We start from the raw sequence: 72,089 nt of genomic DNA on the forward strand, positions 1-72,089 counted from the left end.
GTGGAGCAAGGGCTGAGAAGCAAGGGCCCGTCCCACTATGTAAACGCAGCCTCATGGGTGCAATGCAGCCGCTGTGCTTACAGTTGTCTGTGAAAGCTCAGCTGCAGAGAGAAAATGAGCTTGCAAGGGAAAGCAGCTTGTTTTTGGACACAGCTAGTGTGGGTAATTAGCGCCTCTGCGGAGACTAATGAGTGGTATGAGAAAGGTGAAGGAAATTCGTGGCTAATTCCGGTGCACTTGTGAGCTTTCCAGAGCATGGAAGTTTCTCTTTAAGCCACGTACATGCTGCAGAGCAGGCGTGTGGGAAAGGTTACAGTGAATTTGCCCTCACATAAGAATCACTTTGGAGCAAGTAACAGTCCCAACATGAGAAAATGATTTCAAGCCATGAGAAGCTGAAACATTGTTCAAGGACTTGTCAGCTCTGCTTTCTGCATTTCTTTCTTCATATGTTTAGCTTAGGTAATATTTACAGTTTTAGGCATTTGGTTTATTGGCCACGGTGTTCACTTTAATCAAACTATCACACACTGTATGTGCCTTGCTGTGGTCTGCATTGCATGTAATTAGGGGGTAACTGTACAGTGCTCTCCCAGCATGAAATGTGTTGGCCTTTAGAAACTGTGCTTCTTCATGACTCTGGTGTTTAATTGCATGCCAACTGTGAAAATGAATCTGTTCCGTATAAAAAATAATGGTGTATACACAGTGCCATTGATCTCGCCTTTCAAAATATGGTTACAAGCAATACTGAATAAATCCATAACAAGTTCTCCTAAATGTTTTTCCTCTGACTAATGGAGGGCTTGCTTGTGCCTGACAGCACAGAGGGGGCTGCCAAGATAGTGGGGGAGGAAGGAGGCAAGGAGGCAGGATCCCAGGGCAGTTCCCATGGGTCTGGCAATAAAAAGAGACTAAACTCCTTTTTTTTTTCTCCTTTGCCCTGACAGCCTCCTGCTCAGTGCCAGCACCCAATGCTGCCCAGGGAAACATTGTCCCATCCCTTGCAGTTCTCCCTGATCACTTGCAGCTGTCACAGCTTGCAGAGGGGTTTCACCAAGACTAAAGAGAGCAAGGAAGGGGCAGTGAGGGAAAGCATTGATGGGGGTAAGAGGGTACATATTTTGTTAGCCTCGGAGCCTCTGTCCATGGGGACTTTCTGAAATGTTTGCAGCTGGTACATCTGCTGGGCTTGGTCAGCCAGTGCAGGACGTCCCCAGGGTCCTTGTCCCTCCTGGGTCCCTGTCACAGAGTGCTGGGATGGTGGCTGTGTGACAAGCCAGAAGCAATGGCTCTTCTGTTCTCCTCCCTTCTTACCAGCCACTGCCGAGGTCAGCCATGGGCAAATGGTTGCTAGCACAGGCAATATTCAGAGAGACAGAGTGGGTCTTGCAGAAAGATGTAATGAGGACTTACTCTTGGGTGTGTTTCCTGAGCTACTTTACATCTATGTTTCCATTCTGAAGGGTGTCTTTTTGTCATATAAGCACGTGCTCCCCCAACACTGAAAAAGAGAATTTATTCCCAACTGTGAAACTAAAACCTCTCCCAGCTTTAGCCACATGTTTCTTTTTCCTCCCTCATGTCTCAATACTGTAAGTAAGGTTCAGATGCTCAGAACTATTTTTCAAGGGGTGGAGAGAGGCCAGCATGTTTCAGCGCTTTTAAATGTCCGTGTGAAATTCACGGATGTTAAACTGTTAGAAGTATGCTGGGAGACCAGTTGTCTGTACCTGCAGAGGAGGAATTTGATGTTTAAACCATAATTCAGCTGTTATGTCAGGAGCTCAGACTCTAGGCACTTGTTCTGCCTGGGTTTAGTTCAGGTGGAGGTCGTGGCAGGATCAGTTCTGGATTCCCCTTCCTACAAGCTGCTCTTTTCCATGTTCACATGTAATCTCAGTAAACTGATGTGGATCCTAATTACAGTTGTACAAGGTTACTGTTGCTGCAGATGTATACGTTGGGAAAGCTCAGACACATGTTCCCTTTGCCACGTTTTGTACTCCACTGTATTGATCATTTACCAAGGCACCCCATATACTTTGAACTGCCATCTCCTGAATTCATAATATTCTACACAAGACAAATCAAGTGTTAATGTAGGAACGCTGAAACTGAGCATCAGGAATTATAATTCTACTGTACATGTAGCAGATGTTTTTTTAACGCAGTATTATTTCAGGGAATTTAGGGGTAAATCAGAATATACTCAACTGATAAACTAGATCACTCCCCAAAAAACATTTATCTGGTCATGAACTCTTTATGCTTTTTTAAAGTGCCTACTTTAAAAGTCACCCAAATTTCTTCTTAATGCTTATTCATCCCTGCTTGTATCTGTACTCATGCGTGATCTGTAGGTGACAGGCCCTTTCAGTCCTGGGTGTGGAGCTTAACTCTCCTCGGATGTCTGTATGACCACATCCCTCTCCTCTTTTCCAAAGGTCTGTAATTCATCTGAAGGGAGTTCAGCACTCCATTACTTGTTCTGTTCCTCACGTCTCTTTTGCTTTTACACTAGACTTTCTCTATTGCATTTTATTTATTTCCAAGACTAGGGGTGCAGATTTTGAAATCATACTTTTTTGTGTGTTTCTTTTAGAGGTGTTGAGAGCTTGAGTGCATCAGCAAGATGTCTGAATTGCTGAGTGGCTTTGGCACCTGAATCTCTTCATAAATCCTGTTAATAGCAACATTTCTCAGGGGTAGGGTGGAGGGACTTGGGAAGTTAAAAATACAAAAGAGATTGAGTAAATGTGCACACAATGTCAGCTCTTAGGGTCTGGCTGATCTGCTCATCATGCAATTTGAAGGGGAGAGGAAAAACTCACCTCTGAACTCTTCCAGTCCTAAGACTTCGTGCTGGGCTGGTGCATCAGATTAAGGCTGCTAAACTAATGCTGGTTACAAGTACACCCAGGCAGCAAGGACAGTGGCTGGCTGCATAAGACACACTGATACTCATTGATTCCTTGCACAAGTAATGTCACACCTCTTAGCGGTTTGGCCCTACACCACTGTAGCATTTCTGGCCAAATCTTCCTCAACACAGTGAAGCAAAATCCACTGGGAAAACAGCCATTTTGCAGAGATGCAATGCAGAAGCTGTCACTAAATGTATTTTTTCCCCCGATTTCAGGAGAACTTGCTGCATAGTTTGTATCAATGCTGTTGGGATACCTAGAAAAGTGAGTAAAGTTACTGGTGTGGTGGTCCATGCTGGATTGCGTTGTTCTCTGTCACCCAAATGAGAAGTAGGCAAACTGCATTTGTCCAAGTTTTTCTCTTGCTACATGGATCAATGGACCAGATTGTTACAGCTGAAGTATTATTACATGAAGTGGAACTCTCCGAAGAATAAATCACTATGGCACTGCATAGATAAACTGGGCAAAACAGCACAGACTGATACAAAATATAGTGTGAACACTACCAATAGAGTATGGCTATAAATCTGTCCTATGGCCACAATCCCCATTTTGAGTCTTCTCCATCTTTCCTCTCATTTACAAATGAGACACCAGTGCCAGAAATATTATCTAAAATTTTTAAATCTGATATTATTATTATTTTACCTGTACATTACACCATTTGTATAAAATTAGTCTTCTTCAGCCATACAAACCACCCACTGGAAGTTTGAAATATTGGTTAAAACAAAAACATTTGAGAATATAGTTGAAAATGAATAGACTGGTAGGATGGACATTGAACAATAGAGGCATCTCTTTATTGGTCAAAGCAAGAATCTCCAGCCTGACAGCTGGAGCCTAAATCCTTGGAAGTCCAAAAGTTGACCTTAAACTTGGACTCCTAGTTAAAAGAGTCCCTTGGATGGAATGTATATGTCAGCCTACTGATCTTTATGAAACTGTTTCTTGATAGAAAATTGATGTAATTTAGCTAGACTTAAGTAGGCCATATGTAGCAAACATATTTGAAATCAGCTCAAGAGAATGAGATTTTGGCTATTAAAGGTGTAAAACATATCATGTGAATTAGGTCTGATTTTTGATTCAATGAAGATCAGGAAAGTTTAGCTATTTTATTGTTGTTGGTTTTCAACCTCTGGCTTGTGCTTACTGCACCTTTTCAATGAAATAGCACCTTAAAAATGACAGAATATACTTAAAAAAACCCAACACTTAGATTTATTCATCTGACCTGAGGAAGGGAAACATACTGTCTTTACATATGTTAATGGAAAGTTCAACAGAAATGAAGAGCAGAAAATATAGCAATAGATGGGTATTTCACACTTTTCAGAAGAGTAATAGCTGATGTGGGTAAGATTATCTAGGTGGCCTTCTGACAACAAGGTTTGCTATACAAACATTTTCATTTATTGAAAACATTTATTGAATATTTATATTCCTCCCCTAACCTAAAAATATCCTCTTCAGAGAATGATAGGAATGTGATTATATGATCAGTACTTATGTTATCACTAGTTTCATGTTAAGCAGACTGCAGAAGTGCCTATGCTGTTGTCTTTCCTTGAACTGATAAATGTTCTGTTGAGAACATATTATAGTAATTCAATCCCTTTAGAACTTTGTAACATTCCATGGCAACAATTCTTAGAGAATACATAAAAAAGTAGAACTATTTTTATACATTATTAATCTTAAAATATCCTCAAGCTTCTCTGTGGATTTTAGCATCCAAAAAGTTGTTCAGTCTTTCAGCATCAGAAGATGACTTGGCTCTGGCAGAGAAGTCAGTGTAGTCAGGTTGAGGATGTGACCGGCTACATGCATTTACTTTAAATTAAATAAACATTTCCTTCTACAAACACAGGATATACCAGCATGTGTGTAAAATATTTATACTATCCTGGGCCTTCCCACTGGCATCAATGGAAGTTCTGTGTATGAAAGTAGGGGATCTTATTCTTCAGCCAACCTCCAGACTTATACATGTAGAAAGTGCTGTGTTTTGAATCAGATTCACAGTGGGTGTGAATCTTCATTGAGTTCCTTGATGTTTTGCTGATGTACAGCAGCAGAGTATTTGGTCTCATTATTGTGTTCTGTTACTTAGAAGACAGTAGCAACATTCAGTATATTGATCTGACAAAACAGTGGTTTGGTGAATACACAAAGTAATAGAGACTGCTTTTTAGGGGATTTGTAACTTGCTGTTGACTTTAATGGATGTAACCTAAGGCTGAAGCATTAATTTCTCCCTTATTATAGACCAGAGAAATAACACAGGTAAGAGACATATGAATTCCCTCAGTATGTGAAAATCTTGACCCAGAATCTCTGATGAAGCTCAATTAACCTAGATAGCATCCTTAGCAATTTAAAAAAGGCTGCTTCCTTCATTTACAAACTGCAGGGGATTTTGTCATTTAAGATATTAAAATAGAAGGCTTGTATTAGCATTGTACCCAAGACAGTCTTGTATCATCATTGTACTGAAAATAGTACCCCCATAGAGATACATAGAGAACAGAGGGAGATTGAGAAAAAGGAACAGATGGGTTCTGATGGGCAAGGTTAATGTTAATGGCTTACCTAGGTCGTGCGGAGGACTTTTAGCAGAGCAGGGAGTCTTATGGTGACTTCTGATCCCAGGTTTCCAGGTGAGACTTTCTTCCTGAGTTTAAAGTAGGGTGGGGTGACAGTGTACATTTGCCACCATTGCAAGCATCCAAAATTTATGCCCTTGTTCAGTGTATTCTGCCTGCGGAATCCTCCCTTACTGTTGCATTTAGTATGGAGAAAGGGGAGAGCAGAGACCTCATTGCTTTCTACAGGAGGTCGCAGTGAGGTGGGGGCTGGTCTCTTTTCTCAGGTGACAAGCGGTAGGATGTGAGGCAATGGACACAAGTAGTACCAGGAGGAGGTTTAGATTGGATATCAGGAAGAATTTCTTCAAGGAAAGGGTGGTTAGGCATTGGAATAGGCTTCCCAGGAAGGTTGTGGAGTCCCCATGCCTGGATGTATTTAAGAGATGTGGATGTGGTGGTTAGGGACTTGGTTTAGTGGTGGACTTGGTAGTGTTAGGTTGGTGGTTGGATGTGACGATCTTAAGGGTCTTCTCCAACCCAAGTGATTCTATGATTCTACATTTACTGCGGGTCCCTTGGCTGTTACTGAAAGGCAGTAACTCGTTGAACTGCCTCCCATTTGTAACTGGCTGTGTGAGTGTTCCTACTCTTCTTCAGGGCAAAGTCAAAAAGGAAGGCTTAAATTCTTGCTAAAATATGACCATATGATGTGGTGACTTACTGTGTGAGCTCCTGTAGTCTCTTTTCTTGTGATTGCTGTCAGGATCAGGAACTACAGAAGCCTTCTCTGCATAGATTTAATACTATCTGGGGCAGGGGGACAGTCCTGCCTCTTCAGACCTTCTGTGAGTAGCTTTAATTTGTTCTCTGAAATAATTTGTAAACATATAAATTGCTTTACCATTTCGCCAAGTTTCACTAGCTGTTGTCACGTTACAGACCAGAACTATATCTGGATCCTGGATTTGCTGCTTGTACTTTTACCAAAGCACAGGAAGAAATGAAAGAGTATGTCAAAGTAAAGCAACATTTCATTTATAACTATTAAAATTAGTCAGCTTGGAGCTTAATCCTACATACTGTGCTATTATGACTGGAACTCAGTGGAAATGGGCCTGGGATCATTTATTTACTAATTAACCGTTGTCATGGAGTATACAGTGCCAACTACACATTGCCACATCACCATTCTTGAAAGTCACACAGAAGAGAGCATGTGAATGTGCTCTGTATTAAGAAACACAACAACATTATTTCCAAACCTGCTAAACTGGCATTATATTCCCTACATTATTATATTTGGCTACTGTTTAGGGATGGAAGAATCAGGAACCTATAATTTAAAACCTTGTAGAATACCATGGTATAAAAACTTTTAGCGCATTTAAAGGTTTTATTCCATTTTGGAAAGTGTTAGACAAAGAGAGAATGTTTTTTTCCTATGAGAACTATTTTTGGCTAAAACAATATTCAAAGTAAAATTTTTTCATGGCTTCTGGGAACCCCCAAGCTTCTCCTGTCTTCCTTTCCACCTTATACCATTATCTGGTTTTCTACATAGCAGAAATTAATCCCATTGCAGAAAGCCCCCCTTAATTCTAGGCATAAGTATGGCTTAGGTGGTGTATGCAGAGTTTTGCAGGATCAAGACTGAAATTTATCTTCCAACTAAAAATTATAGGAGTGCATTCAATGATTAGTAGTATCAGATATAAGAGCTGACATCAGCCTTTGGCTGGTGAGGGATATTCATTGTAAATGACAATTTGATTCTACATAATGCTGCTAACATGCACTTGAAGGTTCTGATTTTCAAAAAGTACTGAATCTTCTAACATAGTTGTAAGAAAATGGAGTTGAGCAAATACTAAGAGCTTGATGTGTGCCAGCCTCACACATCAAGATCTGCTCTATATTGTGAAATGAGTCAAATTAATTCTGGTGGGCCTATTTGAAAGAAGTCTTCCACTCCATCTTTCCTCTCTCAAAGCGTCGGCTGGAGAATTGTGATGATTTTGGGTACTATATGCCAAGAAAGATATAAAACAATTGAAAATGGTCCAGAGTAGACTAGGAAATCTGAGATATGGGGAAGACTGGAAAAACTGAGGTTGTTTAACTGGAAAATAAGACTGAGGAGAGACACAGTAACAGTATTTAAATACATAAAATCATCTAGAAGGGGAATAGCACAAACCGTACTCTAGATTAAGTAATAATTTCAGAAAAACTCCCCAACTGTAAAGATAAATGAGCTCTCAAATATAATATTGAGGAAGGCTGCAGAACTGATATACTGGAGATCTTTAAGATGTTAAGATGGAGATATTTTACTGGAGATGTGTGTGGTTGCACACACATCTTATCAGGATTAGCTCAGATGAAATTGATTCCAGCTTGTGTTGGGGAGAAAAGGTTTTTTTTTTTTTTTTTTGTTGTTACATCTCTTCAGATAATCTTTCGACATCTCTTCCACATCTCTTCCAAGCTCTTTTCTCTTGTGCTACAGTTTTCTTTGCTGAGAGAAGAAAGCATGGCAAAACAGGGTCTTCAGTTTCACATGGAGGAATATTTCCAGGAATACTCTTCTTGCTGAATGTGGTATTTGGATAAAAATTTGACTCTAACAGCAAAGGAGTTCCATATATGCCATGTGCTTTCTAGTAGTTCACATTTGGCCCATAGCAACATACCATGGTGCCGTGCAGAGAGCTGGGCTGGAGGGTGACTGAGCTCACATACATGAGCAGGCCATGTGAGAGGAACAAAGAGGGGACAAGCTGGAGTCAGTGACTTGGCTCTCTCATTCAAGCAGTAGCGATGATGGGATGGAGGGAATTTAGTCAAGAGAGTTTGAGGGGAGGTTACCAACAGCATCAGAGGATGGAAAACCCCACAGAATTCAATGGACAGTTGAGAAGAACGTCCTGGAGGAGAGATGAACATCCATAAAAGGTAGGTATCTACTATTGTGTGTGTGTTGTGTATCTTGCTTTTTCTTTCTTGCCAGCACTTATGTGTTTTGTATCCTTGATTGTCCAGTGTCTCAGCTTCAAGAGGAGTGAAGAATGTCATGCTCCAGTTTAGCATGTGTCCTAGCACCCAGGAAGAGGCCTACTGCTCAGGTTCTTGTCTATAAGATGGGTTGGTCGTGTCAATGCTCCTTTCAACTGTAATTTAAGAGAAACCATAAGCCTGTTGTACACACACAGGCGAAAACAATGGGTGCTTAGTGCAAGAAACCACAGACCAGTTTCATGCAGAAGCCTGATGCAGTGCTTTTAACCGGCACTGGGGTTGAGGGGAGAAGTCTGCTGGCCTGTGAGTGCCCTGTGCTGCCCACATCCCTGCGTGAAGCCAGGGGACATAAGGCAGCCAACTCAGATTTGCCCACATGGTGGGTTAACACTGGACCCAAAAGTTAGTTGTGGCAAAAGGTATAGTCACTATACCTACACCCATCTCTGGATTTAGCCTGAAATAACTAATTGCAAATAGCCAGCTGACTAACGTGGGATACTTTGTTGCTGTTAGTAAATTAACTGTATGATATGAACATACTGGCCTTTGCTTACTTTGTGTGATTGTTCATGTCTGTGAATGATTATTGATAATTAGAAAATATTTTATTTTTCTTTTGGAATTTAATTAAAATTTAGAAACAGTATTGACATTCCTGAAAATGCAGACTAAGCAGCTAACTCGCTCAGCATTATTTGTTCTTCATCTCAAATTCAGTGAAGTGCCCTAAATATTAGTAGATATTTAAAATGAACATAGCTGAATTACTAGTTGTCTTCTCCTTTTTCTCATCCCAGGGTTGTATTCTACATCATATTCTATTCTTTGACTCCCAAAGTAACAAATTACTAACTTGAAAGTAACATTATATTTTCAAGGTAATAAGAAATATTTTGGGTGGTCCAAGTGGGTCTAAATGCTACATTGGGGAAGAAACATTTCCTAATGGTGAGAGTTATTATTAGAATAATTAAACTTACTACCCGACTCTGTAGAAGTAGATTAAACAAAACCCAGTGTGTGTCATTTTACACCCTGAAAAACGCATATAATTAGGGAATAAAATGCTTTAGAAATCAAATTGGGACCAATGATCATTTGAAAATTTCAGTGAAAACTAACCCCAAAGTTAACAACTGATTTACTGAGAACCAGGCATATTGTGAAACCTTCTCAACCCACATCCTGTTCAAGGTACTGTGTGAGATGGAACTTGGAATACACCAAAGCTATGTGTCTTTAAGAGGTCCCCAATGTAGCAATATTAATAGGCTTTTTGTTGTGCTACTTCTGGTTTAATTTGTTCTGGACTTTATTAAACTCCTTTAAAACATAAGCTTTATTAATCTCCATTTATAGCAGACACCCGAGCACATGCCAAACTACTCCTGGAAGACTGAAAAGGATAAGTAGAAAAAGTAATTTATTAAACAAGAGGTAATCATGTTTGTTTGTTTGTTTGTTTGCTTGTTTTCTTTTTGGATGGGAAGCTCTGAAGAAATATCAAAATTCATTTTATATGAGAAAAAATGTTGATGCCATTAATGAGGATTTTAAGGTAATATGTTCTTAGTTATACAGCCCTGCTTCTCAAACAGTGATTAAAAAAACCAAAACCCTTTACCATTCTTTTAAATTCTTTTAAAATGAGGGATGCATGTCCTCCAAGAACTTTCAAGACCATGTGAAGAAGCAGTTGAAGGAGATAAGCAGAGACTTGGGACCTAATCCTGCCATATTTTGCACTTGATGTCCTCCAGCCAAGGTCTCCATTTGCAAAGTAGCATCATTCCATTGATACATCAAAAAATCTTTCACAAATTTGAGAATGACAAAGTTTTTGAGACACTGAAAGCAAATTGTTTATATGGATATTAAAGTGTCACTTACAGCATGTGGAAAAGCACCTGAAGTGGACCTCATATCATGATTTAATGAGATGACATGCTACCTTACCACCAATAATCTCATTGAGAAAGCAAATACTGGGCCTACTGGCTATAAATTGTGTATTTTTTTTTTTTTAAATTTACTTCTGATAAACAGGTACCTTAATGTCCTAACAGCCCACATAATGAAATTGTGCATGATTTGGTTGTGTTTTTATCTCCATATGATTTAGACTGTGTACCATATGTGAAATTCGGAAAGAAAAATTCCTCTTTCTCTATGAGAAACCCTGACATGTGGCACTCATTTAGCCGAAGAATTCATGCAGAGACATGGAGAAGTCTTTCTGATTTTTCATTTCTGTTATGAAATATGTCATTTTTGTTACGCAATTTCATGCTTGGAGAATCTCCTTCTTATTTGTCTAACTTAGTCTTTTCCAAAGTGAAGACGTCTTTCGGCAGTGTACGTGAAGAAAGGAGACATTCATGGCTGAATGAGGTGTAAGGAACATGGGACAAATCTATTTTACTCGGTGAAGAAATTAAAAAAAAATCATATTCCATTCTGCAAAAATGACCCACCCTATCAGGTATTAAGTGTGAAATTATTTTTCCTCTCTCCCATTTTCTTCACCTCCACCCCCTGAAACTTCTAGTTCCAGACCATTAAAAGAACAGTTCATGCTTCACGGAAATCCAGAGGAAAAAAAGAAAAGGAAAAAAAGGAAATGTTAGGGAGGTCACCAACATAACCCTGTTATCCACATGAACGTGAACACAAAAGGAAACATTCTGATTTGTAAACCAGTCTTTTTGGTCACTGCTTCTTCTGAATGATTTTTTTTTTTTTGTTACTTTTTTTCTAAATTAAATAAAGATTTTTAAGCAAATGATTATTAGACTGGCATGGTTGCTCAGCTCATTAAGAACTATACCAAAAATAACAGAGAACAACCTCATCACAGAGTAATGAAATCCAATTGAAACTGTTACTTTTGGCATTTCACTTAATCTCTTATGCATACATGTGATGTCAAAGTTTCTGGATTTGAGAAAAATATATATGTATTTTTACCTTTTTGGGTACAGCCTCTATGTTCTAATATGCATGTTTATGCACTGTGTCCTTAAGTCTTTCCGATGTAATTTTAGGAACAAGCTCTCCATGTGGGTTACTAATTGCAAAAGCATGAAATTGGATTTTGCAACATTATGTATTGAGGAAAAGACTATCCTGCAGATTAAAAACTTTCTGCTACTTTTTCCAGCTGAGAGACTATGGCTTGGAGCCTCCCTTACTGGGTACCAATGGGTCTCCTGGCATGGGAGGAGAGACAGGGTGGTGTGGGTGCTGGGGGCAGCTAGGCCTAGGTGTGCACAGGCTTCACTCCCACACAGTCTCTGCAGGTGGCTTGAATTCAGCTGACAAGTATTATCTGCTTCCATGCCAGCAGCTTCACTGCCCTTACAAATGTTCAAAACCTCAAGGTGTCATTTTAGGGCAGCATTTCCAAGGTAAGGAGGCTCACCCCTGCCACAATCTACCTGTTTCTTTCCACTGCATGTGAGCACCAGCTGCCCCTGTGTAAGGTGGGAAGAGCTTATGCAGCATCACATGCTGCCCTCCTGGAAAATCAAGGTGGGGTTTGACTTTTTGTTTTCTTGCTTGCTTTGTCTTTGAGATCTTGGCACAAGGAAAGGAATTCAGCATCTTGTTTGCAGTCTGTGTATGCTTATATAGTCATACTGCAAAAGCAATACTGGTAGTTAATGGTATGGCAATCTAATCCCATTTATAACTGCTTAAAAAAATGGAAAGAGGGACATAGCAGAAAAAAAAAAAAGACTGCTGAAGTGCTTGAGTAGTAACAGAGCCGTGAAGTTAATAACGTTATTAAATCTTATATTAACCATCCTGGAGAAGAGGTCATCTCCACAGAGGTAATTAGATACCTGCTTCCTCGTTAAATAGATGGGGGTCATGCACCAAGGTCCTTGTCTTTGTCTGAAGCAAATAAAGTCTTGAGATCTCTCAAAAAATGAGCTACATGCATGCTTTTAGCTATATTTGATAGTTCTCTTGAACTTTTCACAATTGTCAGCTGTGTTTGTCCTCTTTGCCTTCTGGAATGTGCTAATCCAACCTATGGATGCCTGTACTGGGGGGTGTTGTAGAATTGCCGAAGTCTGAGTCTATATTGTTCTTCATCTGGGGTGTTTTGGGGTGTTTTTGCCTCTTTTTGGCTTTACAGCACATTTTTGTTTTGTTTTGTTCTTTGTGTAAAGCAAAATGACTCTCAACTGAAAACAGACGATTCAGTGACCAGGTCTAAGGATGTGTTAGTTTAGCTTTCTGCTATAATAACAAATTATCAAAGACAAGCTTTATGAGACAACAGCATCATCTCAGGACTGTTAAATAATTAGGTTTCATGAAGTCAGTTGTTTGTGCATACCCAGAAAACACTATGTTATCTACAGATTCTTTTTAAAAGAAGATTATGTTTTTGAGTACAGCTTTGATCTCAGCATTGCAGCTTTACTATCAAGCCTTAAGTGAGCCACAGTATATGGTGATCTTATATGTAAAATATGTGATAAGGACTTGTCTCCTTTTCTATCTTAAAGAGGATTATATGAACTGGACCCTATCCTATAGTTTTTCATATGGACTTTATAAGTTGCCTAAGTGATAGAAATAGTCTTTATCTAGTATTTTGTTTTAAAATACCAAGCTATGTCTGAGACAAAGAAAGATGTAATCTTCCCAGTCTTCCACCACTGAGCTACTTTTAGAGTTGCGTTTTTTGAGAAGCTCGGAATTAGCAATAAAAAAATTTGATTTAAGTGATTGCACCCAAAAATTGAAATTTACTATCTCAGAACAATGTCAATTTTAATTTAATGGCCTTAGTACAGATAGATATCAACCCTGTTGTCTGTCACTAATGACAGAATGTGAGCAAACATGGTAAAGAATTGCTGTAAGGAGGTGTTGCTTACTTGTGTCCATCTGTACAAAAACAACCTGTGCAAATGCAATCTGTATGCATGCTTGATATACATACTAGAATGGCCCAGACTCTGCCCCTATATAAGTTTGGGTAAGACTACTCACATGTAACTGCTTGAGAATTCTCATGTGAACGAAGTTTCTCATGTGTTTAGGTACTTGTAGGTAAAAGGCTTAATGTGAATTCAGCATAATCTGAAGAGAACAGTTTTTCTCTGCATTTGCACTGCAGTGTTAGTGGAAGATGATTTCGACCTGGGTGGTCCAACCCTGGAAGGATGGACTGGAGTCTTAGGATCTCTCTACTCCATCTCCATCCCTTGTAATGAGAGTCATAAAACCCATGTGTGCCACAGGAGGCTGCACCAGGCAGGAGAAGGTTGGGATGCAGGGCTGATGCCCACCCCAGCAAGGCCACCAGCAGAGGAGAGGACCTGGCTACTCCTCTAAGCTTATCCTTTGTCCCCACCAGCTCTCTGGGCCAGACCCTTGGCTGGCACAGGGAGAGGAGCCTGTGCATTTGGGCAGTGTCTGCTGATAGGGAGGCTGATCCCTGAGTCCCCAGGCTGTGGGCCAGACTTGGGACAGGGCTCAGTGAAGCTATAAGCAGCAATGCCCTGTTGATGTCTTTAGTCCTACGCAGGTGCTGCTTAGTGGTCCCAGCACACATGTACTTTTAAGCAGTAGAATATAGACCAAATGTCAAAATCAGAGGTTTTGGCATTAGGGAGCTTTAAAGAGGAGACACTACAGATGTGTTAGAAGTAGGTCATAGGGCTGGTGAACAGATGATTTCTATTTCACTCGTGAGCCAGATTTGGCTTCCCAGGACCAAACTGCCAACCTCTGGCCTGAATGTTCGTTACCGTGTTCCCCAGATCCCTCAGAGATGGGGCTGGAGGATTAATTTCATTCCTGGAGCAGTACATGCTTTGCTGGCATCATCTTTGTGATCCTTCAGCCACTTTCCATCAGGTATACATCACTGTGTGCACGTGTACAGGTGTGAACATGCAAGCTGAGTCCTGACCTCCTAAAATAGGTCTGCTTGCATCAAGCTTCTTGTGCTTCCAGTATAGCACTCAGGCACATGCCAGGGGCGCATATTACCATATAGCTGAATAAGATATGCCTATCAAGCAGCAGGGGAGAGCATGGCATGTTGACTGTAAAATTCATTTTTCTTTTTTCCTCTTTTCCTTTTTTTCCTATACAAATTACTCCACAGCTCATATTGACTCTCCATCTCCCCTTTTGTGCGCCAGGAGCTGTAATTGCTGAGCTAGCTCAGCACGGCCAAGAATCCAGCACACTGATGGAAGCCCTGGCAGCTCTTCCAGGGGGGTTATCTGATAAACAGCATTTGCTCAGATATATGACTGTGAATGAACTGTCTGCACTTCCTGCCTTTGCAAAAGCAGAGCAAGGCAATGTGAGAGGACCTTTTGCTTATTTTTGAATTTCTTCTTCCAGTCCTGGACAGAAGCAGACAGATTTTTTTTTTCCCTTTTTAAGGAAATGCACAGCCCATCATTTTTTTGTTTTCATGAATCCAGAAAATTTAGGACCAGGTTAGTTAGGCCTTTGGATCAAAATTTGAACTGTTTCTCAGTTTATATGCTAGATCTTACTTTAGAAGCAGAAAAATGACACTGTAATTCTGGTGACCTGTTCAGTGGGTATTTGCAGGAAAAATTCTGTGTTTAAATAAAGTGAAGGTTGTGACACAGGCTGAAAAAGTCAGGAAATCTACACTTAAGACTGACACTAATGCTCATGTGGAAAATAAAAGGCACAGGGACTCAAGTTCAGCAGGGAATGCCAACGATAACTCTGAATTTCCAGGCTTTGTGTCAGGTTCTGTCAATATAATGTTATTTAAATGGAGTTTTATGCCTGTGAATTCACTTGTGTTTTAATGGTAGGATTATTTTAAGACGAATAATAATAATAGAAAAAAAATGTTGTTAGGAAAGGTTGCATGTAAAAGGTCTGTTCTTATACATGACAGATTGGAATGGATAAATATGTACCAAAGCCATTCATAGTCAGCAGGCTGGAGCTGGCATCAATGCCAGACCTTCCTACACGTCTTCTGGCTGATCTTAGTCAAGATGTGAAATACTAGGAATAATGCTGACCACCTTCCCAAAGTGCTTCATAAACCTGCAGAATAAAAAAGCCATGCTCGACCTGGGTTTTGACAGACCGGCATGGCCTGTGCACGTCCGTTTGTCTGTGGGAATACCGCATACCTCACGCCTCCGATGAGACACATCCCATCTATCTTCTTTCGCCGTGTGCTCTGGCGGCCGTGCAGGACCCCCGGCATCGGTGGGGCTTCCACCTGGAGGTCACTGCCGAGTGCCGGCTGCAGCATGTGATCCATCACGCATGCCATCAGCCTGCGACCCGGCACCTGCATGGGCTCCTAGGAGAGGGCTGCAGGCAGCCAGCGTGGCCTCGCTGATACAGCAAAAGGCTTTCTCTTTCTCCAGCTGTTCTTACAGAGAGCCTCCTTTCCTTATTGTTTGTAGCTTCCTCCTTAGCACCTCTGCAAAGCCTTGTACTTTTCAGGAGCCATCCATGAGACCTGGAGAAGTTCGTGATATTTCCAGTGGTTTCAGATAGAATCACAGAGACCACTGCCTTCTCAGCTTGTAGCACAAGTCCCTGTGTACCCCTGTGAATTCAGCTTCTGTAAGAATTCAATGTGGATGTATACATTTACTTGATTTTACAAGCTAAGAAATTGCCCAAGGACTTTTTGCTCCTGTTGGAACTCCATCTCTCTATTCTAATACCAAAGTAACTTTGATGGGAAAACAAAGTCACCTGAAAATGGTATTTTTGGGAAGATCCACAAAAACAGATGAGAGGAAACCAGGCACCACTGAAAATAAATCCCTCTATGATACAGTAGGAATTGAATGGAAAGGCTCTTGCTACCAGTGAGAAAGAGATCAGAGAAGCCACAAGGCATGGAAGGCAGAATGTTGACACCACAGCACAAGTAAAAGGAGAATTGAAGTGAGAAAACGGAGCTGCTGATCCCCACTTTGTGTACCATGACTGCTATAAGGAAAGCACCTATAAGAATAGCATAACAATAACTCCTATGGAAAAAGAAAGATGGTAAATATCATTTGTTAAGCTGTTGCTTTGGAGTTTTTCACAAGCATCTATAGAATTGTCATGAAAATATGGCCATAACTCAAATATTCAGCAAAACTGACTTTTGTAACAGTGTGAAGCAGCTGTCCATAATCAAGTAGTAACACTCCTGCTCTTTATAGCTTGGCACAATTTCTACCCCCTTAATAAGCTGAGCAAACAAGCTCCTCTCTATGTACTTAATAGCTGCATCAGGACTTTCCCCTAGGAATTTCTTTGGGTGATTTGCTTCTCCTAAGTATGTTAAAATTAAGAGGGAAAAGGATATAGGAAAGCAGAGGCCAACTGTGAAAAACGAGAGGAATTGGTGATACAGCCTGTGAAGGGAATTCGATTTGGGAATAAGTAAACAATGGGAAAGGTAAGCAAGTAAATCTGGTTCCTACATGCTGCCTTGATGTGCATTCACCTGAAAGATGTTTCTGCCTAAGCAACCATTTGCTCTCTCCCTTATGAAATGCACCTGGGAAACTGATGGCTCCTGGGGAGAGAGTATAAAAATGAGTCATGGACTCCTACTGAGAATTGGAGTGGGGGAAATCTCTCCATTTAGGGACAATATAAGATAGGATATTGAGTAATGAAGTAGGGAGAGCTCTGTAATGAGAAAGAGCTGTCAAGGAAGCACAGAACTCAGGGAAATCATTATATGAAAAGGGAGCAATCAGAAAGCTGTTGGATTGAGATGCTGTTACAGCTCTCACTAGAATCTCAAGCTTTGGGGAAATAACAATATGTAAGAAGGGAGTGGTACTATGTCAAGTCAACAAGAGTTATAGGGAGAGAAATACAAGTTATAGATTCCATCCTTTCAGCTATTAGAATCATGTGATTATGATACTGAATTCTCTAAGCTCAGCTAAATATAGGGGGATTTGATTTATATTGAAGACCAAAGTTGGCTTTCATTGGCATAAATCTTTGCTGGTGTAGCAAACAGTTTGTTGAACCCTGTTCATTAAAGTCTTTAATAAAACCACAGAGATTTTCTGTTGCTTTTTCCTTTCCTTTTATTTTTATTTTTTAAATTGCTTTACCTTGACTACCAAACAGGAGATAGAAGCACACAAAGAGACTGGTGACAAGATAAGTCCTCTGTATTTTCCATAACTAAATTATTTCAAGGCAGAAGCCTGTGCCTGTTTTGTCAAACTCCACAACTCCCACTGACTTTGAGAATATTGACTTGTTCTAACTGAATCAAGCTTTTTTGGACTAGATATTAAAAAATAGTTTGGTTGTATTACTTTGATAATATGCAAGGTTGAACTGATTTAGAGCTGGAGACAGCAGTTCTACAGTTCCTTTCCTCTGGTACGATGCAATACTGTTTTTTTTTTTTTTTCTTTTTCTTTGTTTTTTTTTAATCCTAGATGGACAATTTTCTAAAGTGTCATGTTTTCTGGATTAACTCTATTTCTAACTGTATAAGACTGAAAGGGATCAGCCTTTGTCCTTTTCAGTCCCCCTTAAATGTTACTGTACAGTTCTATCAATACCTCTTTATCAGCTTCTGGAACACTGGTACCATTGAGATCCATATGGCCTAAAACAGTTTGCGTCCTTTACATGGGACAATTTGGTTTAAACATCCAAAGTCTACCAGGTGGTTTTGCACTCGGAAATCTGCAGTCTTCAGCCTTTTCCTTGCTCTCTGGCCCCAGATGGGCTTAGGTCCTTGGAGTATGCCAGAGCAAACTTAGTAACACATAAAGTGATGTGCCTCGTGAGTCTCACTTAATTACATCAAAATGAAGTTTACATGGAGTGTGCTGTATATCCTGTCTACCGAGACTTTTTTGTAGTCTGTAGGAAGGCATTTTCTCTCCCAAGAGACAAACGTCCCCTGCCAGACAATGCAAAGCAGCCTCTCACCTTCCCCTCTGGTTAGAGAAAGGAAGCAGGAGAGTTGCCAGCTAGAGTAGGGGAGGATAAACACACCATATTATTTTGACCGTAATGATTTAAAAAAAATAAAAAAATAAAAAAAATTGCCACAATATAATTTGGGGTTAACTTCATGATTTTACAAGAAAGAGTTGACATCATTGTCAATATATTAAATTTTAGATATCCATTCAGTTTAAATGTCATTTAAATGTACTTTTTTCCAATTTAAATATCATTTAATGTATTTTTGCATTTTAACTGAAGCCCCAAATAAGAAATAAAAAGTATGGGAGATAAGCAGAACAAATGCTTTTGTGATAATGAATTTCCTTACCCATTGCTAATAAAGATATAGTTTTTTTTTTTTTTGAAAGGCTGCTTCTAGTACTCAATCTTTATTCTGTATCTATTGCTGCTATAAGGCTGCAATATTGTCGAGCATTACTTTCCTTCCATTTTCCATAATGAAATTAGGGACGTGAGTTAGTGTTATCAAATGAAGCAGAACATGAATGAAGAGAGTTAAATTTCAGATGCTTATGTTTGCATCCACTTTATGTCCTGTTGAATGCTAGGATCGTCTACGTTTCAACAAAGAAGAAAGGGTTTATATTAATGCTTGAAATATTTTGCATCCTTGGATCTGGAGTTTGGCTTTTCCCATTCCATCACACTATAGAGATAGAAGTAAGATGGAATATGAATATGCAACTGGATCCAGACATCCTTCACGTTTAGTTTGGGCCAACAATTAGATCTAAACTTCCTCCAGGTGCATCCTATCCCAAATTAATTTACTTCTTATTTTCCTGAAATAAAGAAATTTTTGCCCCAGGCTGTTGGAGTTAACAGGACTTTGTGACTATTTATTAGCTACAATTAGAACATGCTTATTTGATTGCTCATTATTTTGTCCCAGTAAAAATTTCTATTCCCCACAATAGTATGTAAAGTAGGCATTCTGTCACTCTTCACATTGTTCACACTGTGAGGCACTAAAAATATCAGTGTAACAGCAAAACATGTTAGCCATCTCCAAAACTGGAATTTTATAGCTTAATAACACACGTGTATCGGGTGACCAGGTGATTTTGGTGTTTCTTCATTTCCTCTCCAAATGCAGTTTTTTATTGTCATAATTAGCAGTATGAGGAAATGCTATTGTATGTTTTGGAAGAGTATTAACTCCATATTAGGAGTTAATCCCTTTCTGCTCAGAATTGCAGAGAATATTTGGTTGGCTACGTTTTCTGTAATTGTCCTCAGACAGTCCAATTCAGTGTCCTGCACTGCTGTTAGTGCGCTTATTTCTTTTGTCCTCATTATCAGGTCCTTAACTGAACTCTTAAAAGGGAAACCCTGACAAAGAAAAGGTCAAGCAAAGTTAAAGGAAACCTCTGTGGGTAACCTTTAATAAAGCTAGGAAACTGAAAGGGTTAAAATATGAATATGTGGACAAGGTACCCTGATCCAAGCAATGAGGTATTTTATATGGAATTTCTTGTAACTAATTGTAAGCAGGTGCATTTGAACTGCCGGATGCCAACCTGCCAAAATGTGTCATGGCTCTAAAACCTAGCCAGATCCTAATGTGTAGTGAGGTCTGTCTGGTGCTAGTGAGCTGGAGCCTTTCTGAGTTATTTCTCAGAGTGCCTCCATCAGACCCATGTAAGTGTTACAGAGACACTCATAACTTCTGCCTGCCTGTTGGGGCTTGCTGTGGTTGGGGCTGCGGCAGGAATATCCAGTAGTTTTTTCCTTTTCTTTGAGTACAGCTGCAGTTTGACACCCATAAGTGCCGAAGCAGTGTAAGGATTCTTTCTCTGTCAGCAGAAATGATCGTTTGTAATGTTTTTGTTCCACGTGTAACCTTCTGCTTCAGCAGCGCTGCTGTAAAGTGGCTCCTGAAATGCAATACCAAAGTTGTGTAAGAAAATGCCTTGTCTTCAAGTTCTCTGAGTTAGCCTCACCATGCCACACAGACCTCTTCGGTGCACTACAGACTGGCTGACAAATCAACTGGACTACCTAAAAATACACAGTCATAACATTTGTTTATTGGTAATGAGTACTTAGAAGCACGGAACGGTTTGTGAGTGCTGAGCTCACTTGGAGCTGTTGGATTGGCTGCCCTTGGTATCATAGCCCCGCCGATAATGTCCAGTAAATCTGTGGGGCTAACTGTTTCCTTACTGTGTATAAATTCCATTTCATGACAGCAATAATATGTTCCAGGCAGTGCATTTCAGGGTGATAATTATACATCTTGGGTGGTTAAAGTCACTCCACCTTAGTTGTGTGAAAAAGGGGAAAAAAAAGTACTGCTTGCAAAAATGGGAGAATTTCCTGGTTTTTTGTATTAAAAAAAGAAAAAAAAAGGGGGTGGGGGTAAGAGAAGTGTTTTTTTTTTTTTTTTTTTTTTTTTTTTTCTTCTTCTACCTCCATATTTCAGTGAGATTCTGGCTGAATAAAGGTGGGATGTAAAATGAGTTCAGACTTCAAGGGAAGGCCTGTGCCAGTATCTCCAAGCTTTTTGAGCTAACTGACCTCTGCCAAACCTCACATTTTTGTGGACCACTGTCTGCCCTTACCATTAAGCTTTTATTTGAGGACTGTATTACAGAGATGCAATGTTTCATAGGGGTCTAGAGACCATGACAGTGGTTGCTAGTTTTCTGTGGATTGTGGTTTCATAGAATCACAGGCATAAATAGGACCTCAAAATAATGGATAAAGACAGTATCAACCACATCAGTATCATGTCTCACACATATTTGTCTGATCATTTATGAAAGTTTCTTGTGATAAACAGTCCACAGCCTTATCAAGTGTTTACCTCAGAGCATCACCTTTGATACTATTGGGAAGCCTTTGCTAACATCAAATTTAAAACTTTCCATTAATCTTGTCCTATAGACCAAGGGCATAGAAAACCTTTCTCTTTGCAGCCTTCCTTTATACATTTTAAGATATTTAGCATATTCTTTCCATTCTCTCTTTAGTAACCAAACAACCTTAAATCTTTCAGTCTCTAAGGCATATTATCTAAACCTTTAATCTGTAATTCTGTGGAGAATTCAATGCTCAACATTTTTCCCAAAATCCTGTAGCTGAGGCCCTGCAGGCTCTTAATAGGGAAAAAGGAGAATCTTCTTTCTTGCAGACTGTAAGTGTTTTTCAGGCAACATTTTTTTTCTTTTTTGTTTGAACAATATTACGACATCATTCACCCTGTGATCCACTTCATAACCTCTAGCTTCATTTCAACCGAAATACTTCTTTTGTACCAGTTCTCTCTCTAACTGTTCATGCAGCAGTTTATTCCTGTGTAAATAATCCTTACTTTTGTGAGCAGCATCCTACAGCTTTCTGATTGTTAACACCAGTGTAGGAGGATCATTTCTGTCCTTCAGTACATTAAGAGTCCAGTTCACTCATCAAATTTGGAAAATGCCTTATTTTCAATATTTGATAAATATATTTTTTTCTTCCTGAATTATTAACGAAAATACTGAGTTGTACTTAATGTAGGAAAGACCCTTTAGCCGTTGGTTGGTCCTTTCTGAAAAGAGAATTGTATTTTCCTTTCACCTAGTCCACACTGCACAATTTTCTCTGGAGCACATCATGTCATACTGTCTGGTACGTTTCTAAAGATGAGCTATATAACAACTATGATTTCTTTATCCGCAAGTTCTGTTATGTGGTTGTAGGAATTACTTTGGTTTAGCACAGTTTGTTCTGGCAAATGTAAACTGGCTCATGCTTATCGTGTTGTTTATTTTCTAGGTATTTACAGATGGTTCGTTGATTATTTGTTCTAACATTTCTCTGGCAACCTGGAGCGGTAGTGTAAAAATTTCTTTGTTCCTCTTCTAACTCCTTTTTAAAGTGGTAGTGGTACCACTGTGGTAGTCCCTTCCAAGTCTTCTTTTGTTTCACCTCAGAGACATTTTTCCAATGATATCTATCAGTGGTTCCAAGATTTAATTAGTCATTTTGTGACGTTTTAAGTTTTGTGCATCATACAGTCTTACATGGTCTAGCATCTCAGTGCATTAGGTGCAAAAATTTTACAACTAAAATTTATCCAAACCTTTGCTAACTTATTCCTGTTTTATTTCAGGCTTGTGCCTTATGCCTTTGCAGGAATCAGTAGTCTGATTTTTTTCTTAACAAACAAAAAATTAAAACCAAAAAATTTTGCCTGTGGATATCTAGGTGGGATGTTTCTTGATTTCTAAGAATATTGGTATGGTTATGTGACCATATTTCTACTAGATCTAACCTAGTAGAGTGTACTACAAAGAAACAGTTTAAGTGAAAAGTGAAAATTAACAAAATGTGATGTCCCAGCATTTCTTTTTCTTCAATAGTTGACTGAACTAAAGTACGAATCATATGTATGGGTGGTGTTTCGATTTTTTTTTAATTTTTTTTTATTTTTTACTATATGCCCTAAACATTATTTGGAGCGTGAGGAAGCCAGGACATGAAACCTTCCCTTTCCAAAACTTTTAATAGAGTAGCTGTAATCAGAGGTCTGTTTGTCACTGCTATGTTTCTGAGAAATCTGCTGAGATCTCGGTAATTGATTAAAAAGCACCTCCTACTTGGATTACAGCAATATGCAGAATATACAATGTACTTTGCAAGCCTACGAAATGAAGAAGCTACTGATCTTGAATCCATTTATGCCTAGTGGGATCTTTCTGTGCATATATGCCAGGGGAACTGTATGCTGGGTCCAGAGCATGTCCATTGCTGGTTCGTCTGTTCATTTTGCAGAATGATCTTATCCACACATTCAGGAGCATCAAAGAGACTTCTACTTTATGGCACATCTCTTTAAAAAAACAAAAATGTATTAAGGAAAAAAAAATACAATCTTCAAGCTGAAAATAATACCAACTAGATGAAATTTCTAGTGCAACCAGAAATGCTGGGGTAGTGTTCTAATACTGTATATTTTCATATTTCCCAAATTATTAGGATTGTGTCACATAAATTAATTTTTAATTTTTATATTTCCTGAAAATCTTAAATTTTCTTCTAGTTTCATGCCTGCATACAGAAGACCCTGAAGAGATCTGTTCTGTACCATCCCTTCAGCTTAAAATATTGTATTTTAGAATACTCTCAAAGTTAATTGTACCTGAGGGATTATTTGATGGCACTTGTTACTTTCAAGTCTCCTACTATTGCAGTTTCAGCTGTGAAAGGACACAGTCTTCTGAACCAAATTCAAGAGCTCTGCTGTTTCAGCTTGGGCCTCGTGTCTAATCTCGTCAGGGGTCACATGGTCCCATAGGGTGGTAGTCTTTTTGGTAACAACAGTACTAATAAATAATTTCTAGAAAAAACGCGTATCAGTTATATCTCATATGCATTTACATGTAACAACAGTGCTTAAATGCAGTAGTGCTCATAGTAGCTGTAGTTAAAAAACATTTCTCCTAAAGAGCTCTATTAGAATTCAACATCTTCCCCAAAAAGTTTTGTTTGCTAGGAATCTCAGAAAGCTGTTGCCAAAAATGTATTTTGTAATCTTTTAGAGCCAAACTTGGATTAAGTAGCAATCAGAGAATCATGCATCAAAACAGGAAGCGCGGTACAAGCTGACAAGGAGAGCTCTGCTCTGCTGATTTTGGACAGACATATCCTATGAAGATGTTTTCTCTGCTGTTTTCCCCACCATGTAGAGCTGCTGAGTGAAAACGTGTCAGAAGCAGGAGCAAGATGCTGTGGTGTTGCTGACTGCTCACTGGCCAGAGGCAGTCTCACCTTTCCTCCCAGCACTAGCACAGAGGCAGGGCTGTATCCGCAGCCATTTGGCCCCATGCCTTCACCTACATCCCTGTTACAGCCAGACCTACATCCCTGTGGTGTAGGGAGTTCTGAGAAGAAAAAAATAAATGATGAAGCTCAAGATGAAGCTCAAAAATAAATGAAACAAAGCTCAAGGAAGACAAGAGAAGGTAGTCGAGGAAAGGAAATAGGACAGTGTGGAAGGAAGCCAGAGTGAGGAAGGCAATGTGAGAGGAACCAACAGCCCACCATTTCACTCAGTGTTTAGTCACACTACATTAGTATCATTGGAAACATCATGTGGGATGCCATGGGTAGCAGTAAGGATGGAGAGGGAAGCGCTCCACCTCCATGGCTTCTGTAGCTTCCCCTGCAAGCATATGTTGTTTGGACACCGTGAGATAAAGCAAACAGCTCAATCCTTGCATATCAGCAGCAGAATGAGCTCTGTTGGCTGCAGCAAGTTACCAGATACAAAAGGCCACAACCTGATACCAGAATCCACGGCTGACCTGCAGCAGCTGGGACTCAGGCTCATCTGCTGATGCTGTGGACTCTGGTGATTTTGTTTACAGCATACTGAAGATTTTCAGGATCTATTTTTGTCCAGGCTGAGGCTATAATGAGGGCCGGTCCCACACTAAGTGTCAGCTAATCTCTCTGTCTAGAAGCTGTTTGATTCTTAAATCAATTCAATGTGCAAAACTGGTTGCATAGCTCTTTCTGTCACTCAGGGTCATAATCTGCCTTAAAATTCAAATTTTCCCTCATAAAAGAACAATGAATGGGACAGGTTGTTTAAATTATAGTTTTCCTGTTCCTGGGAAAATGAAGGTTCAGAAGTTATAGTGTGCAGGTGGAGCTTTCTTTTTTTTCCTTTTTTTTTTTTTTTCCTCCCTACAAGCCAGTAATTAACACCTTTGCTTCATGTTAGACTTCAGCATGTGGACCTTATTGCTTCATTGTTTGAGGGCCCAGCTGTATTTCTTCAGCTAAACAGCACCATTTGACAATGAGGAAAAAAAAAAAAAAACAAGCTTTGCTATCAGCAATAATCAGTTTTTCTTGCCCCCACCTCTTTCCCCACTTGACTTCTCCAGCAGCCTTCTTCTCTTCCCACCATTCCCAAAGAAGATCATGTGACTGACTCCATTAACGTTTATATAAATCTAGAACAATCTGGTGCCATGGGAGAATAAAGAGAATAATATATGTTGACAACAGAGACTACCTCAGCTTTTCTGGGTGGATTTGTCACCATAGATGACTCATTTTAGGAGAAATAAGGAAACTACTTGAAAAAAACAGTTTGTAAGCTCCTTATCCAACCTCCCTTGAAAGCCTTCTGAAATGATCCTGTTCTCTAAACCCTTCTGTATCTTAATACAGAAACTGTCTTTCTTGGGAGCTGGATTGTGTTTTGATCATTTGATAAATGAAAATAGACTCCGAACAGCTGATACAAAACCAGAGATGACATGCTGGTTTGTGGATTCTTCTCTGGAGGGATTTTGGGGTCTTTAGCAAGGACCTATGAATGTTTTCCATGCTCCTGTGGTAATGCTTCTGCCAAAGACACCAGGTCAGTCTCCTCACAAGATCAGCGCTCCCCAACACTGGATCAGGCCCTTCCTATGCTCCATGTTTAAGCAAGAAGTTCTCAGCTTGTTTGAACAGAGGGTGACATTTTTTTTATGCTCCCTCCTCCAGCCCCCCTCCTTTTAGGCTGCTTAGTGAAACATTGAATGTGATTTATGATGACAGAGATCACTGTGAGCATAAAGTTCAAGAGTGGGGCTGTTTATTTGTTTAAGAAAGTTGTTTTCTGAGTGTTTCTCTATATATCTAGCCACATGCTTAGACTGAAATACCCCAGCACAGTCACTGGTTTGTAAGAATATTGTTTTGACAGCAAAAAATGCTTGTAAACCTCCAGAATGGGGAGGGGAAATATTCACTGTCTTAGGACTAGGCCCATTGTTGTGTGGTTTGTTCTCATATCAGTGGCATAGGACAAAAAGATTGGCAAACACTACTGAGGAGATACTGCATGCAAAAATACACTGGGTCAGGTGAGCAACTCCAGAATGTAGGTGGGAGCTTAGAGTAATCTGTCCTTTGTCTTCACAAATAAGCTGTAAAGCAAATCCAAATTCAAAAATACCAGTTATAGGAGTCAAATTGGGTTCTCCCAGGCCAAAGCTCAAAAGGGCATGGCAGTATCCCTCCACTGGGATCCTGGGAACTATGCCTAATGTCACCGTTGACAAGCCAAGTTATGGATTTACATAGCTGCCTGCATGTGTCTATCATTCTCAGCTCTCAAAAAATGGGAGTTCGGTTTCTCAGGAGTGAGATTTGCCTGAACTTGGTTTTGTCTTCTAACACCTAGCACCAAAACTGTTCATTAGCTGTGCATCTCTGGTTCCCACTGATCCTTGAGTTACAGTTGTGTCAGATTTACAGGCTTTAGAAGCAGAGCTCCGGGGCACTGGGAAGAGTGAGCGAGTCTTCTTTCAGTTCAGTGTTCCCCTGGCTGGCTACTGTCATTTCCCAAGTTTGACTTAACTACTGAGATTTGTCTGCAACTGAATGTGTGTTGGTTGTTAATCAAAATAAATAAATAAAATGAGGGGAAACAAAATGTGACCAAAACACTTTTAGGTGAACCTAACTGCTTCTTTTCCAAACACCTCTGCACTTGACTTTTCTGTTACAAATTTGCTTCAAAGGTTCTGGGAAAGGGAATGGTGTTTAAATTATTGTTTCCTTTTAAAAGTTATCCCCATGACACATGCTTCAATTTTTTATGAGAGCAGTTCCTTTGAAAATTATCTTCTTGTGCTTTCTTTCACAATTTATTCTAACTGAGAATAAACTGATTTTTCATCATGACACTCTTTTCTCCAGAGAATAGCATTGTTTTTCTTTTATTATTTTCTGGTTCAGTCCATTTAAGTCATGCTCCTCCTCCACTTCCTTACTGCACTAAGTAGAGTCAGGGGTTAGTTAAGGAAAGTTTTGTTCGAGTGCTTCCAATTTTAAGCTCATGACTCAAAAACAAAAAGAAAAAAAAGAAAGAAAAAAACACACTTGATTTCTTGTTCTTAATGGGTTGATTGCCAGATTATTTCTTTAAAATTATAGCACTTATTTCCTGTTTTCTAAGGCTAAAATCAGCCACTTAAGCATGACTAAAAAAAGCCAGGATGCCTAAATTAGTTTGCATAGCTAGAGCAATAACATTTCTATCAGACTGCAGGTGTCACAATACCCACATACACATAGAGAAAACTTAAAAACAGGAGGCAGTCTTACTGAACCCAAAGGAATCTTTTTTAACAGAGTTCACGCTGCTTTGCTCATGAGGTCAGGCTATAGAAAAGCAGCTGACACTATGATATTGAAGGCTCCAGTGGTTTTCCTGCAGGAATAGATGGATGACCTGGTTGCTTTATATTGCTGACTTTGTCCATTAAAACAGCAACGTAAAAACTGGTTTTCCTCATGTGGGTTTCTTCTTAATGAGATTTGTTCCTTGTCATCAAGACTATTCGTATGCTTTTTTCCCCCTCAGCCTCTTTTTCTTAATAGTCTCTGAATTTCCTGACTTCCCAGTTTTGATTGTCTGGATACAGTTCATCCAAGGCTAAAGTGCTCTGACAAAATCCATGCCAAAAATAAGGGAAAAATAACACAATTGATTAGATTTTATATCTACACCTTATGATTTCAGTTTGGTGTTTAACTTCTACTCAAAAGAATCAGGATTGATCAGAAATATTTTCAGAAAATGAAATTCATACCTATGGACAATGCCAGGTTTCAGTTCCAGGGGCTGAGTTCAGAAGTGTTTTGTTGGAGGTTCCGCTTAGGTCAATCCCCAAATTTAATCCAAATATTTTGAGAGAGGAATCACATCTCTCATATTTTCAGAACAACCTTAATACAATTCATCCCATATATGAGTTATACTTGCTCTTACATAATATATATATATATATGAACTTTTTTTTTTTTTCCTTTCTCACAGGTAACTTTGTCTTCATGTCACCAGAATTACCAGGATTAGAAACATACACTTTCATCCAACATCCCATTGTTTTCTCACTGTTGTGATCAGATCAGTCATTCAAACAACTCATTATATAATTTAAGGATCGATTGATCCTAGCTTTTCCACAAATAGGGGATCCTATTTCCCCACTCTTCCTGCAGCCACAACACATTATATATGTGTAGATAGAAGAGCTCACACATCAAAACCTAAATCCCATATTTCAGAATACAAAAGCCAAGAAAGAATAAAGTGAAACAAAAAATAATATTTTTGAGAGCTTTTGTCATGTGATAGTAGCTGCTTCTTTGAAGAAGTTATTCCACCGTTTTTATGAGCTGTTTATGACTACAGAAGATATGTAGAAGAAAAATGCTGACCAGTATACTTTTGTCCTGTTCTGTGTCCTGATAAGAGAGACTACATCGTCATCAGGCAGACTGGAGATGCAGTTTTCTACGAAGTCCAATGCAGGAGACAATTTACTGTAAATTCTTATACAAACCGTACTCTAGATATTACTCTCTTATTTAAAAGTCTATTTTTTTCTTCCTGAAACACCTCCTTTATACAAGCTATATGCATACCACAATTCCAAGTGGTTTAATTTCTGAATTATCTGAGCATTAAAACGGATATTACTGCCCAAAGCAACAAAACAAAGAAAAATGAAATATTGCTTAGCCAGGGTAAAAAGGCAGCTGAAGTGAAAGACTTCACCAGCATTCCCAGCTAGAATCAGGCTACAGATCTCTATCTTTACAGTTGATTTCTTATTGTTTTAAAGTTGGAAGAAACCTATCTTGACTGCTGTTTGATACACGGCTAAAATGTCAGGAGAAAATTAAGAGTCAGATGGTTTCAGTAGAATTCACCTATTTCAGATTCAAATCCTATTTTATTTTGTTTTAAGCTCACTTGAAGCCACTCTAGTACTGTCCTTAGTTTGACTTTGATCTCCAAACCTGAACCCTTGGTAAAAACCGTATCCCAAAACCAGCTAAGAACATCCCACTCCATGTTCACTAAGAGCTCTGGTGACTTTGAATCCGCCTCAAACCTTGTGCAGAGGAAATTGTGTTGCTTTGGGTTAGCGACTTTCCAGCAGTTTCTCACCTGCAGGCCACATCTGTCTAACTCATCAGCAGAAGTGGGCAAATCTGAGCCCAGGAACGAACTGCTTTGAGATGTTCGTGGAAAAGCTAGGAAATCCCTGTCACTCTCTATTACGATTAAGCAATCACTTTCCCTGGGAACCTGCTTCTGCTGGAGCAGACAAGCCTTCAGCCATGCAAGTGGTCTTTTTGTTTGTGTATCTTTTCTGCTCCTCTGTTTACTTAAAGGGACGGAATTGTCAGCTCTTGTAAAGCTGGGCTGTGTAACTGATGGCCTGGCCACATCAAACTTGCATTTTTTTTTAAAATTTTTTAGAAGAAGAATCTTGTCCAAACATGAGTAGAAATGGACAGATTTATGATAGCAAAGAAGAGCAAAGTGGAAAAGGAAGTTTATGGCTTTTTTTTTTTTTTTTTTTTTGGGTAGAGACTCACCGCTGTGTAAATGCACTGAAAGAATCTTTTGGCTATTTGGGCTTTTGCACAACAGCTAGAGACGCAGAGCAATTAGATTTTCTAAGTATAAGCAAGAGAATCTGTTTTGTTTATACAGAAAAGTCCCCCAGAAGAGAGGCAGGAGCGGAGACATAAGTAATAAGCACATATGTTTGGAAAGAGTATAATGTACTTATAAATATTATAGTGGCGTCGCTATAGTTAAGGGTCTGGCAAGATTTCTGTTGTAAACCCTTCTTGTCAGAGGTTCAGAATGGAGCTGTAAAAATTCCAGGCTGCAACTTGGCATGTGAGGGCTCCAGGCAGGAGCACAGGTTTTCCTCCTGCCCCCTCGATAACTTGGCATGAGTCTGATTGTCCACAGGGAAGTGATGCTAGGCAGAGCCCTAGCCTTTCTCTCCAAAAAGCAGATGGTTTGTATTCCTGCCTTGCCAGAAAAGCTGGAATACTGGAAATGCAGTGGGACATTGATTTGTGCTGCAGAAAGCAACACCAGTGTGTGGATGTGTGGTAGATAGAAACAAACCCTGCAAATGAATGAATCCTTTCAGATTTGGAACCAGTCTATGTGTCTCTAAATGTTTGGTTTCACAAAGAGAAGATCGTGAAACTTTTTAGGAAGTTGCCTTCATAAGCAAAAGCCACAGAGGGGGGTGTAAACCAATTAATGACTTTAAAACTGAACTTTTCTCCAGTCTACTCGTGGTTTACTGGTTGCACTTTGTTAGTAGTTGAACTTAATGACAAAAGGAAGCACCAGGATCTGTTCTTGATCCACAGACTATAAGGCTGTGATGTTTTAGTGTATTAACTGGCAAATCTGGCACTGATAACAAAGGGAAACTTAACTAGGAATAAAAAGGAATTCAGCTGCAAGAAATTTAGGCTATCCAAATAAGCAGTGAGAAAAATAATATTTCACTTTTGGGCAGTTTATATGTTTTTTAAATTAAACAAAATAACATCAGAAAAAGCCCACTGTATTCTGCTAAGCCAAACACTTTAGTGTTCCTGCACCCAGTATCTGAGGTTGGTCTTTACACTTTACCAAACAGCAGCTGCAAATCTGCATGCAAAGGATCAAATTGAACACTGGAAGTTTTTATTTAGGAGATGGTGGATACATATGCACTAAGCATATTGATAGCTGTAATTACACAGGGATTTAGGGACCTAGTTTTGGGACTAACGTTTCATGTGAATGTCACCTGATCTGGACTGCATGGCTTAGGTATATATTACTAACCATTAAATTATCATTGATGCTACATTTTGGTAGTGGCTACAGAGGAATGAATTCTCCTCGGGTATCAGGTTGACAAGAGCAATGCCACAAGAGACATCTCGAACTGCTAAGGCAAAAGAAAAGATCATCAAGACAATAAATCAGTAAGCTAAGCAAAATGTATCAGCTGTGCCAAAAAAGATTGTAGACTACAAAACATGTGTTTTTATCATGATGGTTATGAAGAGAATCTAAGCTGAAAAATGAAATGCCATTCATTAATTTTACTATAAATGGTTAGTTGGGCAAAAATGTAATTTGTTAAAGGCGCCGTCCCTTCTACTTCCTCGCCCACTGCATAAGTTCAGTACTTGCAGGCCAAGTTTTGCACCGATGTACATCCTGTTCAATCCCACTGAACTGAGTGATACAGGCTATAAGGCAGCACTGGAATTGTCCCCTTGGATTCAGTCTGGCTTCAAGTAAATGTCACCTGGAGAAGCTACTGTGTCCCATGGGGTAGCAGTGAGTAGTTGCTCTCATTCGGAAGTCAGGAAGTCAAGAGCAATTGCTGCTGGCCTAAATATCCTATTAAAGTGATATTGGAGTCTGACTGAAATGCAGAAAATTTGGAGCCAAGACTGACTGTTCAATCTACACCAAATCTTTTTGCAAAATGGTGGGAGATGTGGAAATATTGTTCAAAATACTGCATAATAAAGCTGTTGATTTTAATATAAATCCTTATGGATTAGATACCTTGTTTCTGACTGTACAAGTAAAATCACCTGAGAGAAAAGTTTGACCTTTCTTGCTTCACAGTAATTCCACTCAGTATTTACTCCTGCTTTATAATGCAAAGGGGAAGCTTTTGAGACTTAGGTTAGAAAGAAGCTTAATTTTTTGGTCTTGTGATACTTAATCACTCTCTGTAATTATCTCTGTAATTATCTGTGTAGACCAGCACTTTTAATTCTGGAAGATAAAGGAAAAAATAGAGATCTAGTAGTGGGAAGCTGAAGCTATATTAATACAGAAAGGAAATAAGGAACATATTTTTAACAGTGAATGTAATTATCCATTGGAACAAATTACCATGGCTATATGATGGATTCTCCATCCCTTGAAATATGTAAATCAAAACTGGACATCTTTCTAGAACTATGACTAAAGTCAAACTTATGGGTTTGCAGGAATTACCAGGTGAAATTCAAAGACTGGTGTTTTGTGGGAGGTAAGACTTAAAACTCATAACTGTCTGTCTTCTGGCCTTAATAATTGCTATTGCTTGTGAGAGAAGAGAGATCCATGTTCTTGATTTTGTACCAATAGCCAGAAGTGGCTACAGTCCCATGTTTGAATTTCAAAAATAAAAGATGGACTTTTGGAATAGTAGCTGACTTCACTGTAAAATGCTTTTGAGTGGCTCAGTATTTAACATCTACATTCACATCACTGGAAAAAAATATCAGTGGCCTTCAGACCTTGTTTTCTATGAGATAACAATGATAAATAAACTGAATGATTTTTAATTGCTGTTATTATTATTATTTTAAAATCAAAGAATCTCCTTGGAACTGCCTGGTTTGGCTCTGTGCTTTAATGACAATTATAATTCCAGTGGTAACCGTTCATTCCTTTCACCTAGTTTGCTTTGGAGGGGACATTGGCCATATGTAATATTTAAGTTGAAAATAGCTATAGCCGTATAGCTAAAACAGAAATTACACTCTCAACTTTATATATGAAGATGTGGAAATTCATTTTTTCCCCGTGTAAGTAAACTGCAGCCAGATCATATCTAAGACAGTCCTTATTGCTATGTAGGAGTGCTATGTGTCTGTGTATACATTTGTATACATGCATGGGATGCAAGCATGATTGTGATGTGTGATTTCAGTAAAATAAAGAGAGAGAAACCATGGAAAATCTGATCCAGTACTACTGAATTCCTGGACAGGTAGTCCATGCATCAATCTCTCCTCACTTCACATTCTCAGGACAGTTCAATGTGCCTGAGGCCTCAAAGGAATTTTTCTCATATGCCTCCAATGTTTTTATAAGACTGCCTTTGCAGGAAATACATGTGTTCTTAATAATGATTAAAAAGAATAAATTCACCTTTTGAAATCAAAGTGCAAATGGCATAGCAGGTGTAATTGAGGCAAATGATTATGGTACATATCTGTCTTTACAGAAAAACTCAAGGGAATTTACTATCTCCTCAAGGATATAATATTTGCAGTAGATTTTGAGTATATGGATTGCCAAGAATTCAAGTCTGAGTATAAAACATGCCATTCAAACAATAAATATGAGCATTCAACTGGGGTGAAGAACAAGTTTTAAAAAAAGAAAAACAATAAACATAATTTGAAATAACCCAGATATAAACTCCATATGTGGAATCCGACAGGGCAACTGAAATGAAAAGGAACATTCAACATGGGATCTCTGCACTGCAAATACAGTATGAAAAGGGATTTTGTGATCAGATGGCTAGCCTAAGCGCCACCTGATGACATGCATTTTCCTGTGATTAAGCAAAGAAGATAAGGAATATATGCTTTGCATGCAAGTTTTTCGGTATCTTTAGGTAGTGCGTAGGGTGCTCTAAACATCTCTCTTTTGGGTAAAGAACTTTATAAGACTGATGTGTATTTCTGCCATGCTGTGAGAAATCCTGGCTCCTACCATTCTCTAAAAGCTTTGAGATTGGACTCTCACCTTGCATCACCCTGTCCCTTCCAGCTGGCACTGTACGGCAAAATTGTTATGAGGCAAATAACAGAGGAGCAGAAAAGTTTCAGCTCAAAACACCACATTTGACCAGCTATTTGCTCCAAACTGGAGTAAAGAGGATAGAAGGAGAAAATAACATGTTGTTCACAGATTTCACAACTCTGATTCAAGGAATATTTGTTATAATTATTTATTTTATTTGCCTATCACCATGGTAGCTGAGTTCTTCACTTATAAAAAACAAAAAATCAGAAACACATTGGGGCCACATTTCACAAGATCTCAAATGTTACTTTCTTGTGTGTAGCTGTTTCTACTTCATTGACTAGTAATTAAGCTGCAGTATGTCTAGGTTTGCAAATCCAGCAAACTTGGAAAATTCCTCTAATTTTTAAAGTTATTTTGTTTGCCAGGTGGTTTTTTTCCTCCAAGCTTGTCCAACTCTGAAAATTACAACTTAAGTAAAACCAAAAACATAAGTGTCATGTATCGCTGTGGGATTACCTTACCACATTAATATTCAATAATGCCATCTACCCTTGTTTAGCACATGAGGGCCCCGATTCAACTGAGTGATGAAACTGGGCCCAAAAATTTAGTGGAGAGAGAGGAAGGTCTTTCTCATGGAGCTGGTCCACCTTGTCAAGGGTAGATTTTTTTTTTTGTACACAGACAACACAGCAGTTTCTGGTAAGCAAAATAGTTTGGTAATCTTCCCCCAGAATGTTACAATTTTAAAGACTGGAATGAAAATCAAACAACATCTATAATTTTCAAACTTGTCCAATGGCAGTACTTCAAAACTTTTCTATCTTTATTTTTGTCTCTTTTCTAGCTTCTACTGACCAAACTCCTCCCTTGTGATGTATGAATTCTATAAGTTGCTGAGGCGCATCATGCAGATAAAAGGGAGAGGTAAAGCTGTAAAGCAGGACACCTAGCTGTTATGTAAAAGCTTTTTTGGGCCAGGCAATATTTTGCAACATATGCATTTGCCAGACCATGCTCTGGTGACAGACCCTTGGCATATGATGTTTTGCTTAGCTGACAGATTAAGGACGCTGAAGATGAGAACAAATTTTGCTGGACCTAGTGGAAGAACTGCAAGGAGACAAGCCAGCCAGATAGTTTGTTATTCACTCATCTCTGAGGAAAATGAACTTCAGCCCAGGAATCCTATGCCACTTTAAGTCTAAGACTGGATAGTAATCCTGTTAACACAGCAATGCGCAAAAGGGGTGGTCGGCTGGGGGGAGGTGATGCAGAGCTGCTGAGTGCTCTCTCCTGAAGCCTTCATGCACTTTCCAGGCTGATTGCTCCTGACCTCTTTAGACTCCTTTGACCCGAGGAATGGGGCCCCGTGTGTCTCCTCCAAGAATGACCAGCAGGATGCAGGGCAAGAGCCGGTGTTGGGTGGAGAGTTTTCCATTTTTCAGGAAATGAAGATTAGCACCCTGGAACTGTGGCAGGACAGGAGTGATCTGTTTTGCCAGAAGCAACGGGAAATGGGATGCTGGCCTATCTGCTGCTGTCGGGCACTGGCACCAGGGCATCCCACCACAGGGGGAGCACAGGGCCAGGGAGCAGCCAGACGGTGGGGTGGAAGCTGCACCAGCGGCCCTCCAGCAAGGCAGCTCACCACAGCCGTTGCCCTTCGGCTCCTCGCGCTTGGTGCCTCGGTGCTCCCACGGTGCAAAAGTGTTTCCAGATGAATGGATCATGTCCAAGTGTTTGCCTTTTGGCTATTAGCGCTGCAATAGCAAACAAGTTTTCTCATGGCGAGTGAACTTCCTTCGGTTCCTTCCCCCACAGAAAGTTGTGTCTTGTTTGTCGTGCCATGACAGCATTGCTGTGCTATCCAGAGTGAGCGTGTTAATCCAGGAAGGGACAAATCCGAGGGGTTTGGCTGGCAATTTTTAAACTCCAGATGGCCATACTCCAACTACCTGTCGGCTTGAATAGGAAATAAGTCTCCTGACAGGCTCACTTCCTTCTGTTTGCATTGTTTTCAGCAAAAATAGGTTTTTAATAACTCCCATAATAACGTTCCTGCAAGGTGCGGCCTGCAAACATTAGCCGAAAGCAGGACAAACATATTGAAATGTCTGTTGACTTTTCACCTATCAGTGGCCCATAGCCAGTGGGCTGTGGCTGATTATTAACAATAAAATAGGAAGCAACCTCAGATTAAGTATTGCTAAGAAGTGCCTGATGTCTAAAATTAGAGGCCAGAAATTCAGCTGCTGCAAATTAGTTGAGGATCTGCTCAATGTGCTGAAGGATACTGACGAAATGAATTTTGTCACTAATCTTTTCTAATTCATCAGATCCCTCTTATATTGTGTTTCTTCTCAGACATTTCATACCTATTCACTGTGCATTAATGTAGCACAGCTGAGAATGTGTGGAGCCATAGTTGGCTTTGTTTAGTTAACTTTGAAGCTGACTGCAACTTTTCTCCAATGACTGCTCTGTTGTTCATCACTTATATTTTCTCCTAGCATGTATATAATATCTCACTTTGTGTCAATCTTTAGCACCATTTCTGAAAATTCCCAATTATGTCACAGTGGTACTGTTTATCAAAATCTGCACTTCAAAAGGAACTTCACAGCTCTTCTGATTTTTGTACAGTCTCCCCTACTTCCATCACTTATGCCAAAAGTTTGATTAGAGCCAGTATGTGTAGCCACCCATCCCAGAGCTATTCTTCTTCTCCCCTCCCCTCCCCTCCCCTCCCCTCCCCTCCCCTCCCCTCCCCTCCCCTCCCCTCCCCTCCCCTCCCCTCCCCTCCCCTCCCCTCCCCTCCCCTCCCCTCCCCTCCCACCTCCCCTCCCCTCCCCTCCCCCTCCCCTCCCCTCCCCTCCCCTCCCCTCCCCTCCCCTCCCCTCCCCTCCCCTCCCTTCCTCTCCTCTCCTCTCCTCTCCTCTCCTCTCCTCTCCTCTCCTCTCCTCTCCTCTCCTCCCTCTCCTCTCCCCCTTCCCTTCCCTTCCCTGCCCTGCCCTGCCCTTCCCCTTCCCCTTCCCCTTCCCCTTCCCCTTCCCCTTCCTCTTCCCCTTCCCCTTCCCCTTCCCCTTCCCCTTCCCCCTTCCCCTTCCCCCTTCCCCTCCCCTTCCCCTTCCCCTTCCCCTTCCCCTTCCCCTTCCCCTTCCCCTTCCCCTTCCCCTTCCCCTTCCCCTTCCCCTTCCCCTTCCAGTAGCAGAACGTGGTAGAAATTGGTCCTTCATGGTATAGTAGCCCTCCTGTGAGTAAATTACACTTTTCCACTGCTAGTTGTTTCTTTCTAAAGTCTGTGAAGGGTTCCATATGTTCTCACTAGTTCACACTGTAGCTAGAGATTTTATATGGGTCTAAATATAGCAAGTAAATAGTCCAGATATGCTGAGATTTGTTTTGAAAACTTTAGTCTGGCTAAAATGAAGGATATGACATTCAGAAGTAAATTTATGAAACTAGGAACAACAGCAAAGAACAGCTGGGGAGAGATTCAGGGACAGAAGTGTTATCTCTTTACAGCCTCCATTTGTACAGAGTGCTGATTACTTCAGATAAAAATCCATGCTGTCCCTTCCCTGTTTTTTTGTTTGTTTGCTTTCTGCCTTTCCTTTTTTTTTTTTTTTTTTTTTTTTTTTTTTTTGAGGAGTCCCCTGTTTATTTCCCTCTCTCTAAATGACAAGGTCCTCTGAGATTTCCAGATTTATCTCTAGGAAAATGAAAGCCTCAAAGCATATCAATAAATATATATAATATCAGAAGGAAGGATCTGATAAGAAGAATTTAATTTGAGAAACTTTAGCTGATGTTTCCTATCATAATTGAGAACTTCAAAGTGCTCCAAAGTGCACCCTGGCTGTGTGCAAAGTGATCTTCCTTCATAATGTTGGCATAGGGTTGCTACCATGTACACCACAAACTCATATCCTAGCCCCAGACCTGCGTTTTCCTGTCTACAGACACCCTGAAGCTCAGTTCTGTCCTCTCATATCTCTCTTATACAGACCTTAACTATGGATCTGGTTTTACACCTAACTTCATCAGCTTGTATGGAGTTGCTTCTGATGCCTTTCAAAGAAGCAGCCAGCCTTAAGCTTTATTGTCTCTCTCTGGAGAGTCTTAAAAAGAATGTAAATGTTTAATAGCTGATCCTGGAGCTTTTGTAAATACATTCTAGTTCTTGCTCTGTGATAATTTAAAAACATATAAATGGTTGATATGCAAAGGTTTACGATGGAATTTTAAATTTTCTTTGAATGTAAAAGATCATTGTAATGTATTTTTAAAAATGTTAATTTGTCATGTAACACTGTTATTTCAGCTACAGTAAAAGCAAAACACTTCTAACAAAATTTTGTTTTTTAATTTTAAATAGTCCATTTTCAACTGGTATCAAGCCTTCTTCTTTTGCCCTTCACATGGCTTTTGCACATTTTTTTTGGCACTTTTAAAGGGAGGAAGACTGTGTTTCCAATAATTCCCAGTTGTACAGTGTCAGTACAGAAACTGATCATCTTTACATTTTTAAGTCACCAAAAAAATCTGGAAGTTTGCAGTAAATATATTCATATGGACAGAAGACTAATTTACATTTCTGTGGCACTCTCAATGTCTCAGTGGCACTTTGGTCTGGATTTAGTTTAATATAGCAAATAACCATAAAAAAAAAAAAAAAAACAACAAACTTACTATGTAACATTCACAGAATTAAGTATAGTAAAGAAATGTAAGCAGACAGCCAAAAATCTCAATTAAAAGTAACTTACTGTGGCTGTCAAAATACTCCACCCTTTTGAGCTCAAGTAGGTAAACCTTTTGGGCTATAAGCACAATGGGAAGACTGAATAAGGAAACAAAGTAAGATTTCTTAATATTATACTAGTGACATAAAAACCTGTTCTGTGCCATCCCTTACACATGAAACATTTTGTTTTCCTTGAGCTCCAAATTACTGTTCCTTCACTTAGTTCTCTTTCAAACATATGCTGTCTCTGTGCAGTCATTCCAACAGGCTCTGGCACAATGACGGTAAAATCTATATGTATGCATATATATGTGCATGCATTAAGTGTCCATATGTGTGCATACATACACATCTGTGCAAGGACAGGGGCTGAAGCAATATAATCTTTTGGATTGGATAGACAGGCGAGGGGACCATGCAGCTGTGACCCCAACACATGATGCACAGTGAGGCTGAACTGCTTGGTGCTAAGGGGAAAGCCAAAGCTCTTGTTAAATGTCCACACACTTATATGCACACACATGCTTCATTCATAGGACATATTTAACTTGATAAGGACTCACTGCTAGGAAGAATAAATAACTGGGAAAATGGAACTGTACCAAAGAGGTTTTTGTATTCTGAAAAAGTTTAAAGCCTATGAAAACACAAATATATTGTAGATTACTATCTTAAATTTTGCATTCATATTTCTCCTGGACAGAGAGAATGAATATGCTCTTGTCTTTTCATTCTCTACATGGCACATTGCATTGGTCTTCACCTATTAGTTCATACAGTCTACAATGTAAATTAAAAAAAAAAAATTGCAGCATCTCATTCTGTAGGGTTTGGTGGGGGTGGTTAAGAGGGTTGTCTTTGCTTGGTGATTATTACTTTTGGCATTATCTTAGTCTTTTGTTACAAAGTCTTATTTGTATTTCATTTCCTACATAATAAAGACTACCATATAATTAAGGTTATTTGAATATAACCAAGAATTCAAAAAATGTGAATGAAGAGGAATGTATGATTAATGAACAAATGAGAAATCAGTCCTACTCTTTCCCTCTCTTATCAGCTTTTAATCCCTCTGACGTACTTAACTGGCTCCAGTTGATGTCACTGGCAGTTTTATGTGGCCTCAATGAATTTTTCAAGGAGCAGCTTCAAATTCTCTTGAGTTGGAGGGAGGGAAAAGAACAGAACTGCACTGCAGTAAAAGAGCTGTCATGAGAATACAAACCAAAAACAGTGCATAATACCTAATGTTCTCAACAGTAGTATTTTATACAGGCGAAGATCTGAGAGCCGTGAGATGGGGAACAGGTTTTCTTATGAAGATAGCCACAAATAAACCCATGGAAGGATAGAACTAATTATGGTATTACGAAGCATAAATGGCTAAAGTACCAGCACTTAGTGGAAGTTAGCAAAGAGCTGGATAGAGAACTAATGAAACAAAGGTGGCATCCCTTACCTGATTGCATAGGCAATATAATATCACTTCATACCTCCCTCTGAAGAGTGAATGGGAAAAATTGAACTCATAAGTTCTATATTATACTCCTGAGAGATTTTCATGTGTCTTGGGGAAAGTGCCAAGTACACTGGAAGTGGGGGAGTGTTAGTCATCTCTAAAGCGCCAAAAGGAAATGGAGAAAAGGGATAAAACAGCCCAAACAAGCAGACAAAATTACAATTTTGTGGCAGGTCGCTCTAGGTCTCATTGACCTTGGCAGTAACACAGGGGTCATTTTTTATATGAGTGAACTGTCCTTGAATAATTTCTCCAACATCTACAAACAAGCTTTTCTTCCATATCAAACATGCTTGTCATGTTCTCCTTTCCAAAAAATGACAAACAAAAAGGATATTTTTTTTCTTTTGTGTGCTGGGAAACTCCAGCTTTTAGTTATCATTCTTTTACTTAGCCCTCCTTAAAAAAAAGTATCCGAGCACCAGCACATTATGTATGTGCTTCTATTTTCTCTCTTATGGAAAAACACTGTTTTTCGACAACTGACTGTTTGAACAGTCTTTGCAAGAGAGTTTTAGCTTTATTAGCAAGAGAAGAATAAACATTTGAGATGAGCGAAGGAAGAACACTATGCATTTGGTACATATACTGGAAAAGGCCTTTCACAAAAATGTAAAGAAAAACTAAACTAAGGAGATAATCACCCCTTCTCCTCCCTATTTGCTTTCTACCACAAATCCCAGCTTTTTCAGAGTGGAAAGCAATCTTTTAGGTGCTCTGAATTGACTTCTACTTTGGTGGTGCAGGAAGCTAATCTTCCAAATTAAACACCTACATTCATGTCTGAAAATGACAATTGTTACCTGTTGATTTTCAAAGGAGGAAATGGAAGACAAATTTCTTCTTCCTTTTTTTTTTTTTTTTTAATAATTCCCTTTGTATAGATGTTTACATTCAGTAATCTGTGGAACAGGAGAGTTGTTATGATCCCTCCTTCTGCATGTAATTCTTATTGCCTTAATTTGGGAATTTTGTAGGTAATGGCTATTGTCTATTATACTCTGAGCTGTATCTAGAGCTAAAAGTCTATCTCTGTGATGATCGTCACCTCCAAACTTACAAGAAAAAAGATACCATGTCGAGATCAATGTGTCTGCTGAGTGGCAATACTGTACCATATAAACAATTCTTGAGTTTCCCAGACTTCAAGTCATGGGAAAAGCTGAAGCACTCAACACCTTTGTTGCCTCATCCTTCAAGGGCAGAGCCTACTCCTCTGCTTATACAGGTAGAGATTGGAATGAGAGAGTCTAGTCAATAGCAGGGGAGCAAAAAGTTGTTTATTATTCAAAGAAGTTGGTGGGATGCATCTGAAGATGTTGAAGGTTCTTGACTGATGTGATTGTAAGGCTGCTGTCTGTCCTCATTGAAAAAGCATGGTGACTTGAAAAGGTCCCTGATAGCTGTAAAAAGATTACAATGAAGTCCATCTTTACAAAGGCAAGAGGAGGATCTGGAGAACTACTTGCCTGCCCTACTTTAGTATCTGTAAAAATCATAGAGTACATCCACTTAGACTCAATTTACAAACACATGAAGGACAGGAATGTAATCAGAAGTAGTAGACATAGAAATACCCAGGGCATCATGCTTCACCAACCTGATTGTCTCCTGTGATGAAATGACTATGTGGATAAGGGAGGAGTAATAAATGCAATATATCTTGTAAGGCTTTTGACACCATCTCCCACAGTGTTTTCAGTAGTAGATTGAGGCAATGTGGGATGCATGGATTATTAGAAGAACTATAAATTAACAGGATTGGCAGGCTCCAAGGGTGGTAATTGATGGCTTGAGGTCAGGTTGGTGGCCAGCAACAGGTACCCAAAGGGCTGACACCAGAATTCCTTGTTTAATATCTTCAACACTGACCTGGCTGACTTGACAAAATACACCCTCTGGAGATTTGTGGATGATGGAAAGCCAGAGGTGGTGCACATGCAGAACTGGAAGAGAAACTGCAGATCTGGGCCAACAAAAGCTGCATGAAGTGCAAAGTTGTGCACCTGGGGTGGAGTAACCCTCTGCACCAGTGCAGGCTGGGAGCTGACTGGCTGAGAAGCAGTGCTTCGGAAGAGGACCTGGGGGTTATGACAGATGCCAAATTTCATATAACCAACAATGTGCTCTCAGTGTTAGGAAGAGAAACCACATACTACATTAGGAGGAGCTTGGACAGCAGACTGAGGGAACTATCTCTACTTGGCATTGGTGTGTCTGCACCTGAAACGCTGCGCCAGATTTGGTTCTCCAGTTAAAGAGAGATACTGAGAAACTGGATAAGGTCCAGTGGCAGGCTGCAAAGATACTTGCGGATGTGGAGCATATAGCCTATTAGGAGAGGCTGAGGGAGATGGGCTTGTTTCATTTCATAGAGAAGAAAGGGGAATGATCAAATAGTAACTTACAACTTCTGAAAAGGGAATTATAGAGATAGAAGTGCCAAACTCTTTTTGGGCAACTACTTTTTATTTACTGGACAGCTATGTTAGTTATGTGAGCAAATAGTTAGACTTTCAAAGGGAAATAATTGCAAGTTTGTGAGCTGTGAGGTTCAGTCTGGAAATTTTGAAGTTTATTCATCAGCTGGTAGTGTAGCACTGGAACACTGGAACAACATATCCAAAGAGGTTGTGGAATCACCATCTGTGGATGTTTCCAAGATTCATCTAGCAAAGCCATGGGTGACCTGACCTACTGCTGGCCATAGCCTCCTTCTGGCTGGACTAGACAACCCCCAGAGGTTTTCCCTCCAGCCAACATTTCTATGATAATATGGCAACACTCTCCTGGAGCACACAAAGGATTGCGGTTGGTATTTAATACTTCCCTTTTGCAATCCTATAGATTCAGTGTTGCTCAAGAATATTTTGAACCTACTCTGACTAAGGGCAGAGCAGGTTTTCTCAAAGATGTGCTGGTAGCAAAGTGGCAGACAAAGCATCATGGACAATTCTGATTCAGAAATGAAAGCTGGATTGGGTTGAGGAAAGACGTTATAAACTCTCTTTTCTTGGGAGCCCCACAAATATTTTATGGGCTTCTGTCATCTTCCTAGAAAGCAATTCTATAGAGTGAACTTGGTAAAGGATTGGTGGGTAACTGGCTCACAGGTATCTGTTGCCTCCTGTGTTTTCTACTCAGACCCCTGATTTTCACAGAAATCTATAGAGACAGTGCCCTTAAAAGGATCAGTCCATATCTATTTTTACAGGGAGCTATCCGTAATCTTCTCTGTCATAAAAGACAGTTTTTGGCTAAAGACATTAAAATGTGGAATGTTCTGACATTATAATTTTGATATATATAATTACAAATGAAGTGAAAACACAGGTAAGGGCATCTGCCATCCTGGGCTCCTAAATCAGAAGAAATGTAGTCCTCTCCTCTCCTCTCCTCTCCTCTCCTCTCCTCTCCTCTCCTCTCCTCTCCTCTCCTCTCCTCTCCTCTCCTCTCCTCTCCTCTCCTCTCCTCTCCTCTCCTCTCCTCTCCTCTCCTCTCCTCTCCTCTCCTCTCCTCTCCTCTCCTCTCCTCTCCTCTCCTCTCCTCTCCTCTCCTCTCCTCTCCTCTCCTCTCCTCTCCTCTCCTCTCCTCTCCTCTCCTCTCCTCTCCTCTCCTCTCCTCTCCTCTCCTCTCCTCTCCTCTCCTCTCCTCTCCTCTCCTCTCCTCTCCCTCTCCCTCTCCCTCTCCCTCTCCCTCTCCCTCTCCCTCTCCCTCTCCCTCTCCCTCTCCCTCTCCCTCTCCCTCTCCTCTCCCTCTCCCTCTCCCTCTCCCTCTCCCTCTCCCTCTCCCTCTCCCTCTCCCTCTCCCTCTCCCTCTCCTCACTCTCCTCCTACCCAAAACATTTTTTTGGTCTTTAAACCCTTAGCAGCAGAGTATTACTTTGTACTCAGTTGCTACTTTTAAAACTCCTTAATATTTAACTGCTTTGATTTTTTTTTTTCTCTTTAGAATACCAAAAGGGATTAAAGCATGAACTGGATTAACTACTTGTCAAATGCAATTTTGTTAAGTGAAACTGTATTTATGGAGATAGGATGGCTCAGTGGATTGATGATGAGATACCATTCTAGGTCACTTGTTCAAATTGATGCTAGTCTGGTAGTAACTGAATATTTGATTGCCATCTGGCAGATTTCTAGTGGTGGAGACAGTAAGGAACTGGTTGCAGTCAAGTCCTGAGGGGATGTTCTTGTCCTAATATATGCACTAAATGGCCATCACTAAAACAGTGACTAAAATGCACTAACTGCCTCTTCCTTTGACAGGCCTAATGGAAAGGCAAAGTGCTAAACAGAGGTTGAGAGAGATCACTCACAATAGACAATTATTTTAAAGAAACCCCTACAAATTTTACTTGAGATACTTTGGCAAGGCAATGTCAGGAAACTTGTTCTGTGGAGTTCATAATCCAAATTTATTGGTCTAGTATTTCCTTCAAATGTTGAGATGGTTTTTACACAGACTAAGAAGAGAGAACGAAATGTCTTTTGAATTGGAAAGAGAGCAAGCTTTTAAAGTCATCTGATTGTCAGGAAAAACGTTTGAAAAGCAAGGCTATTAGGCTGAGCAATTTCCAGAGAAAGGTAGTGGACATGCCTTTACTTGAATCATGTAAAAGAAAGATGAACTCCTCCCATCACTGTTATCTAATTACAAGGATGAGTAAATAGGTATGGGCAATATTTTCAAACCTGAAAGTTTGACACAATATCCAAAGGAAGATACGAAAAAGGCGGGGTGATTTTTGCACAGACTGTCACTGAGACTATCACTGCTCAGAGCTCAAGGCCTCAGCCCTGATTCTCAGTGAAGAATTGAGATTAACAATTAAAATTAAATTGCCTTAAAGCATAGGCTAAAAAACCCCCCCGCCCTATTCCTTAGTGCATTGTAGTAAACAAGAAATATAATCAAATAATTATCAAAGCAGTGAAAATTGAGTTACTACATGGTTGACCGAGAACATCACAGAATCACAGGGTGGTTGAGGTTGGAAGGGCCCTCTGGAGATCATCCGGTCCAACCGTCCCTGCTCAAACAGGGCTGGCTAGACCAGGTTGCCCAGGACCACATCCATTCAACTATTTGTTCTCCATTTGTTGGCCTTCTAGACTGGAGACACAGATTAAAGGACTTCTGGTAGCAAAGAAAAGGTCAGGAGTTGAACAAGTGATGAGGCATATTGTCACCAAGAGCGTCCAGTAAAGGGAACAAAAGTGATTGTTCCTCTGTAGCTTCCCAAGGTGTGAAACAGAACTTGGAGCCACTCTCAACAAAAATGGATGGATAGACTGGGAGGGGAGAGCGTTGATCTAGTCCTGAGTGATTTTGGTCTTCTGAAAGAATGGGAACAGAGTAACCTCTTTTCCAGTGCAGTTCACAGAAGTAAGGGCAAAAGGTCATAACCACACCTTGCAAGGGTTCAAGCTTCTTCCCTTCCTGCTCCAGTCAGTCTCAGCAAAAGACTCTGGTAGTGTTTTGCCCACAGCATGAAGCAGCTTTCCTTTGGGGAAGGCCATGTTGTGACTCTCCACCCTACTGGGGAAAGGGAAGTGGTGTCCAAGCACATGGCCTGATTCTCCATTGCTTCTCCCCAACTCACTCCTGCTGCTGTTGCATGCAGCTAGAAAACCAGCTAAAAGACTGTCCAAGTTTAATTCAAGGTATCATGGTCAGCTCGCAAATTCTGCTGCCCCCCTGCTTAGAAGCTATGTTCATATTTGGGCCCCATTTCTCTGTCATTTGGTGCTGGAGAACACAGCTTTGCTGAAATCAGAAGTGAACAGTGGTGGTGACTCTCACTCAGGTGCTGCCATTCACACACTAAGCTCCTCTGCCTCAAAGGCCTGGCCAGGCAATGCTAACAATAAACAAACCATAATAACTCCCAACTGTGGCTGAACCCAGCCCTTAATGACATTGTTCAATACAGCTTCAACACTGTGAAGAGCTTCATCGCTTCGTTCCCATGCTCCTCAGAGCATTTCCAGAATGGCTTTACCAACAGCGATTCCAACAGCTTATTCTAATTGTTTTGCTAGTACAGTACAGGGAAGCTAACCTGCCGTGAAACTTGATGCTTTCTGCAGGAACAGGTTATTGCAGGGTAACGAGTGGCTTTTCTTTCCTAAGCCTAAACTGACAGTACAGTACCACAGGGGGGCACTCACATTAACATGTACACCTCCCCTTGCAGGTGTGTGCAGCTGTGCAGCAAAGCTCAGAGAGGGCTTGCAGGAAGGCATGGGCTTCGAAAGGTGGCTGAAAAACACCTTTCCTTGTCTGTGTTTCCATTCGGCACACTGCTGAGCTTATATTTTATTTATTTATTTATTTTGCTTTGCCTTTTGGGTAGAAACAAAGCAAAAGCTGAAAAAAGGTGAAACTTAATAAATAAATAAATAAATAAGCAGTGTCTTCTAGCACTGTTTGTTTTTTAGTGCATGTGCTATATATCAGTTTTGACCCTGAGGAAAAAGTATGGAGAAAATCTGAGAGAAGAGTTGTGGAAGTGTTGTTTCTGATTTCCATCGATAAGAAAGCCATTCATGGAAATGCCCCTCTGATCATATGAAGCAGCAAAGGAAAGTGTGCTGCAGACAGACATTGCTGGCGAAGGTTGAATAATTGCTGTTTTAAAGGGTTTACCTGCCAGTGACTACCAAGAGTCTGAGAACACTACGGATGATTCAAAAGGCTGCTTTCTGGAAAATCTTTAGTTATTTCAAAGGAAAGGCTGAGCTTACATTCTAGTTGTTTCTCATAGTTGCTGCACATGGTTTGATCAAATGAAAGCATACACCACAATGCATACATAAGAGCTAGAGGAGCCAGAACTTTGGTGTTTGCCTGAATATTTAAAGTCTGTTTAAGAGGCACTTTTGGATTATTAAGTGCTGCAGATAAAGCAAGTGCAAAATGCAGGATATTTATTTCTTAAAGTTTTATGCTTCTCTGAAGCTCAAAGCCGATATCACAGAGAAGTGTTACCAGCTTCTCAGATGCGAATGATTGAAGGATGAGAAGATGAAGAGTCCACCTGAAAATCTGTCAGAGCTCATCAAACAACATTTATTTTCTTTCTTACCTCTCTCTCTCTCTATTTCTCTCTCTTTGTGTAATCCACTCTTAAATACACCACCAGACTCATTCAGTCTGTTCCCTGAAAGTCCACATTTTCCCTGAAAGTCCATTTTTTGTGGGGGGCATCACATTCTGCTAGAAACAGTCCAGTACATATCACAATTTGGGAATTTGTAGATTTTGTCAAGATTTTGTAAACCGCTTAGCTTCAGCTTCACACTGCTCCCAGTGTGGGAGCCATGTTAGGCTAATATTGGTCTTTTCTGTAAATTTCACCTCTGGAGCCAAGCACACTAAAGTTATAAATGAAAGGGGAATGTGACGGTGATCAAAATCTGTCTCACTGGTCCAGACAGATAAATATCAGGCTAGCTCAAAGGTTTTCACCTCTTTGCTGCCGGGAGTTATATTTTTTTTCATGGCAGAGCACTGTGGACTAATTTCATAGCTGGTGTAAATCAACATTGCACAATATATATTGGTGGAACAATGCTGATTTATGCCAGCTAAATCTGTCTGCTCGTACTCCTACCAGCACTGCTCTGACTTATAAATCTTCCTTTTTAAAAACTGTGGAGGAACCAGATGAAATGCTGCTGAGAGCAGCATGTTTTAAAATTGGCCACAAGGAAACAGGACAGCCCCAGTTTTAAAACAGGATAACAAATATAGGCACTGAAGTTGGCCTTTTCCCAGAGGTGATAGTTTTAGCTCTGCAGAAGCCAGAATCCCCTAGCACCTGTGAAAACTGGGGTCGGGATCAGGAATTCAGCTGTTCAGATGTGCTCATCTCGTATTCCTTTTGAGTTTTGAAATGATTCACCTTCTTCCCCATTAAACGTATATATATTTTTAAATCATCCTATTGCTTAACCACTGCTCCTTCCTTCTTTACTTTCTTTCTTTCTTTTCTTTTTTTTTTTTTTTTATGTATGTATGTATATCTGACTCCTTGGAGATCACTTTGTCTGTCTCTGTGATTACTGGAGTCTGCCAGCAACACGACAGGACTTGCTTGTTTACATAGCTCTGAGGGTTATGACAACACATCAGAATGTACAGGTGCCATGTAGAGATGCAGCTTGCAATTAAGATCAGTAAAGCTGACTATTTAATAAAGAATTCCTTCATTTTATAACAACCTGATCTCATTAGTATACAAAAAGCAAATCAGCTCTATAAAACTCCTGAAAAATTCGTTGTCCCTTGGTATTAAATATTTAAGCTAAAGTTAAGAATTAACAATTGCAAAACACTTGCATTAACTGAACAGAAAATTAAACCCATAAAACGTGGTTAAATGCAATTTCCTCATAATTGCAGTAAATGTGCTGCCAAGATAATTACAAAACAGTTTTTAATATGTTTTTTAGTCCGTTTGGTGACATTTCATCCCTGCAATATAGCATTCAGAGATGAGCAGATCAGGGGAGTTCTCTTCACATTCTGATTTGATTTGGGCCTTTCGTTGAAGTGTGACTCTAGGGCCAAACCAGGGCTAAGAGTGCTCACTCACGGAGGAGAGTGAAGACTTCCTGCAAACCCCTTCCCTGATATTTGAACACTCAGCGGGGGAAGCTTTAAGAGTAATCTGCAACTTTCAATAGCTTGTCAGAGCAGCTCTTCATAGAAAAATTCAGTCTTCCAAGACTGCTTTTGAAAATAACTTTGTACCTCCTTTTAAATTTAGCTCAGAATAACAGTCACTTCCTACAACCCTAGGATCCTGATGATCTGATGATTTTCTATAACTTAAAATGTGGAAATTTTTTATTCTTTGTTATTAGTAGTATTTTTTCCCTGCTATTTCCTTCTCACCATTTAATAGGAACACATGACTAATAGCATTTTTTTTTAATTAATGCAGTTGTTCTAGAATCACTGCTTCTGTTAAAATATGCAATCAGATGCTATGTTTGTTCCCACAGTCAGGTGGAACTTGTGGTCTCTGTAGATGTCAGTCCTTTGCTAGAGAATGAGAGGCTCCTGACATGTGGTATGCCCTGTATCACAGGGGAAGGCAAAAACAGGGTAACATGTCACATCTTTATCCCTCCATTTCAGGGAATTGCAAAGTACACTGATGACACATCAGATGAAACACTCCTCTTTGGAGTTTTTTCTTTTGGAAGCAGCCTTTCCTTTTCCCTTGGGTTTTTTTTACCCTCTACTGTTTGCCTGCATTGTGTCTCCTACATTGTAATTTGGATGATTTTCTCTGGAGCTGTTCCTTTCATATATCAGCCAATAAACTGGATGAATTTCCTATTCTCTGGAAAAGGGCTGAGTTTATTGACATAAAGTAATCCTTGGCCCAAGTGACTGAGTGTGGTCAGGCAGGCTGGGAATCTGGACAGAGATCCTGCTCTAAGAAGATCTTGGATCGCGCTGTAATTCTGAGTCCAGTGTTTTCTCTTGTCTTGCCTGCCAAGCTATCCTCCTTTGTGCTGGAAAAATCCCCTGCTATCAGTGAGGGTTCACATCTTCCTTACTTGGACCAGGCCTCCCTGACGTATCATCTTATTTATGCTGTAGCAAGTTCTGTACAAAGGTGATTGGAGACCTTTGGAGTTACAGATGTATTTGTCTCTCATAGTCTGCAAACAGTGCATTTGCTGATGTCCTGTTCTCAGTCAGCCTGTTTCCATAATTTCTGAGTTCTTATGCCATTCCCAGTAGTTTTCTTTTATATCTTTATAATGTATCTTTTTCGGTTGTTTATTATCGCTGTTTTCCATTCTACTGATCAGCTTCTGTGAAGATACTCATGAACATGAATTTTTAGACTTTTTCTTATTTCAAGTGCTTATTTCAAGTGCTTATTCCAATAACCTTGGCCAAATAAAGATATATTCATCTGGATTTTTTACTCTGTTTGCATTTGAATCTGAATGTGTTGAGTCTGAAACCCCATATAGACTGCAAGTTATATCTACATGCCTTTAACAGTATTGAGTCTTAATGGAGTAGACCTACAGCAATGCAGTGACTACATTACCTCAGATAGACAGAGCAGAAGGCTGTACACTCTTATTTTTATTTTCCTTCCCTGAACTCCTTCTGTCCACCGGCTGCTCCTTGCACTGTGCTGAAGTTGGGATCTCAGCTACAAACCTTGGCTTATGACAGGCGGCCCAAGTCCAAGCAGTCACTACAATTGCCTTCCACCCGGCTGGTAGCTACAGGCTTGCAGGCTCTGCCAAAAGAAACGTGGTATTTTTGATCTCTTTATCCCTTGGCCTCATGGCTTATCTGGCTCACAGAGGGAGACTCTGATCAGGGAATTATTTCAAAACACACACCTGGAGCAGAGAGGAACTCAGGATGGGAAATGAGGGGAAAAGGATGGCAGGGAGGTAGAAGTCAAGGAGCGCTTGGGTTTGATGTGGAAAGATCAAGTGCACTGTGGCCTGCCTTGCGAGGAAGGGAGCGTGCCCGGGAGGCTGGTGAACGGCAGGCTGACAGGAAACCACTGCAGAACCGTGCAGCAACCTCTCCTCGGCACACCGTCTACCTGTAGGCACTGAAATTCCTCTCTCCGGGGAAGCACGCAGCGGTCCATTTGCTTCAGTGGCTGCCAGGGAAAGCAAGGACCCGCTGGCACAGGAGGAGCTGCCTACCAAAGGGCTCTCCTACACAAACCTGCCCCTGGCTGCGTGCGGGCGGGAGGAAGGGAGAGAGACAGGTGTGTGTTTGTGTGTGTGGGCACCAGACAGACAAACAAACAAACACAGCGCTACATCCAGGGGGGAATTTTCTTCCTAGCAAAGTTGCCTCTGCCATCTGCTGTGTGAGGAAGTTGGCTAGATCATACAGTCCTCCCTGCACCGCAGCTTCAGATGAAAATGGCTCAGGCACCTATGCCCTTTGAGCCTGTGTTTTTTCAAAGCTTCCTCTGTTTTCCTGTCTCTTACTCATATCATCAAGGGCTGGGACTGGAAAAATGCATGCAGGTCAGTGCCTGCTTCTGAGTCTTCCAGGTACTGCTGAGCTTGAGCAATGAGGTATAACATAAATTTGGCTGCTTCCATTTCTTCTCCAATGATAGTGAGAAGTTGAACTTGTTTTTAAGTACCTTCAATTTCCAGTCCAGATTAGTAATTTCCTTTAAACTCAATCCCCACTGCTTTTTGCTTTCCATAGGAGCCTTTAACCGTAGCAAAAAAAAAAGGCAGCTAGCAGAACAGTTATCAATGTACTATCATACTGTGATGAGTTTGGCTGAACAAATTAGCATCTCTTGACTACTCTGATATCAAATGTGGTCCTTTGTCTGTTTCTGTGTTTTCTGGCAGCTTCAGGAGGTCCTTGGTGAGTCAACAGATCTAAAGGATTTTGCTTTGCAAGAGCTTCCAATACTTCCATGTGTCCTTTTGGCCATGCTTTACAGGAAAGTTAAAAAAAAAAAATAAAGTCCATCAGTCCTCACGGGAGCCGTATGGTAACTAATTCCCCAGCAGGGCTGTGCTGCATCCCCACTGCACAGTACAACCCAATGTGTGGACAGAGCAAGAAAATTAGCTTGCAAGAAAAGCTGGTGCAAACCAGGGCATGCTCTGAAATGGCCTTACTTGTTGCTCTCACGTGGAGAGCAACTGGGGTAAGCATGTCTCAAAAGCAAGGACCTGAACACATAACAGAGATGGGAAACCAAGGAAATCATACACTTGGAGGCTGCAAGCAGCAGCTGAGGTGAGGTTGACATTTTTCCTTCAATCCATGCACAGCGTCAGACAGATGTGAGTCAGCCTCAAATATTGTCCTTTCTATGGTTTACAGCAGACACATGCTTTAAAGCCCTGCCATATCATCTCCGTCATAAAAAGAAATCTCCTGATTCAGAGACTTCTCTAAACCACTCAAGATTTTTGTATGTGTTCTCCCTCCCCAATTGCTTGGAGCCCTGAAAACCACAGCCTTTGCTGGCAGACAATAAAGATACAACCTAAAGTATTCAACAAGGAAAAAAAAAAAAAGGAAAAAAAAAGCGAGTGGCTGTTGAGGAGGCTTAGAACATGTCCCAACATTTTCTGCAGGTTTTTTCCTTTCTTGAGGCAATCAGAGCACTGCCTAAGTTTTGCACCTGCCATGGGCAAGTGCCTCTGTCTTTTAGTGAAATAACTTTATGCATTTTTAGTGCAAGCCCTGGCCTGCTTTGTATCCTGCTTTACCTGAATGATTATATCTTCTTTACTTCGTTAACTTTTCAATAGGCTATGAAAACAAAAGCTGTCACTCTGATACCTGCCATTTGATATTTAGCAATGCCTTCAGTACAAAAAGAGCCCCTCCATCTCCCAGCCCCCACTTCCAAGCATCACTTGGTGGGATCCTGCCTGTAGCTGTTCATGGTATCAAAATTAAAACCTTTCCCTGTTAAAGTTTCTTTGAGCAACAGCCTGATCCTATGTCTGCAAGTATAAGCTTTGCAACAAGCATATGAGTGAGTTGGACAGAGAAATCAAAATCTACTCCAAAATAATTTCTAGTGAAATATCAATTTGCTAGGATCTTAGGACATCTCACGGAAGTAGTCATTTGCAGAGACACAGCCACAGGGCCCAATACACTTTCCCTGTACACACAAACACTAAAATGTTGTAATTTAGTATGGTTGGACTTAGGAGGGACTCTGAGGAGTTCCAGAACTATATTTCAGATTTGCTGAGATCATGAAAATTAGTCACGAAGTTAGCTCATGTTCTGTGGCAAGAAAAGTTTTCAAAAGTCCATTTTTCTAAGTAGATATCTGAGTTTTATTTGCCTTTATATCTAAATTATTTATTTACAAACCTCTACAGCTAGTCATGTTAGTAAAGGAATCCCTTTAGGTTTTTCCAGTCCAAAGACAAGCTCTTGATAAAGGCCAGCTCTCAGAAGACAGATAGGAGGCTTAGGGTGGGTGGGCTACATCATCCTCATTTATTCAAATAACCTTCACTTGAGAGATTCCTTAGATGAGGAAAATCTGCCTGGAAAACACAGAGACCACATAATAGAGCAGTGTACAGCTAAACAGGCAGGAGGGTAGGTAAAAATAAACAAAAGGATGTGTGTTTTGGGGGAGGAATATTTTTTTGGATGGATTCAGGCTGGAGGTGTAAGGGTACACAGAAAGCCACAAATTGCTGAGGACAGAGCAGTTTGCAGATCAAACAAGACTAATGTTGCTCTGGGATGTAATCGCCCAGATGAAGTGATTTTCCAGCACCTTCTCCTGAGAAGACACAGGAGAATAACTCTGAATGTGTTTCTGGTGGCCTCCATTCTGGCAATCCAGGGAGCAGTTTCACCAGCCTCTGACTCATCTAGTCCAGGTTCAAACTTGGGTGCAGACAGTAGGGAAGTCTGGGCTTTTCAAATGAAGTGATTGCTCTGGGTATCCCATCTTAGGGTGAGTAGCTTTAACTCTGGGCATAAAGAGAGCTGGGGTTGGGGGAGTGTTGTGACAGTGTCCTCTGAACAATGAGTCTTTTCATGTCCTCTCAGGCTGGGCATTACAACAGAAGAACAGAAGGTTATGATAACCTGTATTCTGGTGCCAAGGTAAAACTTTTATGGGAATGTAAATTCAGAGGTTTTGAACGCACCAAGTTCACAGCGATGTGATTGGGCACTAATAGGACTTTGAGCTCACAGCACTTCTCCAAATCTGGACATGTCTTCGTTGGGGTTTAACCATGGATCCAACCTTAGGCATTCCTGCTTCTCTCTAAAATCTAGTTATTTTGCATCTGAAAGAAGATTGCAGACATAGCATCAGTAAACTTCACCTTAAAATAGAGAACACAAACTCTTGGTTTTGTGTTTTGTAGTGCAAAACAACAACAACAAAATTCCAACTTTTAGATCCCTTCTGGGGGAGTTGGAGAGTCTCTATGGAGAACTTTGACTTTTCCTGTGGGATGCCAAGTGTCCTCATGGCCTACTCAGCACCTGCTGAGGACCCTCCACATAAACATCAGACCTTGTTTGTAAGAATCAAGCACTGTCATGAGATTGGGAATGGTGATTTCATGTGTTTTTAGGAAGCAATGTTTACAGCTCCGTTCTCTGGGAAGGCTGAACAAATCTGAAACTGGATTGAAAGTAAGCTAATATTTTATCCTTGTAAAAGTAACTCTTAAAACATTAAAATTGTTTTTCATCTTATTTCACTGGAGTTAGCACACTGTAAATGGTACAGACATGAATCAAGCATCTCCCTTTCCCCTTAGCTGTGAAACTCTTCCTGAAATTTGACTGGACTGTATAACCAGTGTCAATTTCCAGTATAGTTAAACTTAGGGTATTTTGTGTGAAGATCCTGACAGTTAGACAATGAATAATAATTCCAGGTCAAGAAATATACTGTTAATTATTTAACAGTGTCAGTGTCTTTAGGGAAGTCATTGAGCAGGCCCTGAAGCAAGGTATTTAAAAGTTTATTTAGTTCCAAAAAAATCTTGAATTATTTTCCGGGCTTTTGATAGATGGCATGTACTCTGTTCCTTAAGGTGTCAAACCTGTGTTTCTTTGGTCAACTCTGAACTGAAGCACATGGAGTAATCCAATGAAATGCTCAATTTCCTAGAATAGTTTGTGCATCTAATAGCTCCTCTTCATAAAACGGGGAAAATAGGGCATATTTCAGTGCTTCCATTTGAATATGGAAGACCAGCTTGTGGTGTATGCTTTTGAAAGCGTGACTCCAGCATTTCAGGGGAATGTGATTTCAGTTTTTAAGCTCCACTGTTAGAACCTGTTGCAAGCTGATGGTAAAACTCCTCTTTTGGCCTCCCAAATAGTGGCCCTACCTACAGTACAAAACATTCCTAGTTCTATCATCTTGGCATTAATTATCCTAATCTCTTTTCTAATGTTCAAGCTGTTAATTTAACCACGTTGTCTAAACTTGCATTGGAAGTGGGGCTGGATTTGTTTCCTTGCATGTGCAGACAGAAAAGCTGAAGGTAACTTATCAAAATGAGTATAAGATAACAGAACTCTGGATTGGTGGAAAAAAAAAAAGAAAGAAAGAAAGGAAAAGAAAAGAAGTGAAAAAAGAAGATATTTGTGAGTTACTTTCTCAAATTGCAGAATTCTGTGTCTATGGAAAGCTGGCTTTAGAAACAGGTGGAGCTTCAAGAAATCTGCCCTCCTGAATATTTTCTGTAATAGATGTGAGGGTAATTTCTCAGCTCCATCTGTGGTGAATTAAACACACAGTGCTGAGCTATGAACAGAAGCCATGAATGTCAGCTTCTGCATCTTGCACTCCCCTTTATGGACAATGAAGAATTGTTCCTGTTCAAATTGAATATATTTACAAACCTCAGTTTGCTTACATTTTGTAAGCATCAGTGAGCTAATATAATCTCCTAGTTGGCTGGCTAAGGGGTCCAATGCAATGCAGGCAGGGTAACTTCATATACAGGAAAGTGGCTAAACTCTATAAAATCCTAGTGAACAGATGATTATCACAAGACTTATTACAAGACATCTGTGGGCCACCTTAGTAGAAGTAGCTGTGACTCTGTGTGATGTAGAATGATTTACCTGCTCCCTTCAGAAGGTGATGTGTTATCCCTGATACAGCTGTCCTCCAGCTACAAAAGTGACTTCAGTTTTTAGTGCTGACAGTTCAGCACCTTGCCCAAGCACTAATCTAAAATGCTGTTGGCTTTTGGGGACTAGGAACTTCAGAGTTATGGGTATAGCTAAGGAAATAAGCATGTTGGATTGAAGAAATCAGACTGGATGATGGTGAGTTTTGGCCTGAAATGGTGTAAACTGTGAGGAGAATGTGGTCTCCCTTCTGCTTCTTTGACAATAAAACAGTATGTATATCTATACTCCTGTATAAGTAATAGCTGGTTCTAATAATTATACATAAAATGTAAGTTCATATGGAAAGTACAGTTATACTACCATATAAATAATGGTTTGTGCCAATAATTGGGTAAAAACATACATTCACATTGAACTCCCCATTGATATATGTTATATGGAACATATTTTCTGCCAGCAATATTGACCAAAAATGCATGAGGATATGAAGGAACTTTTAATGTTAAAAAAAAAAAAAAGAACCAAAAAATAAAACAGAAACGTATTCTTTTTACTTGTTTCTTCCTCTGTCCTAGACCAAGGGGGTAGGATCTGCTGTAACAGTGTCCCAGCAGGGCTTTTTGAATGTGATTTTTCATTTCTTCTTCACACTCCTCACTTGGCTACTGTTCCCTCTGACTCTGAACGAAGCAAGTACAAATTAAAGAAAGAATGCAGCCCTAACGCCTACACCCAGAAGCTTTCAAAACAGAAGGCTGCTACACCTGTGGGGATAGAACAAGTGTATCAGTGTCCCGGGCTCTGCCCTGGCTCGTCTGCCTTTGTTAGCTGGAATGTGCCGATGAAACAATCAGGTGCAGTAGGCGCGTGGCAGCCTGCTTAAAAACTGATTCTTTGGAGACAGGGAGTGGGCTGTGAATCATGCATCCACATAATCTGATGATAACAATTTTAAATGTGGTGATTAGTGTATAATGGAAAGTATTGTGCTATTTGGTATGATTTGTCTGCCACTGCACTACCCAGTATTTAAAAGGTCCCATTTTCTATGCAAATTGTGATTCATTCCAGTAGCAAACACATAAGGAAACTTTAGGAGCATTTACCTACTTATACTTTCCTCTCTCACACAGTACATGCATGCACGTATATATATATATTATGTTTTGGGTCACTGTACCAACTTAAAATCATAGACATGTGGCAGGATTGTGATGGTGTTGGGCAGCACATAAAGCCATATTCCTCGCTGTGGAGCTTACAGGCTTGTCTGTGAACTCTGAGTAAGGGCAAGACCAGCCTCCTAAGTGCATCTAGCAGTGCATCATGAGTGGTTGAGAACACCAGCCTAGAAATCAAGATGCATCTAGTTGTTCAGCTTAATGAGTATGGCTAGAAAGATACAACTACATGACCGGTCCTTTCCTTGAGGTACCTCTCCCTGACTACACCTTCAAGTTTATATCTGCTCCCAGTGAATGCCAGGACAACACGAGTAACTGATGATACAACTGAGGTACATCAGCGTTAAAAGCATAAAAAGAAGACCTTACTTGAGTTTAGTGTGAAAAGTGTGAAGCAGTAAGGCCATGTTTTAGCTGTGACTGATTAAAAAACACAATACAATTCTCTCATATCAGGACTAGAGAGATGTTTTGTTTATTTTTGGTGAGAATCATTTTGGTGGTATCTTGTGGCATCAACTTTCCATTTTAGGTCTTAGCTCACTGGGCACTTATAATCCAAATAGATTCAGGGCAAATATCTGTTGACAGGGAAGAAAAACAAAGGAAGCAAACAAAAATAGAGAAGAAAAGCCATGGCAAAGCCAGGTGCCCTTGTGGAGAAGTCCTCTGACAGGATGAATCATGATCTGGGAGAATTAATAACTGTAGACAGCATCAGATTGGTTAAGATTTTCCTTTTCTTAATCACTGAACCTCCATGTGTCCTTGCCATGAATACATAACAAATAGGATCAGGAAATGGATTAATAGATCACTTGCTTCTATTTACTCACATAAAACAGTCCAAAAAGAATAGTTATTTTTCACACAGTTTAGCGCCAGAACTAGTTCTTGCTTAGGCCAAATTATCCATCATGTATGACATTCATAGGAAACCTGAAAGTGAAATTATTTTTGTTATAGTGAAAAGATAAATACAATACATTAAAGCAACTTATGTATATAAATTGCATCTCAGTTATAATTCTGAACTACGCAAGCTTGGATGGAAGATCTCCATTCAGCATTGTCGTCCTGCTTCTGTTTCACTGACTGATGTGGCTAAAAAAAGTGTCCACAATTAGGCTTTAGATAGCCCACTGAAGTGGCTGGCTGGATTCTCATATGAATGTGTTTAAAACTCTAACCACATTTGAAACGCCAATGGCCAATTCTTATACAAGCCACTTGGACTGTAGACAGAAGTGTTACTTTCCTGGAGGCATTTGTAATGAAGCAAATCGTCAGTGTACGCACACACACACACACACACAAAGAAGGAAAAAAAGGGAGAGACTGTGTAAAAAGGGCAGCTGTTGCTGGTGATGGAAAAGCCTTCTAGGCTCCACCTGCCTTGCTCGTGCCAGTATCTTTAAGTACCACCTCCCCTGACATGCTGAATACACATTACTGTCAAACCTGAGTATTAGGTGGATAGATATGCAAGCCCACACTAGCAGCCAGCACATTTAGGGGAAGTGTCAACAATTTTCTGCAAACATTGTACGTGGTGTTTTACTGGGAGTTTGCTCAGGAGCACATGCACAGTGTGAAGTAATGTGCTCTTATTTTACAAGCTGCAAGTAGAGCGCCAATCAACTGCACTGCCCAGCAATGGAAAAAGTGATATAGAGGGGGGATCTCTGACAGCCGAGGATCAGACTGCCGAGTCTGATGCCAAACAATAATAAATGTACATGTTGAGAAATCTCCCTGGATAACAGAGGTTTCACTCTGACCTAAATGATAGGAAAGTAAGAGAATAAACTCTTCTGCACACTAATCTCTAAATCCCCAGGCCTCATTGCACTATAATAAACCTGACTTAGTAATACCAATACTGCTGGAGATCCTGTTACCTATTAAATGTGGGGCTGCAGTTGCACTTCAAGCGAGCCAAGGCCAACCCTCCTTCTGGAAGGAGCAATCCTGCAACCCCTTTGTAGCACCTCAGGGCAGGGACCTGGTGCGTGCACCCCCATTTTGAAGGAACCCTGAGACCACCAGCCAGGACCATTACGTGCAGCTCAGTCCTGCTTTGCTTATTGGGCTGTGGGCCTGGGTGGGTGAAGGTTATATTTAAGGAGGTGAATTGTGACCTGAAACTTCACTTGTGAGAGTGAATGGGACAGAGCAACAAGCCCAGCATTGCAAAGTGAGGTGGGAGTTAACCTCAGCTCGGGACCCAGGGGGAGAGGTAGGTAGGGTGGGGTGAAGTTGTGATGGGCTTTGAAGATAAGGCCAAGAAATTTGTGCTGGATACAGTGAAAAAGGGGACGGGCTTACACCAAAGGTAACACATATGCATGAGCAGGAAAGATGAGGTTAGAGCAGTGTTTTGAGTTAACTGGAGGGGACCCTGTGGTGGCTGTTGATAACAGAGCAAAGCAGACTGCAAAAGTCTGGCGTAAGCTGTCCAAGGTTTGGATGAGAGCTCTGCCCTTAGAGCTGGGCCTGGAAATCCTTGTCAGTTATGCTTAGCAGGCATGGTAAACATGCAGGGATAGACTTGTTTCTTAGCCTGAGGAGCTTAAACAGATACACAAAAACCCTAACAGCTTTTAAGTGTGGCTTGCCTGTTTGTACTAATCATTGCAGCCCACTCTCACTGTTTCAAACCTAATAAAATGAGGAAATGAAAATGAAAACTAGCTCTAGTCTACAACTATCTTATCTCCTTGTCAACTACAAGGGTAATCTGGCATTTTAAAACAATAGCTACTTGCTTACAAAGCCCCTTTTAATTAATGGAACTGGAGAACATCTCCCAAAGCACAGACATTAACCCCTTCAAAGTAACGTCAGTACATTCAGTTTCTTGTGATGATGCACAGCTCTCCCAGAAGGCATTGGACAGAACCATATCCTCTAAACACCAGGGCTCAGTTAAGCCCAAAGTATGGAAATAAATCCACATCTGTTTCAAACTCTTCTCTGACCACTCTGCTCCTTTGTTGTCCTCTGAGGCAGAAAATTGTCCACAGAACACAGGCAATGTTTTTGTTGAATAACAGTGGTACTACTAATAATACTTCCCTTCCATTATATAAAATAACTGTCACAAAGAAATCAGGAGGATACTGTTTTTCCATTTGGAAGCAATAAATTTTAGTTCCATTAAAAGAACTGAGGCAATCACAATCTTCTCCTTACAGATATTACAATGAAAATGAGGTGAGATATGTTATGTTGCAGTTTTAATGCATTTTCTAGATGAAGCCACAGAAGTACTACTAGCAACAAATATACAAAGCTAACATACACCTTTTTGTATAGAATTGTCTTAGAGATAAGATATTTAATATTCTTAGCAGTATACAGGGAATGTAGTAAATTGACAATGTCTAAAATGCTAGAGAGAAATGTACTTTTCTTGAGTCAACTTAACTTTGAAGTTAAAATGTCCATTAAAATTTGTACTACTACCAAATCATGCCAATTAGCACCAACAGGTGTGCAAACTAAGGTGAGAAAATGAATTCCTTTTTAATGCTGAGGTACCTGGAATAGAAAGATCTTACTGAGAAACCCTGTAATACTTGTTTGAATAGAGGAAGTGCAGTGGAGCTGTATAACAAGAAAATTCTCCGTTAAGTCAGACCTTAGGAAAAAATTTTAATAATAAACCAAGCTTTGTTAGCTCTGTGGGAGATGAGATGAGGATGACAAATATATCTACACATCATAAAATCTAATGCCCCACTTTTACAAGTCTGGCCCCTAGAGTGAAACCTGGACCCCTATGTTAGTTGCTGAGGCTTCAGAAGGGAGATCAAGTGATGGGCAGGGTGCAGCTCTTTCTAAATGTCCCCATAGGGAATGTCAAAACTGCTGTTTCCCTGAGTGGAGATTAAGTGTCCAAGTCAACGCATTGCCATCAGTTTGGACCCATCAGTTTCTTGGATGATTAATTTCCCATGGCATAGTGCTCTTTCACATGAACACTGATACACAGTTTCATTTCCAAAGAACTGTGCAGGGCTTACTCTTCACTATTTCAAATGTGGCTCTCAGTGTTTGTCCCCTCTTCCACATTACTTAACTGCTTTAACTTAAACAAGTATAAACTTAAAAATAAAAATGAATATCCCTAGGAGCAGAGACTGTGAACTGGGAATCATTTCTAGATACCATCAAAGTGCCTTAATTAATAGATTTATAGGCTTCATCAAGTTGCTTCTTTGTCTTTCTGCCTTATGCAGTTTTATGTATAGCAAGTCATCTTCAACAATGGACAGGCAGACACCACCTGCAAAGGTTAAGTTAATAATGCTGTCCATCTTGTGAAGGCTGAGTAAGGGAGCTGCCCTAACCTGGATGGATTCAAACCTCCTTGAGATAGCTGCTAAGGTGAATGCTCAGGCAACTAACCTAGTTAGTTAACCTAAAAAATGTGTGCTCCAACACTACAGTGCATGTTTACTGTCCCTCAGGCTCTCAGGGTTTTACAGTGGCTGTTATCCCAGGAGGGGTGGGGTGCCCTGGCACACTGCAGGCACTGCCCCCAGCAGTGCCAAGGGGCAGCCCCAGAGCCTGGTGCCAGGCTGGATGGTGGTGTCTGCACAGCCCAGCTGCCATGGCTGGATGCCAGGCTCCTTGGGCCTGACAGCAGGCTGGCACTTCAGGAACCTGGGGTGGGAAAGGGGGGCGCCTATGTAATCCTCCTCTTCTGGGCTGGGCAGCTGCTGAGTCTACCCATGCTATTTTGAAGAAAAAAATGTAAGAAAACTACTTTGTGCTGCTTTAACAGTTTAGCTGCCTCAACAGAAATATTATTTACAGGTGACTATGCAACCCAAGGCCCCATGGAGGGACTGCAGCATTGCACATATGTAACTGAAGAGAAGACTTAGGGCTTATTAAAAAGGAATTCAAAATTAAAATAAATTCTCGCCTTCACTCATGCCAGCCCATTGTTACAACAGTGTGACAGTAACAGTCAGGAGGGGCACTCTTGAATCACTTAATGCTGGTATATGACTACACTGTATGGTATTTCTTTTGTTGGGCATGTTATGTCTGAGTGCCATATTTTCCTCTTCAAATGCTTTTATGATTTTTTTTTTCTCTTTCCATTTTGTTTTGGTTATCTTCCTCTGGGTTGTTACACCAAAAAAAAAAAAAAAAAAAAGCCCCTCCACCTCCAATAAAGAAGTTGCAAACACTACAATACATCCACTACATGTAAAATTTCATCACACAGGGACATGACTCTTTGTTTTGCTTATCTTTACATTCATTCCATATATATATTGTTCTAAGTTTTGATTTCCTTCACACAAAACCATTTGCTCAAAGAAACAAGCTGTTCAATGTATTGTGTTCTAGTGAGAGCTGTCTAATTTTGGGTTTGCCGTTTTGCCGATTTAGTGCCCTTAGGAAGTATGATACATATCCATTAATGCATCATCTGTAAAAACTTGTGGATGTACATCCCAGCCTTTCATTAGCGTTAATGGTGCCCAACCCCTGAATGTACACTATGTCTCAGCACTCCATAAGTTAACTGAGTTCATGCCATAAACATCTTGTTTTTGTGTCTGCAGTACAGGTTAGCTATCTTGGTGAGTAGAAGAGGAGCAGAGAAGTGCAGATGGGTGATCTCAGTGTACACCTGAGAAACTATTTCTAGCTCTTAAACTGAAGAATTTCCTGGGGATGCAGCATCTGATGTTCTGCAAAGGAAAATGCAATGCTGTTTGCTCACTTTCCAAGCATCTCCTTGCAATCTTGTTAATTTAGCTGCTAGCAAGCATATTAGGCATGTTATTTTATTTGCTGTACTACAGTAATGAGATGAATGTTTAGCATCTTTTGCAGAGTGCTGCTGGTATGAGGCCAGGATCATATTCCCAACTGAAATAGTATATTTAAATCATATGTGGAGACTGCAGTATGAAATATATGTATGAAACCTTGAGAAATTTTGAGTTGGATGATACATTAAGACAGTTTAAATCAGTAGATATGTTTTTATCTTTTCTTTTCTTTTCTTTTCTTTTCTTTTCTTTTCTTTTCTTTTCTTTTCTTTTCTTTTCTTTTCTTTTCTTTTCTTTTCTTTTCTTTTCTTTTCTTTTCTTTTCTTTTCTTTTCTTTTCTTTTCTTTTCTTTTCTTTTCTTTTCTTTTCTTTTCTTTTCTTTTCTTTTCTTTTCTTTTCTTTTCTTTTCTTTTCTTTTCTTTTCTTTTCTTTTCTTTTCTTTTCTTTTTTTCTTTTCTTTTCTTTTCTTTTCTTTTCTTTTCTTTTCTTTTCTTTTCTTTTCTTTTCTTTTCTTTTCTTTTCTTTTCTTTTCTTTTCTTTTCTTTTCTTTTCTTTTCTTTTCTTTTCTTTTCTTTTCTTTTCTTTTCTTTTCTTTTCTTTTCTTTTCTTTTCTTTTCTTTTCTTTTCTTTTCTTTTCTTTTCTTTTCTTTTCTTTTCTTTTCCTTTTCTTTTCTTTTCTTTTCTTTTCTTTCTCTTCTCTTCTCTTCTCTTCTCTTCTCTTCTCTCTCTCTTCTCTTCTCTTCTCTTCTCTTCTCTTCTCTTCTCTTCTCTCTCTCTTCTCTTCTCTTCTCTTCTCTTCTCTTCTCTTCTCTTCTCTTCTCTTCTCTTCTCTTCTCTTCTCTTCTCTTCTCTTCTCTTCTCTTCTCTTCTCTTCTCTTCTCTTATTTTTCTTCTCTTTTAAAACAAACAAACAAACAGAATGTTTCTACTACTTGTTATCAAGGTTATAGAATCTATCCTGTGGTGCAGCCAAAAATGTGGCAGTTCAGTGCAGATGTATCCAGCTGCAGGATCCCCTATAATAGAGGGCAGGAATCTGATGTGACCATGTCACCGAGAGCTTATTTGGCACAGCACTCAGTTCTGTAATTCAGAACTTCAGCACAAGGATTCTTTAATAAAATACTGATTCTACAGGGGCAACATAACTTCTTCAGATTGGTTAACATTGGCCTGATGAGAAATCAGAATACATTTTTCCTAATCCTCCTTCATCTCTGCAGAAATCACTTTCTGATTGAGGTCGAACTTTTGCTTTGGCAAGGCATTCAGGCTCTCATTAGGATCTGATTGCATGCATATGATAGTCCAAAATGCACAGTAGGCGAAGGGTCAAGGATACAAAGGCTGCTGTTGTTTTTATTTCTTTTCCCCAGTGCACTCAGCATGTGGAAAATATTTATCAACCTTTCGTCTGTGTCCCTGAAGCTTCACTCCTGATATGCTTTTTTAGTGTCCCCCAAGGAGTCCTGTTTAACTTGGACCTACGCATCCATGAAGTGATGTGGGATATTATTTTTAAAATGAAACGGGTGGCAAGATGACAGTGGCTCAAAAAAGCTAAATCTCTTCATACTGCAATATGTTTATGTTATGAGGTAACCACAACATGTGTGAATACCTGGAATACGTGTAATTGCTGCAAATAGGGATGTTGTTTAGACAGAAGCTCTTGTTACTGAGGAGCAAAGATGCTGACAGTCCCAGTGAGTATTTTGGGACAGAAGCCTCTGTAATTGAAAGTTAGGGAAAGAAAATAAGACACCATAAACATGGCATCCACTTTGTTACGTGTTCATTGATGGTTGTGACTTACTAGACACATGATAAAGCCACAGATGAAACTGTGAAGCCAAAGAAGTGTGTTTGGCTTGGCTTGACCTGGTCCCATGAGCTGTCAAGAGGAGAAGGAGCATCCACATCAGAACAAACATGGGAGATATTTCTCTCTCTAAGGAACTGTAAATTCTGCAGCTACAAACGCACGCTCTACAAGATGTCCACATTGTATATGTTAAGAAATACATTCTTCACCTTACTCTAACTAGGGCTGACCAAGGAGTTATATTTTAACATATAATTGTAACCAGGTAATATTTATCTGTTTAAATAAAATCCATTCATTTTCCAAACAGCAATTGTTCTTTTTATATTAGTTTTAGCTTCTTGTTTTTTTGAGGAGGTAAAACAATGCATTGCACAGCAGTTCTCTGGAGAAGCGGAAAACTCAATTACAGTGTATAACTGGCAAAAAAAAAAAAAAATCTAGGTGCCAGTGAAAAAAACATTACTGCAAGACTGCATCCTTTCAGGGGGAGAGCTTTTTAGGCATTGTATCAAAAAGGAAGGCCAACATTTTGTAATCATAAATATGAGTATTTCAGACTGAACAGAAATACTTTCAAAGCCTTTTTTTTTTTTTTGGTTTGTATTCTCTGAACAATTCCTGAAAATTGTCATTTAATAAGAAGACTCCAAAGGGAAATCTAAACCACAGTTTTTCCATAAAGGAAATATCTATTCCAGTTGTTTTTTCTGTGACTGTTCCCATTTTTCTTTTTCTTTCTCCTTTCTTTTCCTCTTTTCTTTATATGTATATATTGAGGAGTTAAATGGGTTTTTACTTTATCTTAAAAACAAGATATTGGCAAAAATAATCATTGTATCTTTTTTTTTTTTTTTTTTAAGGGGCATTTTAAATTCATGTTTGCTAGTAGGAATTCCAGTTCTATTTTTGTTTATGGATCTTACACTTATGTGTACCATGGATGTGCTCAGATCTGAAAGTAATGCTGCTTCTCTGTTCATTTATTCAAGCTGAAGACTCCAACAGCAACTCTCTAACAGAGTAATCCAAGTGTTGCTGTACTGGTAGCCAAGACATTCTATTATTTCAAGTGGAAAGACAGCCCTGCAGATTTTCTCCACAATTTCTTTCCACAAAATGAGTTTGAGGCAAATTATAGTAATAAAAAAGCACACGTCAGTGAGCTGGTCCTGACTTAGCACGTGGAATACAAGATGTCACGCATGTTACTGGTGTAAGGAAACCTTGGTAGCGTTAAACTAACAGGAGTACAGTTCTGCAAATAGTAATGATTCCCTCAGTGAGGCTCTAATGTTCAGGCTTGCATCAAATAAATAACTAGGTTACAAATTTTTAGTTAATTGAAGCTAATTTGAAAGACAACACTTTCTTCCAAAAAAAGATGATCTGCAGCCCAAATTTTACTCCCAGAAGGAACATTGATGTTTCTTCAATGCAGTTCTGTTTTTTTAAAATATAACTTTGATTTGCAGCTAGGAATCCTTGAGTATCTTTAGCTATAACAGCTATTGAGAGGAGTGGAGAGCACTCAAGGTGACTACATCCTTTAGACTGATGTGCAGGGTTTAAATGCATCTACAAAGCATAAGTTGCCATAAAATTCAAGCCAAAGCTCTTTAGCTGGCTGTTTTAAAATCTTACAACCTCTGTGGATCAGGCTCTTGAGACTGGGAGGGTTTGTAATGCACACTAACTAGTGGGTTACATGCTCCAAGGCAGCTCATCCAAGTATGTGGGACCACAGCAGCCTGAGTCTGGGATTGGTCCCAGTATATGTGTCAGCTGCCCTCTTAGCTGACATATCAGGGACCCAAAGCAAACAGCAAAGTTTTAGTGCCTGAGTTAAGAGCCAAGGCTTTGCAGCTGCGGGCTTTAGCAACATATATTCAGGGTGGATTGACAAAAGCAGAGGATTTGCAATATACGCTGATTAGTGGTGACCCTGAGAACCTTGCAAAAGTCCACCTTTAGAAAAAAAAAGGAAAAAAAAAACAATGTATATATCAATTTAGAGAATTTTAAGGTGTTTATTATTTTCTTATAAAAAGATTTCTTAATAACATACACCTTTTTTTCTTCACAATTCAAATTCAGCAAAACATTTATGCTCATGCTAAGTACTAAGTATAGTGTTACTGACTGACCAAACGAATGGGCTTGAATATGCCTTTTGGTGTTCATTAAGGGATTTCTTTTAATCAGAGCCTTTAACTGAGTGAGATTATCAAACTAGATTATGCTGGACCTCTTTCTCTCATATAATACATAAGGGTTTTCATGCTCTAATTTCACTGGATAGTGACTATACTTTTGAATGCTATAGGAAAAATGTTTAATTTACAATCTACATATATGCAAATGTTTATGCAAAAGTTTAATTTACAATCTACATATATGCAAATGCAGTTGGCAGGTACTTTAACTCTAATTCATTTTTACAGACCTATTTTTTTGAATCAAACCTGAATAATTGGTCATTGAAGGAATTATTTATTTCCACTGGATGTGATGTTATGATTTATGAGATTCACTCTATTCAAATAGGATTTTGCACCTTCTTTTGGAAGACTAGTGAACTCCACTTCAGAGAAATCTTAGTAATTCAAGCCAAATATCCATTGCTTGTTGTGCATTGTTTGTATATTCTCTTGGGTCACCTGAAGCAATCTTGGTCTAAAGGAGGTAAATTCCTAAAACCACTGCCCATCAGATGGCCTGTCTGGGGGAAACATTTGTGGAATTGTCTGAATTATATCAGTGTCATGTCTTGTTCTTGTGAAGACGTCACCTAAAACAGGTAGACAGATGCTATCCACCTACCTATTCTGGAATACTTATCCACAGGCTGTATGGGAGCCTCAGCTTTTTTGGGTATGATCATAGTTTACTGTTTTTCTTTCTGCTACACTCTTTTTACTATCTACTAGAACGGACCTATCTGTAAAAAAGGTGCAAACAGAGAAAATAGGCGTATGAGTATTTTGTTGATCAGCTGCTTCTGAGAGTGCTCTCTCATGCTCCCTTTCTAGATGCTATGGTGATGGGGTCAAGACAAATAGCTCTCCACCTGGATATTTCTCTTTGGTTGACCCTTCTTTGGGATCCTTGAATACAGACTTGCTTTAGACCTAAAATTTTCTTTTGGTGTCAAGTACTTTTTGTTGTCCTTCAAGTAATGATTAAGCCATCCAACTAGATCCAGAACTGTGGCCCTATTCATGGCAAATTAACCTTTCTAGTCATTAATGAAAGATGTATTACTCTCCACACTGGATCTCCTTCTCTCTTTGTGCATCTCTTCGTTTCTGGGTTATATGAGTGTAGCTTTCTTGAAACACTGCCACAGCTCTGGTAGTTTGGGATTAATCCATCCTCAACTAGATGCAACTTTTCTTGGTTTCAATCTAAACACATAATGTAAACACAGTTTGTATCTATATCATGGGGCAAGTCTTGAACAACCAATCTGTTCTCATGTGAATAACACCTTTAAAAGCTGGTTAGAATGTTTGGAGAAGAGCAGAAGAAATAGAAGAAAACTGAGCTATGTTTAGCTGCCTAACTTGAAGAAGAATTCAGTAATCATCCTAAGTAACAAAAGCATTGTCGAATGCAATGAATCAGTTTTATTGAAATCGGTTAACTTTTGCTGTTCGTTTGTTCAGAGTCAATAAATTCAATTTCATGCATAATTAGAGAACCATCAACAGTTGGCCAATTTGTAGTTGGCACTACAAATATTTCATTTTTTTTTTACAGACTACAAATATAACTCCCAAACCTATTAGTATTTTCTTGCAATAATCTTAGGAAATGCAGACTTCTGTGTTTGGTGGGCTGAGTCTGCTGAAACCACTTGCGTAAGTGCTAACAGCAGAGATGCTCAGCTAAGGATTACATTTTTCCAGGACTGAGTAGCAAGGACTTTGTTTTTTTACCTCAGAATTAATTTATTATCTGTGCCAACCAGAAGCACGATTGTTTGTTCTTCAGGCCACACTACTCTTGGGCTATGCTGTCATTTTGCTGATGCTTGCTTGCTTGCTTGCTTGCTTGCTTCTTGCTTCCTTCCTTCCTTCCTTCCTTCCTTCCTCTTTCTCTCTTTTTCTTTCTCTTTTACTCTCTCTCTTACTCTCCCTCTTTCTCCCTTTTTCTTTTTCTTTCTTTCTTTTTCTTTTTTCTTTCTTTCTTTCTCTTTCTTTTTTCTTTCTTTCTTTCTTTCTTTCTTTCTTTCTTTCTTTCTTTCTTTCTTTCTTTTCTTTCTTTCTCCCTCTCTCTCTCTCTCCCTCTCTTTCTCTTTCCCTCTCTTTCTCTTTCTCTCTCTCTTTCTCTCTTTCTTTTTCTTTCTTTTTTTCTTTCCTTTTTTTTTTTCTTTTTTTTTTTTCTCCAGTTTCTGTTCCTATTTTTCTGAGGATATGACTCCTGAAACAGGCACTCTGCAGATAGTAAATATTTTTTTTGGGGAGGTCAAAGATATTTTGTTTCTGTGCACCCCAGATACTACAAGTTTTTAGTGTATGGTATATATATTTGCATGTTTGTGCATGCATATGTGTCAGAGAGTGTACAGATATGCATGTATATACACATGTGTACACATACTCTGTAACCTGAATATCCTGGTTTTAAGTCCTACTTGCTGTTTAGGGATTCTTGTTTTTCTTTTTTTACTTTTATTTTTGGCAAAGACAACATTTAGCTCTGAAATGTCTGAAGCAGAGTTTGGATTGTAAGACATGAGACTTTCTGTGAGAATCTACAGGAATTGTGTCACCTGTAGTCACCTAGGAATCTGGTAACTGCCATACCTATACACAGGCTGAACCTCACCTATGTGGTGGTTCTCTGACCTTTTCTGTGGTAGTGCTAAATATATATATATATATTTTTAATGGAACTGTGTGTTTGAGAAACCTCGGGCTTGATTTAAAGAGTGAGTTTGGAATTTCTGAGCAGTGAGCATAGTGTGACAGAAAAATTATGTCCCAAATATAAAGGTATCCAGACTTCTCCAGCAGGCAGCAGACCACCTATGTGGCAGACTCAAGATTCCTCCAGAGCCACTAGTTGAACTTACTGTGTGTGTGCCAATGGAAAAACACTGAAAGGGTATTTTCTGTAAGTGCACATTAGGGTCTTCTGCTTGCTGCCCAAAGTGAAGGAATGATGTCCAGCAGAGAAGGTTAATTGCATATCCTAGTGATGCTCAGGAAAATGCTATTTAACAGCAGTTTGCCATCAGAAATTCTACTGTGTGAATGATTATGAAGTTGTGCACAATGTAACACTATATGATAGCCTCCCAGCATTTGTACTTGTAATGGACTTCTGCCAGATCTCTAAAACAGCAGGTGATTTTTTTTTTCCACTTCTCTGTTTGTGTTTTTCTATTTGTGATCCAACTGCATTATTGGCACATGCAAAAGGCATCTACAAAGGCAAAGTAGTAGGCTGTGATCTCCAAGTACCTGGTACTCTTGTGGAATTTGAAACATATGTTTTGAGCTTTGGCATTAACAGAAAAGAAAGCATAACTTTTTACATATATTAAGCATTCCCCCAGACTCCAAAATACATGTTACACTCTATGCCAACTCACCTAAGGGCAAAGGGTTCCATAGTTCTTTGGAACTTGACTAATTTTGATAAAAAGCTGTGTGTACCCCTTCCCTGTTCAGTGTGTGGATGTTAAAACTGTATCTTGACCATCATGGCATAATTGATGTTAGTATGAAACATATGTAATATTTTGTAATGATATTGATCTACAAAAGAAAGACAATTTTATGTATACATCTGAAATACAGGCTGTATGCAACAGACAATAAACTTGGCCAATATTGAAAAGTAAAAAGCATGCAGTATGCTAGATTTCATCTTCTTAGATATTTACAAATCACATACCCTCAAATTATTGTAGTTATAAACACGGAGAAGTGAATCAATCCAGCTAAAATAGGAACCAACTTAGAGCCTCAGCCTTTTCTTTGAACAAAATTAATTTTTGTTAGCTTCAAAAAAAGTTTGGATAAAGAATGCCTAATCTCAAACCTCTTACATGGCCTTCCTGACTTTCTTTGTGTGAAGTCCAGTGGGTATTTCTCAGTTTCCTGCTCACTGAAAACTTCTGTAGGTCTTTCCACCTGACTGGAAAGTTTCTGTATTTCTCCTATCATCCAGCAGCTTCTCTTTAGCAGTTCCCTTGTCTTTGGAGTACCTCATAGTTGATAGATCTGTCAAGATAACTACTGAATGCATGCTCTTCCCTTATCCCCATCTACAGCTAGTGGGTTCTTTGCTTTCTCTGATCAACCACTGTCTATATTAAATGGGAAATCCCTGACTGTCCATGAAAGCAACTTTACAGAAAGACTGAGACAGGGGAGTAGTGGGCAGGAGAAAGAAAGTCATGTTTTTAAAACACTACTAAAATCATTATATGGATGACAGGAGAGGCAGGGATAAAATGAGTCAAGGAATATCATAGTAACACTACTTAGAAGTGAAGAGGTCTGAGATCTACAAGGTTATTTTTTCTTTTCTGGGGTAGGGGATACAAGTCTACAGTTATTTACATTAGCATGGTGGAGTAGAGACACAGAATGTTCCCAGTCTGATGTGACCCAAGAGGAGTGTGAAGATATCTGGAATATAGGTAAAAATGCATCCCCAACCCAAAACCCTTCATAGAATTGTAAGATTTTTGTCTCCTATCAATATATGTTTCCTTTAACTAGCACATGGTTCCATTTTTTTTATTTTTATTTTTTTAATGTACTAATGTACTGCACAGGATTTCAGAAGAATTCTTCCTTTTTTTTTTTTAATTTATTTTTTTATTTTTTTAAAGCAAAGCTCTCATTGATAGAGTTAAATTAGGGCTCAGTAAAAGTGAAACCATGGTCCTATGTACAGTATACAGAGTGTCTGTGTATGTGTGTATACATGCATACACAGCATTGTGGCAGTTCTCAGAAACTAACTTTTAATGGTAACCACTGGGTAACGTATGCATGTACCCTACCAACCACAGCTGAGGTTCTCACCAAGAAGTTCCTGACTTGGTCTAGGAGGTGGGGTTTGGAAAGGTGATATAAAGCTGACTTTGTTTCCTGTGGTGACTATTTGCGAGGCCTGTTCCCCAGTTAGAAGTTAGAAGACTATGAGCAAACAGTGGCATAGTGTATTTGGCAAAGACCTGGTGCTATGGATGCAATAGGAATACCAGCCTAGTATTCCCATCAGAGCTGCCTACAGCCTTCCTCCATCTGCACAGCCTGGTGTTCAGGGCTCCTCCAGCTCATGGGCCTCGGTGTGCTTGTATGGTCTCCACATCCAGCAGCGCATCCTTGTGAACTGGGTTGTGTTTTGCTGCTCTTTAGAGCTGTAACCTCGACTGCATGGAAAACAGCATTAAGATGCTTACAGTTGTCAATACACCATCTAAGCTCTCCTTCTGTGTGTTCTTA

Source organism: Anser cygnoides, chromosome 2 (genome assembly GCF_040182565.1).
Source record: "Anser cygnoides isolate HZ-2024a breed goose chromosome 2, Taihu_goose_T2T_genome, whole genome shotgun sequence".
Lineage (NCBI taxonomy): Eukaryota > Metazoa > Chordata > Aves > Anseriformes > Anatidae > Anser > Anser cygnoides.